Source organism: Cyprinus carpio, unplaced genomic scaffold (assembly GCF_018340385.1).
Source record: "Cyprinus carpio isolate SPL01 unplaced genomic scaffold, ASM1834038v1 S000006537, whole genome shotgun sequence".
In the NCBI taxonomy this organism is placed as follows: Eukaryota; Metazoa; Chordata; class Actinopteri; order Cypriniformes; family Cyprinidae; genus Cyprinus; species Cyprinus carpio.
In genome coordinates, this window is record NW_024879202.1 from 289,942 (window position 1) to 362,030 (window position 72,089).

The window sequence follows — 72,089 nt, forward strand, 5'->3', positions numbered from 1 at the left end:
GTGTTTTTTTTTACAGGGACTTTTCCCCCAAACAGGGCACCCTGGGGGTTGAAAACAGCATGTACTTGAAATGTAGAAAAGGAAAATGGAAACATAAGTAAAATGTAGTCAGCTCACGGAGGCAGCCCACAAATGTTTAAGTAACACAGCGGGCGCCAATTGTCCCACACGGTCTCCCACTCTTGCCTGAGGGGTTGTGGGGTTCAGAGGGGCATCATCATATCTTCCTCAACAATGTCCCCATTGAAAAGAGCGAGTTTGTGAAGCATAGCGCAGTACCAACAACCTCAGGCACGAAGGCGGGGGCTGATCTCTAAGGCTTTGAAGAAAATGAGCGACGTGTCTTCATCATCCTGAAAGCGCTCCCCAATGTGTTTTGGGCACGGGAGTGCTTGCTGTTGAAACAAGCCTGCATAGGGTTCTGTACAGGCTCTCCGTATGGGGTGATGAGCAATGGGTGCTCTCAGACAAGGATAGCCCATCCCGAGGTGGTGGGTACAGGCTGGCAGTATACACGGGGGCTGTTCCTCAGCACCCTGGCATCATGCACAGACCCAGGATACCCCACAAAGACATCTCACTGCCTCCGGGTCATCACGGGTTTGGGAAAAGGAACACCCTCCTAAAAAATTCCAATGATTGCTTTGTCACTCTGTGCACAGTATCATGCACAGAGGCCCTTGGGTTTAAAAGGTCTGTGACACTCCTGTAGGATGCTGCAGGCCAGCCAGTAGGGGAACATGGCCCCTTTCGATGTCCCTTTCCCACTCATGATCAGATTCCTGTCTGAGTGCAGCAACGAGGGCCGATGGATGGCAAAGACAGGGGAAGGTGGGCACGGTGGTCAGCTGCTTCAATCCAAATAAAGCTGCAGAATTGGCAACAGCTGGTTAAGATAGTAAATGTGTCTGTAATGTGAACCTTATAAAGAAACAATAAATTTAAAATAAAGTTACTGTCTTCCATGTCTTGTTTGATATTTATTTTATGTAAGTTGGAAAAACTTTTAAATTACATTTTTTGCTTAATTTACCTTAAGAATAGATTACTTTCGTGTAAGAAAAAATATGGCATATGAATTAAGTATTGATCAGCCCTTTATCCTTATTATTGTGCTTAAAGTGGCTTGGGTGGGCAAGCCAATAGCAAAATCATTCTCTGGGTTAATTCTACTTTTTTAGTAATAATTACCTTACATTTCTCCAGTATGTACAATAAACACAGCCCTTCTCCCAAGACTGATCTTCGAGCAGGCTGCCTGCCCGAACGTCATCCCTCTGTGCAGACATTATTTGCAAACATTTTGCTAAAACATTCGGAAAGCCTAGGTGGTATGGTTGAAACGATTCATTATGAAAATCAGGTGTTGGGTGCCCCTGGCAGGTTCATTGTATTTTAAAATTGTTGCTTAAGCTTCTTAACGCCATTATAGGGTCATATGATAATGTAAACATGAGTGGATCGTATTCCTCCTCAACAACAGGACTCTTGGTTGTTAGAGTAGTCTCTTTAAATTTTTATATAGATTTTGTAATCATATTTAATTTATGACTCATGTCCCATATTACCAATGTGGAAGCCAATGGCCAGGATCTGTGCATGACTCCAGAATTTTTTGAGAGTCACGTTTGTGCACATTATTTGAATGGTAAGAAAAATATAGATGTCTGGCTCACTTTATTAAAATACACTTACTTTGGCCTTAGCAGAACTGCTTCCCATTGTACGGGTGATTATGATGGGATCCTGGTCAGAGACAGGTCTATGTCTGCAGGCATTACTTCAGACTGCATTCCTGCCCCAAAACCCCAGCCCTCAAACCCATTACAATCAGCTCTAGCCAGGACAAGGGCATGCATTGAAATGAGCTTTGGGCAACTAACGGAAAGATTTCAGTGCTGAAGAGTCTGAGGGTTGCATGTGCTGTATTACACAATATTGGCACCCCAGAAAGCTGAGGACCCCTGTGGTGGAGGTGCACCCGGGATAATGACCTCCAGCCGTGCACTTGGACCAACTTAGTGGCAGAGCTGCATGGGACAGATGTAGCCAACATTTTTCATAAGTAATAATAAAAATAAATAAATAAACACAACACAAAAATATGGTTTCCATGAGTTTTATTTAGTTTTGTAGAAAAAAACGAAATCCATTACTCATCTTTTGGCTGCAAAAAAGACAAAAAATAAAGAGATACCATTATGCAAGGTCAAAAATGTGTCAAAAAGTACCACAGTATATCAAATGTAGGTCACAGGTTATTGATGCACTTTCAGGTTCTTTCCTCCAAAGAGCCCAGTCACTAGAGGTTTTTCTTCGCTGTCCTTTGCAATGGAATAAATGGATTACAAAGTAGGTGTTGTCTTCCCTACTGATGTAGAAAAAAAAAACCCGTCCACCTAATGCCATTTCTTCAGCCACCACTTGCTTTGGGAAAAGGTAAAAGTTTGGTGTATTGTGTAAAACCACAACCCAATGTGGAAAAAAACACAATGGGCCATTCATAAAACTTGTGTAATATGAGTAAATTCAAGGTAATTTGTGCATAAAATAGACCTTCCCCCCCCAAACTATCCCTCCGGATTCACAAACTCTTTGTAAGATCGATTTCCCATTTTGTTAAGACGTGTAAAAGTTAATGAGAATCGTTCATAAAAGATGGGCGTTTGTGCCCTTATTCACATTTAGCATTATCCTCACTTATTTAATTAAGCTTGAAATTGCGTTCCAGAGCAGTGAATATTCTGGTCTACTTTCTCCAGTTTGGCTCAGTTTGCATAAATGCAAAAAAGACTAATGGCCAGCCTAAAAATAAATTTTTTTCCAAAAAAATTTCCAGCAGAAAAATTCAGGCTCTTCTGTAATGCCACTTGGGGGCTTGGGGAAAAGCTTTTGTGACACATTTTTTTCCAAGCTGAGACGCTTTAGGGTTTCTATGATTTGGAATTTTCCCGCAACGTATTCCCAAGTATCTCTTTTAAGAAAATTTTACTAAATGTAAAAAGCATAACCAGTAATGGAATTCTTCATTGTTGTAAACAGTCGTTGTACAACAGGGTGGGTATTGGATGGCTATTTGTCCCACCTGTGTCTATTTTTGCTGAGTAAATAGTGACAGTGACGCCTTGTTTTACAGTTATATCTCAAAAAAAAAAAAAAAAAGGGGGGAGCTACCCCCCAGGGATGCCCTCAACAATAGGCTGGCTGACATTCAACCATTCATGACATTCATGGGGGTGCAGAACCACCACCTGTTTTTTTTTTGCTCAGCCTTTATCTTAGTGACTGTTATAAAAACAAAAAATTATTTCACATTTTCTTTTTAAAAGATATTAGAACAGTTCTGGGGGGGTCCTGTGGGGGCTCTATATCGAGATAAAAATAGTTCTTTTTTTTAATTTACATAATATATTTTTAATAGTATACAAACATTAATATGGGTTTGTACTTGCACATTTTTTGCGCAACTTTTTTTTCCAGCCCTCTCTCCTGGTTTTTTTTAAATGTTCCCCGTCATTTTTAAAATTGGGGTTGGGAAATTTTGCATAGCCTTCCCAAAAAACTCTTGCTCTGCCGGAGGGAAAAAATAGTCGCTCTTTGTCATGGGAACCCAATAACAGCGTTGCTGACAATTTCTCTAATCGATTTCCCCCCTTTGCAACCCTAATGGAATTTTTCAGTCCTCCAGCCATCTTCAAAAAGGTGTTCAAACCCGAAATTTGCCAATCCTATTTGGCGATGATACATTTTGGTGATCATTTTTATTTCGCTGATAAGGGATGTAGAAAAATGGGCCCCCCCCGTGGGTGAGTGATTTCCGAGTGCAAAAGTTCCCGGATCAAAATCCTTTTTGAGGGAAAGCAGGCTAAAACTAACAGTGATATATTGAGGGGTCTTCACCCCCTACTCCTGGAGCGCTACTGTTCTGCGAGTTAAACGAAACACATCTGGACCGGTCTTCAGGGTTGCTTGATAATCACAGACAGGTGTAGGGTTGGGACTAAGGTCTGCATGAAGGTCGATCTCCAGGAGAAGACCTCATTGATCTTAATCCTGAACAACATATAAAACAAACCAATTTTTGCTTAAACCAACGTTTAGTCACAATCGCGAAGTTTAATTGCAACATATAATCACTGAAATCAATAGTGTTCACTGTCTGTTTGATTATGGAAATTTGTAACTAACTGCATGATTCTTACTTTTCTGCCATAGCCACCACTGATAACCCACTCTGAAATAAATGTAGAAACTTAATATTTTCTGTAAGCTGCTTTCAACGATTGGTTTTGTGCAAAGCGCTATACAAATAATCCTTTTTTAAATACACTTACGTGGCAAATTTTGCTTTTCATATTTGATATGTGGTCTTTTTATTTTTGCAATTACAGTGTTTAGTTTTGAAAATATAATTTTTAAACTGTTGGCCAAACAACTCCACCTTTGATTCATCTCTTCAGAGCAAAAATTTGCTGAATCCTGGCTCTTGTGTAGGTGTTGGTAACTTTCTTTGTTGAGATCAGGATCTTTTCAAAAATATCAGTAGATCATTCTGGCAGGTTTTTATATGAGAAGATACCAGTAATAACTGCCATGATTTGAACAAAACATAAGCTTCGCCACCAAGCTTAAGATTGGTGTTGTTTCAGTGTTTGGTGTTTAGTCTGATCGGGGTGTCATCTTCTACACCCACTCCATCAGGGCTGGGTCCTGCAGCAGGACTTTCTCAGGGTGTGTGTCCGAACAGTGGAGAACCTCACCCTTTATCAACAGAACATCAACTCCTTCTGGATTTCAAGCACTTCCCTTATGATAGTTCAGATCTGAGCGTCTTCCATACATGCTGGAGCTATCCGCAGATTGGGGTCACAATGGACTTAAAGAGTAGGCAGAATGGGGAGGAAATGCGAGGTTTTTGATGATGCAAAACCCGGGAAAACACGGTTGAGGGGATCTCCAAGCACAAGAAATCCTGAGCAGATTCAGATGTCAGGGAGGAAATAAAAAACCCCAGACCAGTGGAGGTGTGTCTACAGTGACCAGAATTATTTGAACCCTTAGTCACACTTAAGATTTCTGAAGTTGCAATATAATAAAATAAGTGTCATTCATCTTTACAGAAAGATATCACAACAAGCCACTTTTCAAGATTCCATACAAGGAAGCTTATTAGATGCGAAATGATAAAACAGTAGTTGTGAAAACATTGGTGATACTGCGTGTTTGTCACAAGATTTAACTGACCCTAATTAATGAAAAAAAATAATTTGTGGGGAAATATTTCTTATAATCACGGTGACATAGTTTACTTCACAGCCAAAACATGGGCTCCTTTAATATGTGAACTTGGTTCTGAAAAGCCCTATATAATTTTTGCTTGATAGTGTCGACTCCGCCTGTCACACGGTTAGGAATAATTACATCATTTCATGTTTTTTGCTAACTAACGGCTACATTTTTATTAAAATAGAATACAAAAATAGTAATAGTACGTAAATATTGTTACAGCAGAAAATCAGAGTAAGTTATTTTGAACTGTTTTTACATCTTACATTTTTAATAGAGTTTTAGCCTTAAGTCTGTAGTGTTGATGTTTTAATTATAATTCCCCTTTGAAGTCCCATTATGGTGATTTAATGTTTCTTAAATGTAAGACATGTGACTTATATATAATTAAAATTAAAGCAGCAGAACAAAGTAGCAGTGAGTTGTATTACTGTTGTACTAAATTATAAAAAACAAGTAGCTGCTATGATAGATAATAGAGATCATTCAAAGAGTATTCAAAGATGCAAAAAATGTTTTGGTGCCAGAATTTTTTAACTAGAAACTGAGACACACTTCAGCAATTTTAACACTTAACATACACGCCAAACATATTGACAATCAAAAAAAAGTGTTAAATATAAAAAATGCCCGCTGCGGGTGTCATGGCATGAGTTTTTTAATCATGCATGAAGCGTTTTAATGATTGTCATCCATTGTTGAGTTTTATAGTAGTAAAATCCTAAAAGATTAACTGATTGCTGCTGGATCTCATATTTGAAATATCTCAGGGGTGAAGTGTGGTGCAAAACTTTATAGGGATTAATGATGACAATTAACACTAACAGTTAATAAAAGTGATTTAACTGACTCGGGCCACTTATGATGATTTTGTGAATCCAGGCCTAGCCTTTATGCTGAATCTAATTCATCTAGTGTCATTTGTTTCAAACCACTGTGTTTGGGGTAAATGAACTATACAAGTAGCCATGACCACCCAAACACAATGTTTAAATGTTTGACTAGATTGTATCACAATTCAAAATCTATCATATAATGAAAACCATAATCACCATAATGAATAACATGCAGATTTCTGAGATGCTATATATATATATAATAGCTGATATACACAGCCATTAATATTTGATATAGACATATAAGTCACACACGTTTTTATTTTCCTCATAAATTCACACTAGCCATACTATGCTTGACCCCCAAACTCTCAACATTTTTTTTTTTCTTTGATAATCTGTTTAATGAATAGGTTTTGCATTATATATTTTTTGTATTATATTTTGTATGCTTCAAGAGAAATTAATTATTCCATCAAAGTGTCCTATTTTTCTGAATAAGGAATTTGGGACATCTGTAATGAAAACGTTATACTATGACAGGATCAGGAAATACAGTGATTGTAGCAGAACACAACAGCAGATTTCCAAAGATAAAATCCCAAGAAAAAAAAAAACTTTGTCTAAATTGAGAAGGGGCTTTAAGACACCACCAAGAAAAGAACTTTTGAAAGTAGGTGATATATATGTTCATGGGAAAGTGTGATTTCATCTTCCTTTTTAAAAATGAGCCAAATTCACTGTGAAGACACTACCCATAATCCTGAGCAGAGCTCCTCCTTGGATCCTATCAGTCAGAGAAGTTGCATGAAAACAATAATCATGCAAGAGAGAACTGAGCTCAGCAGAGAAGCTTTGCACAAGAAGTAATCACACAAGTCTCCTTGCTCTCTCAAACTTTGTTTTACAGCAACCCTAAATAAAAGATCCCTATGAAGAAACATGAATAGGATAGGAGTAAAAATAACACTTCTGTTCATGCCAGGCTGAACAACCTTTATTACCAAGTTCAAGAGTTCCTCAATCCACTCAGCTAACAACAAATAACATTGCAATTTCCCTTGTTTATAAAATGTTTAGATTATTTTGTACAATAAAATAACAACATTGCTAAAGAGTGAAAATGCAAGTTATCAAAAGACTAAAGAGTTACTACATTACAAGCAATCATGTTGTCCATCGCTAGAATTGCTGGGGGGAAATAAATAGTAAATCATGTGTAATTCAAATAATGACAGACAGCAATGATTCTCACTTAGTATTTTTGGCCTTGTTTTCCAGTACAACTCTCCTTAACGTGTCTTGAAAGAAAGATGCAACTTGAGTAGCAAAATATTTTAAGACCATGTCTTGTTTTCTGAGGAGACAAAAAAAAAGATAAATGTTTAGCATTTGCTTAAAACCCAGATAAAATATCTTAATAATATCTAAATTCAAAGGCAAAATAAGGTTTTTTAATGCCCCATTGAGCAAATATTTTTTCTTGTTTTTACTGAAATTTGATTCAAGAAGTTCAGATATTGTTTCTGGAAAACAAGGCAAAAATAATATAAAATCTTTTTTCATATTTGCAGTCAGTCGTCATCTCTACCCTATAACAAGCAGAAACTATGGTGTATATGACAGGTTTTATGGCGCTGTAAAATAAACTAATATCAAACACCGCATGACTAACAGGTGGAATGAAAGCAAATATGCAAAATCTTTCACTTTTTGCAATGTTCACTTTGCATCCAAAACAGCCTTGATGGGCTTGGGATAACTTCCCGGTGAGGGCTCCTGGGAGTTGGGGAAAACGGAGCAGCTTTGAATAACAAATGAGCCCTATTTTCAACTTGAGCTTATCACACAGTCTAAGACAGCCCTTGCGCCGGCCGTCATGTGTCCATGCAAAGTGTCTCCACTTATTGTTCACAACCTTATCATCAGACTGTATCATCACGTGCAGTTTCACTGTCATTTTGTGAAACTGAGCCACTCGCTTTGTCAGCCCATCGAACTCCATAAATTAAAGTAACTCAAAAAGAGGAAGGAGGATATGTAATGAAATGCAAATTGACCATAGTCCACTGCATAGATGCCAAATGTACTTCTTATGACTAGGGAGTGGTATGGTTACACAAACATGACGGGTTCGTTAACCGTAACTCGGATTTTGTCGCACAGTTCGGTACGTTTTCAGTACAGCTGGACAAAATAAATATAAAAAATTGGCCCTCATCTTAAACAGTGGTTTACTGAACACATTGCCCTTTCTTTCTTATAAATACTGTAAAGTTCAACTTATAATTAAATATATAGGAATAAAAATCTACCTCAGCTTAGGCTGGATTACATAACTATAAGGGTTACAATTAACCACAGAGCCCAACTTAATTAATTACTTTTTTTTTTGTTTAGTATAATAATCAACCCTAAATGTTAAAAAAATATGCAAACATGGCAAATTGTACATTATGCAGTTTTTTAAATTAACTAATAAATTATAACATTTCTAGTGTTGTTGTTATAAGATATCTTTACAGAGTAGCTTGTCATAACTTGTTTTCAATAACAGACTTTCTTAATTATTTACGTAAAAAATAAGACATCACTAACAGGGTAAGTAAAATATATGTGAGTATAGTCTAATATTTTACGAAATGCACTTCTCTCTCGACTAGATTTCTCTAGCGAGCAAGAGACATTGATGACTTGCCTGAGGTAAATGAAATACGATGGTTACATTTTTGTTTTACAAGCTTGTGTTATTGACGTATTTCCGCAGTTGAAAACCGCTGATAGCGATTACATTAGTCAAGATTAGGGATGTTCATTGGTTTATTTCTCCTTACCGACGAGCCAACGCTCCGTTAACCGTGAACCGCCAAATCATTTATAAATTAGAATTGAATTAATGGGGCCATATGGTCATAGCATAATACCCACGCACACTGTAGCACTTAATCATTAAATGAACAGCTAAGAAAAAAAACAAACAAACTGTGCAACACGTAGGCTATATGCAGAGTTTCGTTTCTAAAAAAAAAAAAAACATTTTTGCGCTTAACGCAAAGTGACGACATACATTCAAGTATGGTGACCCATACTCATAATTCGTTCTCGGCATTTTAACCCATCCAAGTGCCACACACACGCATGAACACACACCACATGCCCGTGAACACACACCCGGAGAGTGGAATCATTTATTCGGCGTCGCCGGGGAGCAGGTGGGGGTTCGGTGCCTTCCCACAAGGGCACCGTCATCGTGTATTGCCGGCCCGAACTCTAACCCACAACCTTAGGGTTAGGAGGAAACTCCTTACCATTATGCCCGACTCCCCTAAGGTAAAGGAAAAGCCGGCAGCAAAGCGTCATCCTATTTTTCTTACTGCCTATTTTACCAAAACACAAAGATTTGTTTTTTATTTAGTTTTATTGTTTTATGTCTTTGTTTAATTTTATGGGGGGACAAGGTCTGATTAGATTTATGACTAAAAGGAGTAGTTGCTTCCCTTTTAGAAGAAAAATTCAAGTGATTGCGCTGGTTGCCACATGCACACACAGTTAAGCTTTGCCTACATTGACATGCAGCACTTTCATTACAATAATACAGTCTCCACACATATAGAAAAACCCCCCCTGGTCCGTTTAAATATGTAGTCCCATCTGTGCCGTTAATTTGATTTGTGTCGAATGAGAGACCAACATTGGTTTTCCGTTTTGAGCCTAAATGAATATGTGTGGGCATTTATATAGCTATAGCTTTCTTATAGTTCTAATTCTTGCTCTTTTCTAAAATAACTGTTAAATTGCACCGGATTTGTTGTGGAGTGCGGGTACACTACCCTAGGCCTTAGCTATGTTTTACAGTGTTTATTATTTCTGACCTAATTAATAAAAAGGCAACTTTGTAACGAACTTGTTTTTTTCCTCTAAAAAAACCAACAAAACTTATACGCGGTAGTGTATTTTAACCATGCAAGCAACCCGTTTACAAATATTTTTATAAATTAGGCCTACTGAAGAAAAAAAAAAGTTTGATTGTAAAAATCTGTCAAATTTCTTGCCGGTCAGTTTAACCGGTTAAGTCCCTAGTCAGAGTTTTCATTCTTGTTTATTTCACTTAAACGCTGTTATAGAGCGATCTGAAGTGGCACATCAAAAGTGGCAAACATGGATTTATGATTTAATTTCCTGTAAAAAAAAAAACCTGGCGTTCTGATCCGAAGACCCCTAGCTAACCGTTAAAACCATGTACCTTAAGCCTCATCACACCAAAGGATGCTAACTATAAATATAACTATTGAGCATCCACACAGGCAGACATATCGTCTGTTTATTCGTAGCACACACTCGTCCTGCCACTTTAAATTTCTTGACTTGTTATAGCGGGATGATTCTGATTGGCTGTCATGTTGTATCGATCATCAGCTTGACAAAAATAATCTAAAGTTGATTCCAACGATATCAGTTCGCTGTGCCTTTTCGTTATAGCTGGTGGGTTTGGCTCTGTATTTTAAATATTGCGTGATTTTTAGAGTATATATCTTTTTGTTATCTTCATAGTTATCGTCTTGGTGTGACAGCCTTTACCCTCCTACTATGACCTTAGGTGGCTCTATCATAATTACTTTTGTGCGCATGGCCGCAACAACCATAGATCAAATAGTTAGGTGTTTCGTCTTGTAATCATGATAACTCCCCTTCCATTCCAGCAGTTCTAACTGAAGCGTTTCTTATGGCCCCTGCTTTACAGGCTTCATCATTAAAGCTGTGTGCTACGGTTGGTAAGATGTGGCCTACATACCCCGGCGAGAATACTAAATGTGCCGAAAACACTGGGAGTCTTTCAGGACCCACAGGGACTGGCCGGGCAGGGGACGTCTCTCGCCATACTGTGAGCAAGCAGAAGCGATGACAGAAGCCCGCTCAGTCATCACCGATGCCACAAAAAAGGCCGAGCTGTGAATACACTGTGGGGATCGCTCAACCGGCCAGCGGCAGAGACACCGCTTACACTGGTTACTGGTGAATGGTTAAACAGGCCCCTTCTCCCGTTATTCTCATTTCCCATTGGTTTTTATAATTATCAAAGAGAATCACTTATGAAACATGACTACAAAGTGCAGAATATCTGTGTTTGGTTAAATGGGGAACAACTGTTCCTGTCTCATCCACATTCCATCTTGACGGCAATCTCCTGTTTGTTTCAGACTGTGTGAAGAGAAGAAAAGGCTAAATGCTTCAAGAAAAATACAATGAATAGAAATTTAATACTTTATTTCACAATGCATTTCTTTCCATATCCCTTCAAAGTCAGATGAAGGTCGTGTTAGCCACCTCATCGTCTCTCTGTGCACCCTTGTTAACTGCCAAATTTCACTTGACAGACTGTTTTCACTGCCTATTCAAGAAACTAGAGTTGATATTCTGGGATTTACTTACTGCAAACGAGTGCAGATACACAGTAGTGCCTGCAGCTTTCTTCAGGTGCAATGACCAGAGTGAAAGAATGTGGGTAACCAAACAGTGAAGGGTAGCCATCACACTTCAATAGTATTTTTTCCCCAGTGAACAGGGTACCATCAATTGTTTGGCTACCAACACTCAAAATATATCTTTTGTGTTAAACAGAAGAAGAAACACATCATGTCTTAGAACAGCTTGAGGGTAAGAATTTAAAATTTTGGGTGAACGGTGCCTTTAATCCATTCATAATTCTGGCATTTAAACAAGCCAGTTTTTACTAAATCCAACCATTGAACATAAGACTTAAAGAGTTAGTTCACCCAAAAGTGAAAATTCTGTCATTAATTACTCACCCTCATGTCATTCCAAACCTGTAAGACCTTCGTTCCTCTTCAGAAAACAAATTAAGAAATATTTTTTGATGAAATCCAAGAGCTCTCTGACCCTCCATAGATTGCAATGCAACTGACATGGTTTAAGAAGCCCTCATTAAAATCAGTGGTTCAACCGTAAGTTTACAAAGCGTGAGCATAACTTTTTTGTGCATGAAGAAAACAAAAATAATGACTTTAATCAACAATTTCTTCTCTTCCGTGTCAGTCTTCGACACGCATTCATGAGAGTACGATGCATGCATGCGATGCTGAATTGTTAAATTGTTGAAAAACTAAAAAGTATTCTCGTAGCTTCATTAAATTACAGTTGAACCAATGAATCAAAAATATCTAATTTGCGTTCTGAAGAAGTGAACGAGAGGTCTTGTGGGTTTGGGCGTGACGTGAGGGTAATTAATTTTTGGGTGGACTATCCCTTTAAGATTAAAAAAGCATTTAAGATCAAAAGAAACAAATTTAGTTTCTTCTTTATACTCAAAATGTTTTACATGTGTTGTGTTTACTACACTCAGGCTAAATATATGGCATACGTGTAACCTTTTCATTTAGGAACATCTTCTTGGGTAAAAAATGAATTCTTGAGGATGTTTTTTTCTTTCATCCCCCTTCTCTACCGGGTGTAGGGGTTTGGAATGGGGTGTTAGTAGTGTAGGCCCCATGGATATATAGCTTTTATATGTAAAACAATAGGTGTCCTTCAGCATTAGATAACTCAGTTAACATGTTTATTCTGTTTCCACTGCATGTTGTTACACCATATTGAGACGTGTGTGTGTGTGTGCAGTCTGATATTCTGGGAACGGAGGGGTCATGTTGTTGACCCACCTGCTCCCATTCTCTTCAGCTGCGGATCTGGTCGCATTTCAGGCAGCTGCAGCCGCTCACAAAGCAGGTCTTTGTAATCCGTCCTGGGTGGACCAAGGAGCAGAGGAAACAGAGAGAGGCAGAGACGGCTCATCTTGCCTTCTTCCCTGATTTTTACACGGGACTGTCCTTCATGAACACATGACCTTCATGCCTGACACACACACACACAACTGATACATGAGCGTTTATGCAGGGGGGCAAAAAACTAACGGACATATCCAAGTACACTGAACAAAAGACGAGTGCTGCTGCACATAATTTCACACCGCAGATGACAAATATTCAAACCTGTGTTTCCTCCAGCAGCATGCAAAGCACGGTTTTGCAAATGTGACCAAGGCAGAAATAGCTGGCATCCCGGTTGTGCTGCACTTATCAAATTTTTCTGAATGTGGGCTACAATATGTTATGTCGACTTCATGCCTGTTTCCAAACCTGAACCCGTCATAGATTGTAACAACCCGTGAGTGTGTGTGGGTCAGGTTATGCGACCACGTTATTACTCTATTCTACTGACACAAATAACATCAAAAAGTATCTTGTTACGAATGACAAATACCTGCTCAACAAATCATGGTTTGTTAGGAAAGGACAATATTTGGCCGATACACAACTATTTGAAAATCTGAGGGTGCAAAAAATCTAAGTATTGAGAAAATTGCCTTTAAAGTTGTCCAAAGGAAGTTCTTAGCATGCATATTACTAATCCCCAAAAAAAAAAGTTGATATAGTTTTTACAGTAGAAAATATCTTCATGGAACATGATCTTTTACTTAATACCCTAATGATTTTTTGGCATAAAAGAAAAAAGTATCAGTTTGACCCATACAATGGCTATTGCTACAAATATTACCCCAGCGACTTTGTGACTGGTTTTTGTGCTCCAGGGTCACATTTAACATTACGGCAATTTACACCAACCACAATATGAGGTTTCTTAGTCAGAAAATTGGACATGAATGGCCATAAAGTCATAAACTCAGAGATCATTTTGATACCCGAGTTGGGTGGGCCATAAACTTGGCAGAGAAGAGAAACATGGCCAGTTCTGTAGTTTTATTTGTTTTTCCAACAACATCTACATGGCTTTCTCTTGCTATTACAGTCATGTATATTTACGTATATGATAACCATTTAATGCATTACTGTATGTATTGAATCCAGCAAAAATAGCATTTATTTGACCGAAATGTAGGAATCGTAAGCCTGTTGGATATCTAGATATTGCTGTGAATGTTTATATGGGTACCAATGAATGGGACACAACAACCTGCTGGATATTGAATAAAAATCTTCTATACCTTTTGCTTTTAATAGGATTTTCCCAAGAAAACAGGCAAGAATTAACTTATGAATGGGCCATCCACCATTATATTTTATATCAAAAACATCGGAAAACTTTAGTATAGTGGCCAATTCTCACTATTACATTATTACTGGTATCCCACACCAGATGCGAGTTTATTGAGTTTAATGGGTTTGTTAATAGCGAAGAATTGGCCCTTATTATACCTGGTGTAATGAGAATACAACTGAGCTACTGCCACACATCTGAAAAATGTAGTGTAGTTTGTAGCGACTTTACTTTTAGCGTTATTTTTCAAAACCAATGGTGTCACAAAGAGGGGCTTAAACGAAACAGTATTCTGACACCTTCGATTAAAAAAGTTTGTTCATCAATCCATGTGTACTCTGGCCTGCTTGATCGAGAATACAAAGTACAAAACTAATGTACTCTCTCAAAACAGTTTATTACATAAACATATGCCTCTATATAGTCACCCTTTTCTTCAGATACACTCCACCTCACCTTGTGGCCTTATTTTGTGAAACATCACTGTGTCTGTTATACATAGACTAACGTGACAGTACCAGTTTTGCTGGGTTCATTAAAAGTTTAATGAGAGGACAGATTTAGCAAAATTGTGTCCTTTCATATCCATTTGGACTAACATGCATGGACTAACACATATTGGTTAGACTAGATGATAAAAAAGATGACATTAGCATGTTATAAAATGTGAAAATCTAATCTTAGCCCAGCATATATTGATCTAATGTATTGGGTTTCTTCACTTTTAAAATCACAAATGAACTCTTGGTCACAAAACCCGATTAATAGCAACCAGAGGGGTTTACAAAATAGTGCAAAAAAAGAAAGATAACTGTGGTGCTGAAAAAATGCTGACATTTAAAAGCATGAAATGATATTGAAGACGATGTGGATGACTCACAAAACAGTTGTTGTTTGTCCCTTGTATTCATCTCCCTCCTAGCAGCTCACAGGAAATGTCCAGGAGTGAAATCTATCCCCACACATGTCAGCTGGACTGGGCCGCCGCCAATCACACACACACACCACATCATGCTTCATCAAAAGACTTTAATATTACTCTTAAGAATGCTCATAATAATGTCATAAATAGAGAGGAGACTCTCTCACACACACTTTTCAGGCCCTACGGAAATTTCTTGATGCTTTAATGGTCTCTCCAAAAACATGTCCCTATTATTTTTTTCCATAAAAGGTGAAAAGCGCAATGTTGTTGATTTCAGTATGAGTCACTGGTAAATGCTTTGAATACTGAAGACACGCTGTGACACACGCATACGTTTCATTGCTTTTGGCAGGTAAAGATTTGCATCCAGTGAGAGTGACTGTCAGCAGTTCAAAATAGTGAAGTAAGAGCCAGCAGTATACCGTTTGAACTAACTGACACATTTAACCATCCCCGATGCAGTCACACACAGAAGAGGAACAAACCATATAGGTCATTCAAGCAGGACGTGTGTCTAGGACCAAAGTGATCTAGCTATACGCAAGGAATACATTCATAAGGTAGTGTAGTAAAGTAGTAGTAGTAAAACACATTTTATACGAAGAGCTCCTTTTTTTGGATCACATTATAGACATCATTAAATTCTTTGTTAAAGGTACAATGTGTTCAGAAAGATTTTCTGTTGCAGCCTTATGGTAAAATACTTTATGAAATGGATAATGCCTAGTAATATATTTAAAAAACATTTATTCCATAGTAAGTATATTTTTAAATATCACTAGAACAATTTAGTCTCAACTGAATTATACATGTATACACTTAGTGGAAGAGTTTTGAAGTGCTAATTAGTCATCCAAAGAGCTTCAAATATTATTTACAATATGAAAAATAGATGGCTGAAACCATAGTATATTGACCCCAAGCACATGGCCAACACAATGCAAGAGTGGCATAGGGACCACTCTGTGAAAGTCCTCAAGAAGAACACCAGTACAACTTCTCTGAACAGTCTTCATCCAACTGGACAAAGCTTAAGATCTGCAGAAAAGAATACCCCAAAATCCAGGTAAGCATATTCAAGAAAGGCTTTAATTGATTCAGCTAAACACTGAGTCTTGTCCTTCTTCTTCTGTTTAATAAATTAGTATTTTATGTTAGCATAAGGCTGCTGATAAGGCTGTTGATGGGAGTGCTGGGTTTGCGATGAAACAAGACAAGCCTGTGGAAAACCCAGGAGTCCCTTGTGATCGTGTGTTTGTGCGGAGACGTCCCGTTTCCCGTAAAAAGCACAGGGGTGGATCGCAGTGCTCGGAAACAAACGTCCCATGCAAATTAAATTCAACATGAAAATTAGGAAGTTGATTTATGAGAATACGGGATCAAAAAGACAGACGAGTTGGAAGACGGATGATGCCGCAAACTTTTATCCGGACCATATGGAGTGGGAAGGGGTGGAGGGCGGGGGGGTGATGATAATATGTGTCCTTAGCTTGTCCCATTGACGCAGAATTTACTACACTCTTTCAAGCACTTAACCTGTAACAGTTGGAAAATAGAGCAGAGGCCAAACATCTTTCAGATATCGGAAAATCAAATGAAAACTGCCGACTGGATGTCAACAAATTGCGCAAAAAAATTCATTAGTAAAGAAAGAGAACATGTCTGCAGACGTCTTTCCGTCAATTCTCGGTTATTGATCTGAATAATCTGACCTGTGGCTGAACATGATCCCTTCAGCATGAGCATGAACAAACAAGACAGTGAAGTATCTGGGAATAAACACATACAACCAATAAAATCTGGAAGTAGTTAGTAAAGTAAAATGGCTTGAAGCCAGTTCACTCGGAGCCTCTCACACTAATTGTTTTCCTTCAGTCTGAATTCACGATCCCCTCCTGCTCCTCTTAACGTCTCCAATAATATGTTTAAACAAAGCCTCTAATTAGAACAGTAAACCTTTCATTAAGACGAATGAGTTTAGGTAGTTGTGAGGTCAGAGAGCAGTGTGAGGGTCAAACACACACATCGGAGGTCAGGTGAACAAAACACTTTGTGACTAGCTTACTATATTTTGGGCAGTATGTACTGTATACTGGACTCTTTATACAGTAAATGAAACAGCAGGTAGTATGCAATGATAAAAATTTACCATATGAGATACTCTCCAAAATGGACATATATGAAAGAATATTTTTATATTACAGGGATGGAGGACTATGACCTAAAGGCATAGAGTAAAAGAATTGAGAGGAAAAGACAGAAAAATAAGGACCTACTAGTTTTCAGAGAACGGGTGACCTCAAATAATGCTGTTTAGCTTGAAGCCTGCAGCAGTGACTTAGCTTTGTCACAAACCTTTGCTTTGAAGGAATATAAACACAGAGATGCATGCTTGCACTCTTAAGACTCTCTAAGCAATCAGAAAGCAATCAAAGAACACAAACGGAGAAATTCAGCAGAATGTTCTCACTGCTCTTTTCCATACAATGAAAGCATACAGTAACCAGGAACCATCAAGTAACCAAGAACTCTCAATAATTATTATTATTTTTTTATTTCAGTTGAAACAAGATACCTTCTGATGTTTATTCATGTTTATTTCATGCTTTAACTAGTAAAGAGAAAGAGATGATCGGTTCATGTGCCGCTTGCGATCTGACGTATTAGCAAACACATTAAAGAGCCACAAAATGGTATTTGTTTGAATTTCTTAAAAAATGACAACATTTTAAAGGTGAGACTTTGTTTTATACCAGAAGTAACCTGCTCTGTCCTTATCTGTCGCATGTTGTCAGTTGCGTGTTTCCATTACCCTTAAAATTACGCAAATTGCAATTGTGAATTGAAAATACGCCTAATGGAAACGCGTCAATTTCGCAAAAATGCCCATATATAGCAAAAATGTTTTTTACGGTCGCATTAGGTAGTTTTTCAGGCAATGCAAAAAAGGAATAATTCGTAAAACTGCAATGGAATCTTTTTTTTTTCTTTTTTTTTTTGCATTTATAGGTCACATGGTGTATGTTAAAATGTCATGATAATTCTTCAATGTATTATAATAACCTACAAGAAACACATACGTGGCCGTTCTCCAGTATAAGGGGGTTTCTCTAGAGTTTATGGTTAGACGATTTAGAGTGTAAGCGTCTGTGGTGCAGTGTGGCTCTGATACGGACACTGAAGCTGATCGAGGAGACTCTAGTCAATGCTTGTATTTATTCCAGCCGTGCCACACACATCTTCTGTAAAGATACATGCATATGCCTCTGAATAAATATAGCCAAAATCTGTTGCCATGACTTATCGCATGAGGCAAAAGTTTACGTTTTAGTCGCATAACATTGGTTAATGGAAACACCTCATTTCGCAATACTTTTTTATCGACATTTATAAAATATCACCAAAGTTTTGCGCAAATCTGTCATGGAAACACGCCTAGTGTCTTCTTTGCTCTGCAATGTATTTTTCACTGCACGAGAACATGTGTGGAGGGTGATGTTTGGGGTTTGTCAGATGTAGCATCAGTAAGTGTTTGATTAGGGTTGAAGGTAAACTCTGCAGGACTGTGGGCCTTGAGGTGCAGGATTGGATGCCTCTGTTATAAGACCACATGGAAGGATCGTCAGTCACAAAAGTTCTACACACACCCTTCCGTTTCTACACATCTGTCTAAAGAGTTTACAGAAAAAACAATGGAAAAGTAGTGCATTGGAATGGAGAAACGTGTTCTGTGTGAACGTCCCCTTATGTGTTTTTGAAATAATATATGTTTAATTTTGGGGGTTAAATATTTTGGTTAATCAAAACAAAAAGCAGAAACATAACTTAAGAAAAAAGTAACTGCAAGATAAACACTTCCATACATCGACTGAAAATGGTTTTGATTGTCGGGGGTCTGACAGGAACTGGTCGGGACAAGGACATATAGCTGGCAGACACAAAACCAAGACTGTCCCCTGAGAAATGAAATCCTTCTGTCTCACTGGGACACGGTGAGTTCATGCGCGCCTCTTTTCTTCATCTGTTACTCTTTCTTTCTGATATTATAAAAATAAAGCAGAGCTATTCCCCACAATACAGAGCGCTGTGACGGCTGGATTCATTGTTGTCTCATGTGTAACCTCTGTTGACACTCGTACTCTCAGACGCTTTCAAACCAGTTCCAGCGCTTGTCGTCGAGTGAAACCAGCTGTGGCCAGTGTTTCCTTTCATTTCCAAGACTTGTAACATTAACTGTGAGCTGAAGCTGAATATTCTTTCTTTCTTTTTATTGGGTTTGAATATAAATATGTGTGAACATGAATTAACTTTACAAGCACACTGCTCATGCTGCAGAAATACTTCTACTTTTTTGGTTGTCCTCTATAATAACAGTTCAGTAGTTCATGCACAAATAATGAATATGTATTTTCTTGAACATGCATGTCACTGAAAATACATAAATCATCTGAAAATATGTTTTCGAGTCCCAATTCGCATGTTCACTCAATGCTTCTGAAGATATTGCAACATTTCTTTAGTTGTTTTCAAATGGACCAAACCATCCTTGCATCTTGGATTTTCAGTGGATTGATGGGGAAATTAATAAAGAATGGGATCTAACCCTCATACTAATGGGTTTAAATTAAGGTATATGTGATGGTAACTTCAAGGAAATGATTTGACTGTTTAAAAATCCCCTAAAGATTCATTTAAATATATTTTAATATTTAGTTTTGCAAGTTTTAAGACGTCTATAAATTAAACAAATGAAGAACAATAAATTAGACATTTACCATTCTACATATATTAAACTGTATATAAAAAATGATGACCAGCCAAACGCAGCACACTAGTGCAGCTCACTGAAAAACAAAAGTTGTCAAACACTCTTCTCTCACCAAAGACATAAATAAACACACTGAAGATGGTTCATTCATTGCATCGCTTGTTTTGGTCAACACTGCCACAATAAGAAAAGATTTCCATGTAATTTCTCTTCTCTATCGTATGCAATGATATCAGATTTGCAACAGTACAAAAAGAATATACTTTGTATAATGTATAACCTTAATTCATAACTCACTTACCACACTGCCAGCAATCTCCAATTAATGTCTGCAAATGAATAAATCCAAAAGTCTGATTCTGCTCAGATATTCGAACACTCGTTGCGACTGAGAGCAAACTCAAATGTCTGACAAGCAAGGCATTGTCTTTTCATGAGAAAGATGTTTGATAAAATCATTTGCAATACACTGGCACAAAGACAGTGATTCAGCCTCTGCTATTATCTGCATATGTCTCTCATTATACACGTAGTATTAAGCACCAGTTTCATAAGTGCGCATTTCATTATGTCAAACAATCATTTGTCAGATTTAAACTTTCTTTAGGAAAACCTGGAGTTTTAGAGGCCTTTATTATCGTAGACTTACAGGTAACCTCATTCCTTTAGAAGAGTAATATTCTTTCGCTCATTTTGTGAATGCAGGTCCTGTCTATTTGTTTATATTCAAATACTGTGTGAACCACAGAGGAACGTCACCTGCCGTCTCAAGATGTTCAACCCTGCTTTCATAGAAACAGAGGTGGAAGAAAGGAAAGAGCGCAGAAAGAAAGATGAGGTATGAAGTTAAATCTGCATTGAAAAAAGGAACGAGAGGAGCAAAATGTAGATGCAGAGTATAAAGCTTCAAAAATGAAGTGTATTTAATGTTTAAAATTAGTAACATTTTAAATGCTCTTATCAGTTTTGGAGCCTATTTGTTGTTGCATGTGTGCGTGTCACATTTCTAAGGTATAGTAGATATCATTTTAATCAGTATTTTGTCAGATTTCATCAAATGTAATGTCAACACCAGTGTTGGGAAAGTTACTTTTAAAAGTAATGCGTCACAATATTGTGTTACTCCCTACAAAGTATAATCATTACGTTACTTAGTTACTTTTCATGGGGAGATAACTGTTTTACTTTTTAAATCTGGGCAGGGCTTGCTTGTTTTGTTTTAATATAAAAAGTTCTTCTTTTACAAAAGTAAAAACCCTTTCACACCAAAAGTGAAATGACTCCGCCTCAAACTCACGTCTGTACAGTAGAGGGCGCCGCTCAAACAAATCACATGAAGAATATGGCGCAGGAGAAGAAGGTTCAACACTATTCAGCAATAACAAAAATGCAACACAAATGTGTCATTTTTTTTCCTTAGTATGGTTTAACTGCATCACCGAAGGTCAAAAGCAAAGACACTGGTTAATATATTAGGATTAAATACATAAATTATATTTGTCTTATTTAACATATTTAATTATCGCAGATTTGTATAATATTCTGAGTTTGCAATTTAACTGTTTTTATTCATTTTGAGGAACTGGAGGAGCATGGGCGCACCGTCTGCAGAGCACATAAAGTCGTGATTGATTTGAGCAGCTCAATCAGCGTCTGACTTGAAGCAGTGTAGCTAGCCTATAAGTAGGCTACTGCAAGAGCGATTCACGAGCAGACGCGGGTTACGGTCATAGCAGTTTCTCCAGTGTGGCTTGCTGAAGACACCTAATTCACGGTTTACCAGACTCACTCACTGTATTTCATCCCGTGCTTTAATAGGGTTACAAACTCTTTTCATATTATATTAATACTATAATGCATATTGAGTCATGTTTATCAAAATAAAACCAGTGTAATGGGAAGGGGGGCATTTGTGGGCCGTGCCCCACCGAGTCACCCTGCCCTCCTTTCTATACTCTCCCGCTAGAATTGACCCCCGACTGAGGTGCCCTGATTTCTCTCAACATGGCAACATGAGAGCTGTCAGTCAATGAATGGGATACAAAGTAACTGGCGTTACTTATTTGAAAAAGTAACTTGGATATCTCCTAAATTAAAAAGTAATGCGTTGCTTCACTAGTTACTTAAAAAAGTAATGATTACATAACTTGCATTACTTGTAATGTGTTACCCCAAACACTGGTCAACACTATGGTGCATCAGTTGTTTTAAATTTAGTGAACTTATTCAACAAATTTAACAACTCAGGCTATGCATATAATTGCCTGAGTTTGTTAAATTTGTTCCCGCCACTGACGAGTTATCTTGTCTTTTAGAAGACAACGCTTCCCCGCCAAAGACAAGTTTTAACGGCTTTTCGTGTTTTCACTGTTATACACTCAGGGGCACTATTACACATCTTCTGAATGAGTACAAAACCTCCCGAACAAAAACACATGTGAACAGGACGGAGAAACGAGCAATCTCTTATGTAAACAGATCCAGAATAAAAATAATGTGATGATTAGCAATAGACAGCATATAAATGAAAACTGCATAATGTTATGGAGTAAAATGATGATCCAGGAAGTGGTGTATGGCTGTGCAAGCTTTGGAGGTGTTGATCGAAGCGATTAATTGGATTTATGCTTTGATAATTGTACTGAATATTAGCCAGATGTAGTTTTTGATAAAAATGTGATTTTCTCACCTTTTTGCTCAAAAAATATACATTTTTATGAAACTTACTTTTTACTAATATTCAAGTGTTGATAAAAAAAAAGAATGCTTTAAGCTAGAATAAAACAGATTTTTTTTGTTCAAAAGTAGAGGCTCTAATCTTTATTTTGTTGCATTGCATATTCAAATATTAATACAGCAAAATATACTGGAGGCCATCAAATTTTAGTGAAAATCATCAAAATCACTGGCAGTGGCTGGCAACTTTTTTCAAAAATGCTGGCGGGGGAAAGAGTTAATGATAATAATAGAAAAATAAAATATATATATATATACACACACGTATATATATATATATATATATATATATATATATATAATATATATAATATTAAATGTGTTTTCATGATTTCTAATTAAGACATAGACAAATGTCTTCTCAGGTTAAAGTGATTTATCAAAAAAATGATTCTGATGATCTTCTTGAAAAGAAAAGAAAAGAAAAGAAAAAGAAAAGAAAGAAAAGAAAAGAAAAAAGAAAACGAAAAGAAACTGGGTATCGAAGTTACAAGATTAAAAACAAAGTGGCCCACTTTACCTGAATTCACCCTAAATAACTTTCCTGAGTGAAAGTATCAGATGACCTTATTTTGTGCAGTGTGCTGAACCAATGGGAGCTGACCCCAGCTGAAGAGTCCACCAACGAGAGTCCGCGGGAGGAGCTGCTCTTCACGCGCGCGTGGAAGCGCCTCAAAGTCTGGCTGAGCGTCATGCGCTCCATCAGTGCGCCTCTGTGCTCCTGGATGCTCTGCAGCAGCGTCTGAATCTCTCCGGCTGTAGCGGTGATCATGACGGAGGAGGCAGGATAAGTCCGGCGCGGAGCCGCCGTGCAGTCCAGCCGGCTCGTCCAGCTCCATGTCTCCGGAGGAGTCTGACTCTGACGCGCCGGCATCCCCCGCCGGGACCCGGCAGCCACGCGGCGCTCATGATCGCGAAGCTGGAGCGCGAGGACGAGCGGTTCCCCGTGTGCATCAGGGACGCGGTGTCCCAGGTGCTGAAGGGCTACGACTGGTCCCTGGTGCCCATGCCGGCGCGGGGCAGCGGCGCGATCAAGAACAAGCCGCACGTCAAGAGACCCATGAACGCCTTCATGGTCTGGGCTCAAGCCGCGCGCAGGAAACTGGCGGATCAGTATCCGCACCTGCACAACGCCGAGCTCAGCAAGACCCTCGGAAAACTCTGGAGGTGAGAGAGAGAGAGAGCTGCTCACTAAGTCACTCTTTTATTACAGACATACATAACATGTACGCATTATTATTATTATTGCATTTTAATATCACAAGAAAAACTTAGACGCCCCTATAATAATAATTATTTTTGTTGTTATTTACTCTTTACAAAATGTTTAAGCTCGAAATGTTAAATTTTCTGGTTACACTTTATTTTAAGGTGTCCTTGTTACAATGTAATTATACATTTAAGTACTGAGTAATATTAATTAATTACATGTACTTACTAAGGGGTTAGGGTTTGGTTTAGGGTTATGTGCATGCTATTATAATAACAATTAATTATGCATAATTACAAGTACATGTGTAACAAAGACACCTTCAAATAAAGTGTTACCAAATTTTCTGCACTTATCCTGAGTTCCATAATAAAATGCATTATTTATTAGAAATTATGAAATTAAATATTTGCATATTAAAATGCATTTTAATCTCAGTAATCTTTGGACGTAATGTTATTTGAAGAGTTCAAATGCAAAAGCTTTTAAGTGCCATCTGAATTTTTCTTCTAAAATGAGCATTTTTCTCGGGCTCCTGTTTATGTTCAGTTATTTCACTCTACAGTCAATGAAAAGAACCTATTCTTTGCAATTAAAACAAAATTACTGAACCTACACATAGAAGTATGAAAACATGCTCATTTTTGAAGAATATTTCAAACATCACTTATAGAGGCTTTTGCATCTGAACTCTTCATTTATACTTTATGGGAATTATTCAGTATCTTTTGATCTTAAAGTCTAAAATCAGTTATATTTTTGTCATGTTTATGTGTTATTCAGTCATATTTTGTGTGTATAGTAGTGGGCAGCACTACAACATATTTCTGATCCAATTCCCTCTCTCCTCTGGAGTGTTTTTTTTGTCTGTTTTCTAACTTTCCTATAAAAAAAAAAAGAGTAGAAAAGCCAATATATAACTTGAATGCATTGATAAAATATCACTGAGTGAAAGTGAACCTTGACCGATGGTCACTCAACAGGCTGCTGACGGAGAATGAAAAGAGACCGTTTGTGGAGGAAGCCGAAAGACTGAGAGTTCAGCACAAGAAAGATCACCCGGATTACAAATACCAGCCGAGGCGGCGAAAGAGTGTGAAGCCCGGTCAGAGCGAGCCTGACCCCGGCGCTGATCTGACCCCACACATGTATAAAGCTGAACTTGGGATGGGCCGATTGCCTGGTCCATCTGATCACATCACCGATCATACAGGTGAGATACACACTCTCTGTGTGATGCATGCAAATATTAATTAACTACATGTACTTACTATATGGTCAGGGTTAGGATCAGAGCTTGGCTTACCATTACTTGCATGTAATCATGCATAAATTGTTGTAATTATAATAGTAAGTCCATGCGACACATGTAACAAGGACACCTTAAATTGAAGCGTTACCAAATCTTCTGAAGTCAGCCTGAGTTCTGTAACTATTTTTATTTGTTATGTATCCTGGGGATACTCTGTACGTCAGCTGTTTTTATTATTATTATTATAAAATTTAATATTTATGTGAATTTGATCTGGGTAAACTGTGGACGTGATATTAAGCAATATTTATACTTTCTGTAATCAGTATCTTTTAGTCTTTACGTTTAAAATCAGTTATATTTGGTCATATTTTTGTGTAATTCAGTCATATTCTGTGTAGGGTTGCAAAGGGGTGGAAACATTCCGGAAACTTTCCAAAAATCTCTGGAATATTCCAAAACAATCCTGGAATATTTCCTAAATTTACTGAAAATTTTCCCCCTTTTTGCAACCCTAATTCTGTGTAAAATCTGATTGCATTTAGTTGGCAACACTCCGACGTATCTCTGCTCCGCAGTTGTTTTGGTCAGTTTCCTAACTTTCCTATCAAAGAAAGCTAGAAAGGCAAAAAATATACACTTTAAAATCTGGTAAATATAATAGTTAATCTTGACTGATGGTCACTCAAAAAGACTGTTGATGGAGAACTAAAGACTCTATGTGATGCATGCAAATGTATAACTCCAGCTACATCATTATCCTCAGGCCAGCCTCATGGACCACCGACACCCCCTACAACGCCCAAAACGGACCTCCATCACGGAGGAAAGCCAGACCCCAAGCATGAAGGCAGACGTCTGCTTGACGGCACGCGACAGAACATCGACTTCAGCAACGTTGACATCTCAGAGCTCAGCACGGACGTCATCAGCAACATGGAGGCCTTCGACGTGCACGAGTTCGACCAGTACCTGCCTCCGAGCGGCCACGCCGGAGCTGCTCCAGACGGGCAGAGCGCCAGCTCCTACGCCTCGCCCTACAGCCACCCTGCCAGCAGCGGGGCCCTCCTGGAGCCGCAAGGGGCCCGTGGGATCCGCGGAAGCCAGCCAGCACAGAGCTCGCATTAAAACTGAGCAGCTGAGCCCGAGCCACTACAGCGAGCACTCGCCCGAGTACGCCGTTTACAGCGCTCACGGGTCCTCGGCCGCCTCCGCCTCGTTCACCAGCGACTACACAGACCTTCAGAGCTCCGGCTACTACGGCCCATACACCAGCTACCCATCCGGTCTCTACCAGTACCCCTACTTCCATTCCTCACGGAGGCCATACGGGAGCAACATCCTCAACGCCTTGTCCATCCCGCCCTCCCACAGTCCCTCCGCCGGCTGGGATCAGCCGGTGTACACCACGTTATCCAGGCCCTGAGGCCCGGCCGCTTTGTGCCACATCCCTTACTATAATGAAGGACGGGTCGCCGTGATTTTGCCAAGTAAGACATGTTCCTGGATGAGGCTGGAAATCAAAAATTTGATTCCAGAATCGGATAATTAAGGTCAGGAATTGGATACTTGACACAAAATGTAAATTTCAATTCCACTTATCGATTCCTGTGTGCACTTTTTTTTTTTTTTGGGTTGGCGAAAAGGGGATGTTGAAAATGTAGCTGTTTGTCTTTGATTCATTCATTCAAGAGATTCGTTCAAAAACGCTGATTCATCCACTAATGAAACAAGTGAATCTTGAGTGGGTCGTTGAATCGTTCCATTCATAAATTCCATGAGATTTTGTTTAGTTGTCTAATATTTTTTCTTCAGAATTATGAGAGAACTAAAAAAAGACTCAATTTATCCATAATCGTGGTGTCCGTCGTGCACACAAACAGCCCTTAATCGAGTCCAGTTTTTATGTAGCCGGCTGATTTTTGTTCATGGTATTCAGCCACGATTCAATGTTTTGCAAAAAGAATATGTTTGATATCTAAATGTCAGACTTCATTTTTTTTTAACCACATTGGACTCAAAACAGGGAATCGATAAGAATCGGAATCGATAAGCAGAATCGGAATCAAATTTAAACGATACCCAACCCTATTCATGGATCAACATTATTGTCCTAACTCTAGCCCTACCTCTAAACCTAACCCTACCCATAATTTATCCCAAAAATCAGAAGGAAATGATGTTGAATAACAAGGGTTGTAGAAGCACTTAACTCTGGTTGTAAAGCTAAAACAGACATTTTCTGTAAACTTATCCCTCAATTCTGATTGGTTGCTGGGAATGTTGTACTAGGATCAACAAGGACGTTGATCCAGGAACATTTTGCACTCTGTGAAATCACGTTCACCAATGAAGGACAGCGCTAGCTGAAGGGGTTTGTGCCAAGTAACTGAGCGACGAGTGCCTGCTGATTTTTCGACACATCAGGACATTGACGGTTGGTGCTTAACGTGATGAATCTGAAGAGCCAGCAGAAATCCTCTGTGAGGACTGCCGGACGCTCCAGGATCGGGACCAATGAATATTCAGGAAGCATTAGCTTCATTCACAATTTTTTCTTTTTTTTTTTGGTTAATCCTTTCTTTTTTAACCTAAAACGTGTTCATTTTAAAATTCGCTGTTTCTTATATATTTATGTTGTGTTGTCATTTTTTTTATCGTTTGTTTCTGTTTTTAAGTACTTACAAAAGCTGAAAGGGTGGAGGGCTGAAATGATTTCGATAAACAGCCATATCTTTGTGGACATTATTTTTGAAACATTCCTGTGGGGGGGTGGGGGGATTGAAAAATAATAGAAGACATTAATTGTAAGCAGTTATTTTACATATGCATCATTTTACTGAGCACTTTTAACACCTCAAAGGCTCTTCGTTTGCAGCAAGCTCATTAATAATCGCATTTTTAACACAACGCCAGTCACTGATATCACGTTTGTTGGCTTGAATTAAATCGGTTTCGTTACTTATATAGCAGTCCGTTGAACATTTACATTATTTTGTAGGCTGTGAAACACAAACACTCAAAACAGAGTGTACTCCACATTGTTTTATTCTTGTGTATAATTTAAAAACGACTTGGCTGTGAATCTTCTCTTTTGTTAACAGGTTCGTTCTTTTAAAAAAAAGCTAACAGTAATTGCTGGCAATATTTGTGGAGAAAAATAAATTTATTTTAAAAATGACTGTCTAAATTTTCACTGTGACTTCTGAATACTAATTTTCAAAAAGCAATTAATTTCTTCAGTGGCCTGTTAAAGCATTATTATCAGTTAATTTTACTGAAATGTTTTGAATAAATTAATGATGTTTTCTGGAAAGACAGAGCAAATATGTATACCATCACCAAAAGCTATTAAACGAGTGTTATACTTTGGGAAATAATAAGTCTCTGTTTGAAGCAGCTGCTTGTCTTACATCTGCAGCAGCAGCTGTCAGCGTAGAGACAGGCTGCCATGATGTTATTCCACAAATGCTTCTGTCATTTCCTGACCATGTCTAATTGTAGTAACATTTTAGTTACCGTTTTGTAAGACACAAACAATGTATACCGCAAGGATAACACAAAGAGGAAAGTCATACTCATGTTCCTGAAATATCTTTCATTTTTAATCTCGTTGAGGTCATACGTGGAGCTTGTTTGTCAGAACAGAAACTCGGATGATCTTCACATGGGAAAGAGATTCAGAGCGTCCGGGGCTGTGCTCTGCTGGGTTGAATTTCAAAGCGGGGTCTGGCATTCATGCCAAGCAGTCCGGGGAGGAAACACGGTGCCACCGCAAAGAACTGCTGAATTTTAATGATCTGTTCTATTATGCGCTGGAGGACTCCATTGTCTCTCTTTCTCCGGGAAGCAAGAAAAGAATTAATTGGATAGAAAATGGAGGGGCAGGCAAACTGACAGTCATTAGGAGGGATGTGAATGGATGATTACACAGATTTTTCCCCATACTGTACACTTTAACAGGAATACAGCCCGATGTCCAGTGTGGCAATTAGGAAAACTTCAGCTCATAATCGTGGCAACAGCGATGATAATAATAAAACTGATAATTAATGAGCAGATGGGATGTGGGTGGCTTTAGGAAGACTAGTTTTTCTCTCGTTTCCTCTTGCCTTGGCCAGATAGTTTGAGGAGGAACTCTTAAGAGAGAGCAGACGTGACTCAAACCCATGAAATAAAGGCACTTGGGTCTCATTTCACTCCTTTAGAAACCATTGCTTACTAACAGCTTCTGCACAGTGAAACAAATGATGGATAACAAACACACACACAGCGTTTACTTAGAGGTTTAAATTAAACATGAAAATGTGCGTGTGTGTGTGTGTGTGTGTGTGTGTGTGTGTGTGTGTGTGTGTGTTGTTTTAGGAGGAGAAGCCACATAGACATGAGTGTGCATCAACTTTCTCTTTCTGGTGCCACTTTTTGGATTTCATACAATGTTTCTGCTTTGAATTATTACCTCAAAACAACAACAGATGAATGTAAGTGTACAAGTCTCACTAAACATCACTGTATTTGTAACAAGATTTGGCGATAACTATTTAATATTGTTATGAAAGAAGGGTAGTAGCGCAAAGCTTTTCTCACTACATTTTTCTGATCACAACTGAAATTCTCATCTATTCACACATTTATTGCACATCATAAAATTCATTACGTGTTAAGTTCTACACAATGGGTTTGTCACTGAAAGATGATGAACTTTCCTTGAGGAAATGGAGGGATGAACAGAAGATAGACCAGGGAGGTGTGTTCAGGTATGCATGTATTGTTCAGACCTCCATCAGCGTGTAGGACTGCTTTCACTGCCCCGGAGCGCAGTGTGTGGGAGGAACATTTGCTGAGAGCTTGCATATTCTCACAGGACGGAGGTGGAGAAACACAGAGAGAGACCAGAAGTGAGAAAAGTGAGAGAACGGGTTAGAAGTAAAAGCAGTCTCTCCTCTCTCTTGCACTCCAGTTGGTTTGGCACACAAACACACGGGAAGAGTTTTATGTGTAAAAACTTGATCATGCTTGACGCACAACAAGCATTAGGGCTCAAAACACCGTTCTCTCAGTACTTTAAGCTAAAATTATATGTAATAGTTTAAGTGGCTTTCTAGACTTCATTAAACCTGATAACATAACACCAAAGTAAGTGTCAGCTATTGTAAAGAAAGAAAACAGGCTTGTTAGAAAAATACGTTTGTTATTTAAAAAACTAGGAGGTGCACATAACATAAGCAGAAAAATATCTGCAATTATTGCTTCTGTATTCATTTCAGGTGTGCACTGAACTCTACAGAGGTCTACATTTTAATACTTGTGCAGGAAGGTAACATTTTAATTGTGGGTAGTTTCATGAAATGCTTAGAGTAGTCTTAAAAATTAGTCATTTATTTTTTTCTTTAAAACCGGTCCTCAGTTTTTTAAGCCGGTTACATACAAACATACATTGTTTTAATTTTTGATTCCAAAAAAATAAGACTCATTACCCCAATGGTTAAACTGCTAGTTGGTCAGACTAGTTCTTAAAGGGATACTTCACCCCAAAATGAAAATTTTTGTCATTAATCACTTACCCCCAAGCTCTGTTCGTCTTTCAAAACACAATTGAAGAAAACAAAAATAATGACTTTATTCAATAATTCCTTTGTCAACGGTCTCCTCTGTGTCTCTCCATATCACCGTATGCTCTTCTGTATCATCCGCGCCACAAGGATGCGCTGTTTTATTTCAAATCAAAAACGGAGAGAGAAACAGCGCATTCTTGTGGTGCGGATGATACAGAAGAGCATACGGTGATATGGAGAGACACAGAGGAGACTGTTAACAAAGGAATTATTGAATAAAGTCGTTATTTTTTGTTTTCTTATTTTACAAAAAGTGTTCCCGTCGCTTCATATAACCCAGATTGCACGTCTGATGGCAGATGGAGTATTCTGACGACGACTTTCATACCTTTTCTGCACCTTGACACTGTTATTTACTTGGCAGGTCTATGGGACAGTCTCAAGCCTCCAGGTTTTCATCCAAAATATCTTAAATTGTGTTCTGAAGACAAACAAAGCTTTTACAGTTTTGGAACGACATGGGGGTAAGTGATTAATGACAAAATCTTCATTTTGGGATGGAGCATCCCTTTAAGACACAGTCATAACACAGTGGCCAAGTTTACGCAACTTGTCCCAGCTGTCAGATGTACAAACGTTCACAGGGTTTTAGTGCAGAGCAGTAGCTTTGAAGTAACTTCTGGTTAACATGTAGTCTCAACGGACTGCGTTTAGTCACGTGTTTATGTTTGTTCCGTCGTATGACAACAGAAAAACGAGAACAGCTTTATTGAGAATTCGGCTGTATTAACATACAGTTCTGCATGTTAGAACAAGAGTAAGAGGGAAGCAAACAAAAGGGCTGACGCTAGGTCGAATGCAAATGTATGGACACCGTGAATATGCTGAGTAGCATATGACATCATTTAGCAACATGTAGCAACTTTTCAGGCAAGCTTCAGTCGGCAACAGTTGCCCCACGACTTGCAGCTGTAAGCGCGGGAAACAGCTGCAGCCGAGCTAGAACCAATCTCAGCTGTTTGGGGGGCTTTAGGGCTAAGCAGGGGGCACGAGGAAGATGTGGCAAAAATGCTCGACATATGGATGAAGTCAGGGAAAGTGTTGAAGCGAGTCTCTTTCAGCTGTCACTGAACTTCTCGTACAGCTTGTCTGCTGCTGCTAGTTTTGACATGTTTTTTGACTTGCTACGAATTATAAACTTTCCAAGTGGTTGCCCAACAGTTCCACATGTGACATGATATGTCTTGCACAGGTTTATTTCTATAGAAAGAATGAAAATACGGCCTCATGTTTTGTTCACTTATTACATGTATTTCTATTTCATGAAGAGATGTGAGAGTGTGATATTGGTTTTTATACAGCAGTTCTATAAAGAAGCTGATATCAAGTTGGATTATTTTCATGTTTGCGCTTCCAAAAAAAAAAAACTAACAAAAAAAATCTGGTAATTAAGTAGGTCATAAATTAAGCTGGAAACCACATATAAATATAAAAAACAAAATGTCTAAATCCATTGTAATAATAAATGAAACTATATATTTTAAATCAAAACTCATTATATATTGTATTGTATACATTACACATACATTAAAGAAGAGAGCAATAAGGATTGTAAAACCAGTTGACTATTATGAATAAACAAATATATTATTTCTTAAATTTCATGCTTTAAAATTGGTTGATTTTCACACTGCACGGATAATGTATAAAGTGATTAATAATTTGCTTTCAAATTGTATTCAGAGCCTGTTTGAAGTGAAAGAAAGCCAGAATAAATTAAAAGGGAATGTACATGCAAGTTAAAAATAGATGCATATCTCTGATAGTGGTAAAGATATTCAATAATAATCGTGACAAGGAATTAAATAATCATAGGGTGATGATTATATAACCTATTGTATTATTTTTGTTTTGTAGCATTTTGAGAACTCTTTTTATCTGTTTATCTTGTATAAATCAAAACCAATGTGAAAAGTGATGCTTATTAGATTAAAATGACAGAAAAAGGTGCAGGACTGAAGCCTTTGCTTATTATGCCTACCCTTACTACATGTTTTGTTTTATTTCTTTATTCATTTATTACAAAAATTTGTCTGTGAGAACCAACATTTGTTGAACTGAAAACAGTTTCAAAAAGTTGTAAAAGCAAGCAGCTTTTGGAGTGATTCAAACAATAAAATGAAATAGCTACATTATTTATGCAAAAATAAAACCTGTTCTACTGCAGTGGTGACTGAAGCAAACAATGTGTGTGTTATCTTGGTCCTGGAAATGTGTTTTTAGTGCCCTCAGCTGGCCCATTAAAGAAAGGTTCTTTCAACTTTTCACAATTTAAACAGAGAACAAGAGATAGATTGCTCACACAGAACAGCTCATGTGGCCATTATCAAGTTTACTCCGTATGTTTGTTAAATTTGCTTTATTAGCAACCAAGAAGGAATGAATTCTATGATCACCCTGCAGCTCAAGACTGGCTGCACACTGAAACTAAGCAGGGTTGAGCTGGTGAGTACCTGGATGAGAGTGCTCCTGGGAAAACTAGGTTACTGCTGGAAGAGGTGTTAGTGAGACCAGCAGGGGGTGCCTACCCTGTGCTCTGTGTGTGTCCTAACACCCCAGTATAGTGATGGGGACACTATACTGTCAAAAAAGCACTGTTCTTCAGATGAGATGTTAAACCGAGGTCCTGACTCTCTGTGGTCATTTAAATCCAATATGTAGCCAAACATAAGCGTTAATCATGTATTGTCATTTTATTAATTATATTTTATACTCCAATTTATTATAATATCTAATTATGTAATGTTGAGTTTCTTTCTATTTTTAATTACTTACATTTTATAGCTTTTTATATTTTGGATGTTGATAATTTTAGTATCTTTTGCATTCCTTTTTCTGGTGCAGTGGTGCCATAGCTGCTTATTTTATGGTGTTTTTTTTTTTTTGAGAGAGAGGCTAATTTTCTCTTTCACAGTCTCCTAAATCATGAAAGCTGGACTGGTGTACTCTTCTAATGAAATCTGGCCTATGAGGAAAGAGTTTAGAAAAGACTGGAGGAAGATCAGCTTATGTTTTCAGACTTGATCAATCGGCTTCAACAGTAGCAGATATTCAGAGTTATTTAATAAAGATCTATGAACTGTACGTCACCATGTTATTGTCTTTATTATTATTTTGCCCACACTGGACTTAGATTGAGGTGGTGCCACTGCAGGCTTGTTATATTTACATGAAGAGTGCATTTTTTTTCTCCAGATATCAGGATAACAAATGTAAATGTTGATTTTATACAAGTTCAATAAAGTTGGCATTAAGTGACTTACATTTTAGATACAATATTGCTTGTTTTTAGATCACAGTACTGTTTTGCGTCTTTGAAACAACACACAGGACTGTCTTTCCTTACTGAATGAATCAGCTTTTTGAACAAATCAGTTGAATGAATGATTCTGTGGCTCACACCTTAAAGTATAAGTTTCACTTCCAGAATAAAAATTTCCTGATAATTAAGAAATCTAATTAAATTTTTTGAGGAAAACATTCCAGGAATTTTCTCCATATAGTGCACTTCAATGGTGGCCAGCGATTTCATAAAATGTAGTTTCAATGCAGCTTCAAAGCGTTCTACATGATTCACAATTAAATTTGATTTGATTAACAATTTGATTCTGCATTCAAGTGCATTTACAGAATTATTTAAATGATTCCTCTAAATTCTTTAAATGTTTAGTCAGGGGGCAAATTACACAGCAGCCTTTATGGTTACAGAACCATAGGTTAAAGAAAACAAAAACTAAACACTTTTGTGCATTGTTAGATGCTAATTTAATGATGCTATGGCATGACATGGCATATGTAGAAATTTATGTAAGACAAGATTTTAAAAAAGAGCTTTAAAATTATTATGTATAGGCTAACATTTTGTCACACCAGGGGCATAGCCATCATTTCAGAAGTGACAGAAATGTCAAATACAATAATAATTTTTACAAGGAATTATTTTCTTATCTCTTACTTTGAATTTGTTATTAAAAAAAAAATCAAATACACTGCTGAACAATAATCAATCATTTGTAAACTATAATTTTTTCCTAATGGCAATTTTATGTTCGTTTTAAACAATTATTTCAATTTTCTGCACAGAATAAGGTAGAAAAATATACTTTATAGTTTCTGTACTGCATTAAATGATATGCCAGTTAGCACTGCATCATTCATAAATTTTATTTAATTATTGTGTGTATTGTCTTAACGTTTCATCAGTTCATTCTGCTTTTTATTCAGATTAGCTGCTGATATAGCCTGGCACATCTATGAGCACAATATCACTTCTCTTTCAGTGCGAAAACTTCTTTATCTCATTTTTATAAAATATAATTATTTAATCTTAATAAATAATCTTATTTCAAGGTTGTTGTTAATGCTGTTGTTATTTTAACAGTTTCTTTCGTACATTCGGTTGAACGACATTGTTAAAAAACAAATGTATTTATTCAGTGGAACTATGCGTATGCTTTAGACACTAACATTTCTGCTCTGTCATTATTTTTGACAATAAATACGCAGCTTTCAAATGCTCTTGTACTGCTCAGGTAATGTCTTTGGTATTGGTATGGAGCAATTGGAAATTGAAGAATAAGTAAAAGTAATTTTATTTAGCCCCGAGTCCTGGAGAGATCACACATCAGCTGCTCAAAAAATGTGTCAAGACGACTTAAGTTCAAACCGAGCATCAGGATGGGGAAGAAAGGGGATTTAAGTGACTTTGAACATGGAATGGTTGTTGGTTCCAGACGGGCTGGTCTGAGTATTTCAAAAACTGCTGATCTACTGAGATTTTCACGCACAACCATCTCTAGGGTTTACAGAGAATGGTCCGAAAAAGAGAAAATATCTAGTGAGCAGCAGCTGTGTGGACGAAAATGTCTTGTTGATGTCAGAGGTCAGAGGAGAATGGGCAGACTGGTTAGAGATGATAGAAAGGCAACAGTAACTCAAATAACCACTCGTTACAACCAAGGTATGCAGAATACCATCTCTGAAACAACACCGGGTCCCGCTCCTGTCAGCTAAGAACAGGAAACAGAGCTACAATTCACACAGGCTCACCAATATTGGACAATAGAAGATTGGAAAAATGTTGCATGGTCTGATGAGTCTTGATTTCTGTCGCGACATTCAGATGGTAGAGTCAGAGTCTGGCGTAAAGAACATGAAAGCATGGATCCATCCTGCCTTGTCTCAACGGTTTCCTGTTTTGTTTTAACGGTCCTGTTTTGTTTTAACGTTTTCTTGGCACACTTTGGGCCCCTTAGTACCAACTGAGCATTGTTTAAATGTCACAGCCTACCTGAGTATTGTTGCTGACCATGTCCATCCTTTATGGCTACAGTGTACCCATCTTCTGATGGCTACTTCCAGCAGGATAATGCACCAGGTCACAAAGCTCAAATCATCTCAGACTGGTTTCTTGAACATGACAATGAGTTCACTTTACTCAGATGGCCTCCACAGTCACCAGATCTCAATCCAATAGAGCAGCTTTGGGATCTGGTGGAACAGGAGATTCGCATCATGGATGTGCAGCCGACAAATCTCCAGCAACTGCGTGATGTTATCATGTCAATATGGACCAAAACCTCTGAGGAATGTTTCCAACACCTTGTTGAATCAATGCCACAAAGAATTAAGGCAGCTCTGAAGGCAAAGGGGGGTCCAACCCGGTACTAGCAAGGTGTACTTAATATGTGGATCAGCTGAGAGTCAGCTGATGTAAGATTGACTAATGTGACCTGCCAGGACTGACGCTACGCTTGATTTTTTTTTTTTTTTTTCAGAAAATGACCAATTGTTTTGCTAGATAAGCCATTTATTCCTTGGCTGAGATTGTGTAGAGCCCTTTGAAGCTGCAATGAAACTGCATTTTTCACCTTGAGCTCATTGGCCATCATTGAAGTCCACTATAAGGAGAAAATTAATGGAATGTTTTCCTCAAAAAAAAACTTATTTCTTTGCGACTAAAGAAAGAAAGACATGAACATCTTGGATGACATGGGGGTAAGTAAATTATCAGGAAATTTTTGTTCTGGATTGTGACATCATTTAACAAAGTCAAATGCTTTGTTCGTGGATGAATCAGCTGTTTGAATTAATCGGTTAATTCCTGGACACACAATTTACGTACACTAAACAAAATTATAAACGCAATACTTTTGTTTTTGCCCCCATTTTTCATGAGCTGAATGCAAAGATCTAAGACTTTTTCAATGTACACAAAAGGCCTATTTCTCTCGAATATTGTTCACAAATCTGTTTAAATCTGTGTTAGTGAGCATTTCTCCTTTGCCGAGATAATCCATCCACCTCACAGGTGTGGCATATCAAGATGCTGATTAGACAGCATGATTATTGCACAGGTGTGCCTTAGGCTGGCCACAATATAAGGCCACTCTAAAAGGTACAGTTTTACTGTATTGGGGGGTCCGAAAACCAGTCAGTATCTGGTGTGACCACCATTTGCATCACGCAGTGCAACACATCTCCTTCACATAGAGTTGATCAGGTTGTTGACTGTGGCCTGTGGAATGTTGGTCCACTCCTCTTCAATGGCTGTGTGAAGTTTGCTGGATATTGGCAGGAACTGGAACACGCCTGTCGTATATGATGATCGTCGTATACCAGATCATGCTCAATGGGTGACATGTCTGGTGAGTATGCTGGCCATGCAAGAACTGGGATGTTTTCAGCTTCCACGAATTGTGTACAGATCCTTGCAACATGGGGCCGTGCATTATCATGCTGCAACATGAGGTGATGGTCGTGGATGAATGGCACAGCAATGGGCCTCAGGATTTCATCACGGTATCTCTGTGCATTCAAAATGCCATCAATAAAATGCACCTGTGTTCATTGTCCATGACATACACCTGCCCATACCATAAACCCACCGCCACCATGGACCACTCGATCCACAATGTTGACATCAGCAAACCGCTTACGCACACAACCCATACACGCTGTCTGCCATCTGCCCTGTACAGTGAAAACCGGGATTCATCCGTGAAGAGAACACCTCTCCAAAGTGCCAGACGTCATTAAATGTGCGCACTTGCCCACTCAAGTCGGTTACAATGATGAACTGCAGTCAGGTCGAGACCCCAATGAGGATGATGAGCATGCAGATGAGCTTCCCTGAGATGGTTTCTGACAGTTTCTGCAGAAATTCTTTGGTTATGCAAACCGATTGTAGCAGGCGCCTGGACTCTTGGAGGTGAAGATGCTGGATGTGGAGGTCCTGGGCTGGTGTGGTTATACATGGTCTGCGGTTGTGAGGCCGGTTGGATGTACTGCCAAATTCTCTGAAACGCCTTTGGAGACGGCTTATGGTAGAGAAATGAACATTCAATTAAAGGGCAACAGCTCTGGTGGAGATTCCTGCAGTCAGCATGCCAGTTGCACGCTCCCTCAAAACTTGTAACATCTGTGGCATTGTGCTGTTTGATAAAACTGCACATTTTAGAGTGGCCTTTTATTGTGGCCAGCCTAAGGCACACCTGTGCAATAATCATGCTGTCTAATCAGCATCTTGATATGCCACACCTGAGGTAGATGGATTATCTGAGCAAAGGATAAGTGCTCACTAACACAGATTTAGACAGATTTGTGAACAATATTTGAAAGAAATAGGGCTTTTGTGTACATGTACATGTTTATGAAACGTTTGTGAATTCGGAGTCTTTAAGGTTTATCTTTCCATTAGAGAACATGTAACTGCCATATGAACATCCAACTTATTTGCACTCATCAATTGCTTTATCCATTTATTTAGTAGCTATTAGTTACTCATCTATCTTTTTGTTTGTAAAATCACTTTTATTACAACTGTGTCTTTCTTGTGTTGATAATACAGTAAGCAGCTCTACAAGTTAATGAAATCTCACAAATCCTTCTATTGTTTAGATGATAAGCTTTCTTCAATTTATATAATTATTTATTTAACAATTGTCCATGGTTCATCTGACATATTCAAGTCCATAATGACAACACGCTTACCTAATAATTGAAATCAAATAACAACAGTGGAGAGTTCATTATAAGTTTATGTCCTTTTACTTGTAACAAAAATTAGCTGGAGCATGAAGTGAAGGATGCAAATAAAAGAAGTGGTCGTGAAAGTGGACAATCAGATGCAGCCTACATTCAGCTCTGGTGTGAACAGAGCGTTAATTTTACACACATATACATTTTCTGTTGCTTTACTATTTCACAGAACACAAACAGGGTCTCACATTTATGTCTTTTCATATGCATCTGTTAAGTGTGATGGCAAAAGAAATTTTTTTACACTGATTACAACTGAACTGATGTCCTCCAGAATGAATGCATATAGCTTATTCTTGTAAATCAACTTCTAAACTTTGTAAAAAAAAAGTATGCAGCTTGGAGCCGCTGCTGTGACACTGTACAAACTCTTCCTGTTGTGAATACTCTCACAAATACATGATACATGAAGGTCTTCTCACACTGAAGACACTTGTAAGAGGCCTCTCTCCAGTGTGAGCTCTTATGTGAATCTTAAGGTTTCCTTTGTACGGGAAAATCTTTCCACACTGAGGGCAGATGAATGGCTTCTCTCCAGTGTGAACTATTACGTGATTCTCAAGGTTTGCTTTGTTTGCCCAAGTCTTTCCACAGTGATCGCACATGAAAGGCTTCTCTCCAGCGTAGAGTTTTTACATGATTCTTCAGGCATTTGCTGTCTTTGAAACTCCTTTCACTGATGACATAAAACCATTTTTTTTGTGTAAAACTCTTTTCACACTGATCGTATGTGAACAGCTTTTCTCCAGTGTGAACTCTCATGCGAGTCTTAAGATGACCTTTTTGTGAGAAACTCCTTCTTTACAGTTTGCAGGTGTCGAGGAACTGTCCAGAGTGAATATATCATGTGAAAATTAAGGTGTTTTTTCTGTATAAAACTCTTTCCACACTGAGAGCAGGTGAAAGGTCTCTCTCCAGTGTGAAGACTCATGTGGGCTTCCAGGTTTCTTCTATCAGAGAATCTCTTTCCACACTGTTGGCAGGTGAACGGCTTCTCTCCGGTGTGAATTTCATTGTGCCTGTTAAGGGTTTGTTCGTCACTGAAACTTCTTCCACACTGTTGGCAGGTGAAAAGCTTAACTCCGGTGTGAATTTTCTTGTGCCTGTTAAGGGTTTGTTCGTCACTGAAACTTCTTCCACCCGGGTTGGCAGGTGTAAGTGTTTCATTCCGGTGTGAATTTTCATGTGCCTATTAAGGGTTTTTTTGTGACTGAAACTTCTTACACACTGTTGGCAAGTGAAAGGGCTCTCTCCAGTTTGAACTTTCATGTGGCCTTCAATCTTTCTAGTTCCTTTGTTTTGTGAGGACATCTTTTCAATCTTTGAGTCACTAAAATATTTTTCTCCAATCATGAACTGATGAGGTTTCTCATATTGATAATTTTCTTCCATATCACTGGGATCTTGACTCTCCTCTTTCAGTGGCATCAGGTCTAAAGCAGAAAGAAAAATATGCAATTTCACCTTGGTTTAATGTCACATAGCAACAACCAAAAAAAAAAAAAACATTTACACACATAAAGCATCAAACACAACCACGTATATGCTAGATCTATAACCACAAAGTTACTGTAGCCTGTAATCTCAGAACCTTATGTCACTATTGTTAACTCTTTGTTTTCTTCAGGGCATGTCCCAAATTCTTTCAAGCTGGCAGTTATCAAGCCCCTCATAAAACAAAACAAAAACACAATAGGGGTCTGCTTTGTGACTGGGATCCTGTGGGTCTCAAAACAAATCGTCTCATGTTATGTATGTAACCATGGTTCCCTGAGAAGGGAACGAGACACTGTGTCCTCTAGAGGCCACTTTGGGGAACGCCTTCAGCATGACCAGTGTCTGAAACATACGTCTAAACACAACAATAACATTGGCCGGCGACAGCCTATGACGTCATTACCCCGTTGTGTGCACAGTATAAAAGGGTGCCAGGAGAACCCATCATCCGCTTCTTCGTCTGGAGCTTGCGTCCGAAGCATGGCAAGGGAACTAGAGGACACAGTGTCTTGTTCCCTTTTCAGGAAACTATGATTAAATACATAACCTGAGACATTCCAATGGGGGCTACCACCAGATCTGAATAAGCTTGCTCAAAGAAATGGCTCAACAGATCTTTGGTAGCAACACCCTGCTCAGAAATGTATCAGCAGGGATACATGAGTTGAGTGGAGCCAAAGGTGAAAACTGGGCCCCGAACCAGCTCAGAGAAAGGGAACGAGGCTGACAGCGCGTAACCCTTACCATACAGGATTTTAGAAAGTGTGCAGAATGCTTAGCATGCACACTTACCACAATGTGGTATTCATAGCATGGTTTTTAAAAACCCTGTTACTTAAGGGGGTAACCGAAACTGTCAAGTAGACAGGCCTAGGAACCCTACGTGACTCTGGCACGCTCAGGGAGTAACAATTAATTCAGTGGGAGACTGCAAGCTTAGAGCGCATGTGGACTGAAAAGGGGTATCTCACAGAAAAACCCTCCATGTGAGAGGAGTATCGCCAAGTCAACCATAGCAGTCACAGAACAGACTCTGGAGCATCTGCTCCCCAGAAGGGAGCGGCGTTAGATTAGAAGAGGGAATCCAGCAGTGCCCAGTAAGAGACGGTCAACTGGTGTAGTTGGACGCAATCTAATGCTCTCTATCTTGATAGAGAGTGTGGGTCCCATATAACCAGACCCAATTGAATCAGAAGAAACAGCAGGACCCAAAAACCATTTATGCACATAGAGCTACAGCTCCTTAAAGCCAAAGCATTAGGAAGGGTTTCCTCAGAAACACAACTCACTCGTGCCTCAGGGTATGCAGTGGTTCAACCATGAAGGTTAAAGGAAACCCTTAAATCCCAGGAGACCCCTCAGGGTGAGAGATGAGTAGCGCACTCTGGCAAGGGCAGCTCCTCGAAGCAAACACCCAGACAGGGGATAAGGAGCACATCTTGATGGCAAGCTCCTAAAAGTCCATTCCTTAGTGAGGGGAGCACTGCCATGTCCAGGGAGCAGATTGACTGCAAATGGGACATTGGAAATGGGGATCCTGCTTAGAAGGGGATCACATGTTCCAATAGGGAGGAACAGGGTCACACCATAGAGGCAACCGGCCAAGGAGGCGACAGGGACGGCCTGACAACTCGGTATGGTTGCATATGAAGTTCTCAGGAGCAGTGATCTCAGCTCTCAAGCTGAGGCTCTCAGGAGCAGCTAATCCTCGCAGTAAGGGGAGCATTCCTAGCTCCAACATAAGGCAGCACTGATAGATTAGAGATCGTCAGCTGTTACAGCTAAACAGAGAGAATTAGACTATCTTGATAGACAGCGGGTCCCGTTTAACCAGACCCGAAAGATTCTGTAGCACAGCGGGACCCAACAACCCACATATGCATAAAGAGCTACCGCTCCTCAGAGCCAAATCATTTAGGAAGTGTTTCCGCTGAAACAAATCTCACTTGTACCTCAGGGAAAGCAGTGTACTCATACCCACTTCACAGATAGACATGTGCCCGTATTCAGTAATGAATATGCACAATATTGTTATTGTGGGCACATCAAAATACCGTGAATAATATATTACAAATTATTCAGAATTTGGAATGCATTTTAAAAATACTTTTCCCATCAACTGGTCAAAATGCACAACACTGCTGTATGCTTCTTGAAAGACACGTGTGCACTCTTATGTAAACAAGCACGCATGAGAAGCACACGGGGGAACACGTGAGAGACCGCTGAATGAAAGCACATTCACTCTCTGACAGCAGATGGCGCTAAACTGCAGAAAATGCAGCCATTACCCTGGAAACACCATAAATAAAGCAGCTGCACTAGACAATAGAGAAATTAAATGGCTCATACTCAAACTTTAATCCATACCGTCATTGGGATGGTGGCTTCAGAGGACCCCAGAGAGCATGATACTCTACCAAGGAGCATCAGCGCAGTTCAGGGTTAAGTATCAAGGAGGCTCGCAAGCCAACACTTGAAAACATACAACCCTGAATTAAAGTAAAGGCGGAGTGCAGTATAATGTGGTTTTCTTATAAGGACATGATACAAATCATCTGTCCGACAACTGCAGACAGATATCAACATTATACAATTCCTATATAAACAGAAGGAAATTACTGATAGGGAAAAATTTCCCATTAGGTCCTTTCCATGTTCTGCCCATCAACCGCGACTCGTGGGCAATGGGCAGACAATTCTCACTGCAACCAGAATGCTCAGCATGCATTCAGCTCCCGTGAGAGCCAGACACGCTCCGCCCATACGCTAGATTACCTTGGAAATCAATCGAGAACAGAAACCACTGTCGCTATTCCCATGGGAGGCAAACGCATTCATGCAAATACTATCTACAAACTCAGGTAAATAGTGAAGTACTCAACTCCCCCTCAGTAGACCCGAGCACACGATGAGCACAAGCCGTCTCCTGATGAGTCGAAAGCATTCAAATTCATGCTTATCCCTCACAAGAATTAAGCAATGAATGCAGAACCCGTCCAACTCCATCAAGAGCTGAACGCGCTTGCTCTTCACCACACACACACAACACGTGAGCCGTGTGAAACTGCAGGCATCAGAGCAAAGCCTCTGGCGAGAGAACATGCACTCCTAGTTGTGCTTAGCTCATGCCAACATAAACAAATGGTCAGTGAAGATGAAGAAAAGTATGGCGTGTTCTCACGGCGCCCTTTTATACTGTGGTCGCCATGGCTAATGACGTCATAGGCTGTCACTGACAATGCTGTTGTCGTGTTTAGATGTATGCTTCAGACACCAGTCACGCTGAAGGCGTTCCCTGAAGCGACATCTAGAGGACGCAGATCGAAGTTCCCTCGGAAGGGAACTCATGGGAGCAGGTGGATTTACCTTTACAGGTCCCAGGGCTTAACAAGAAATAAGTAAACGAATGAAGTTGAGAAGAAGATTAAAGCAGTTTTTATTATATAAACCCAAAACAAGGCAGGTCTAACTTTGGACAAATTTCTCAATTGTTACTGAAAAAAATAAAATTTAAAGAATTGCAGCTTGTGAATTGTAAGTTGTGACAAAAGTATTTTAAAAAGTTTATCCGTCATGGTATAGTGCTTTACTTTAGCTTGACAAAAACACAAAGATCTTATGGTCAATTTAATTGAGTGAAATGTTTTTATGTAAGAGTGTTCGGTTCCAGGTTTTTCGGCTCAACTCTGACTCCCACCATCTCAACCCGTGACTGTCCAAATTAGTCCAATTTAGTGGTGGTGACACTACTTTAAAATCAGCCATCATCAATGCTGTTAGCTGTTGCGACACCTAATTTTACAGAGGGACACCTGAGGGAAAAAGCTGTGGTGGAATATAATGTCAGGATTAATAAGGTGTTCTTTAATGAATTCATCACATTATAATGATCAGGGGATGACGCTGTATGTCTTAAAAAACATTGATATTAAAAAAATAAATGCAATGCATACAAAAATACATAGTAATATAAATGTATTGATTTGTTTATTCTTGTTTGTTTATCATCACAGTGCTCATTTACCAAGAGTTTCCACATTAAAGTTTTTTAAATAATAAAATAAACCCGGCTAATCAGCTCATTTAAAGCCATTAACTATTACAAATAATCTAGAAAGTTCATATCTAGATATTTATTATGTATAGGCTATTGGTTGTCTTTGTAGATCACATTTATTACACTACTTTTTTTTTAGAAATGCACTTGTTAAATACAGGTTAGTAAGAGTTATCCTCGCATGTTTATGTACTGAGGGGGAGTTGAGTACTTCACTATTTACCTGAGTTTGTAGATAGTAGACAGCACATTGCTTACAGTAAAAATAAACACGAATTGATACAAAATTACACTATAAATGCAAATAAGTAGGCTTTTTAGCTATAGGGGTAATGCGAGGAAAAAGTATACAAATGGAAACATAGAAGGCACTCGTGAAGTTAGAAAAACAAAGTTCTTTATGACCAGCAGGATTGTAATAAGGATAATGCAAATGAAAATGCACAATACGGCTTTTTATGTCAATGATAAGCTTGAATTTAAATTGTTTGTGATAGCCGACTACCTTTTAACGTAAGAAAAATAGACTGCAGCAGGGCTAAAAAAAAAAAAAATCGAGAAAGGAGCCATTGGCTCCTACAAGAAAAAAAACTTAGGAGCCAAATAATTTTTATTAGGTGCCACAGAATAAACGTGTTTTATTTATTTTACGATTATTATTATTTAATTATTTACATTTCAATCATACTGTCATGTGTTTATGTCTCATCTTTTCTTGACTTTATCAGCATTTTTATCCATCTTGTAGATGACCTGGGAACTAAGGTTCACTTAAAGTGGGAACTAAATGTCTTTTCCAGCTTGAAATCTACAGTCACAAAGAATTGTTCATTACACAGAATCTGTACCAGTATCATGGAGCATAAGCATCACTTGGCCACTGAGTGTAGCTTGGGCTCCACACACATGAGACATTTCAGTAAGTTGTACTCTAGGATCTCTTATAAAATAGCCTACCTTTTGATGTTAATTCATGTTCATTATGTACTATATTAGTAAAGAGAAAGATTAAAGGGGTTCACTTGCCCTTGAACTGAGGCGCTAAAGCGACCGCGCCTGCCCCATTAAGGAGCGCCAAAACTGTATTGTTTGAATTTCGTTATGAATTCGGAATAATTTTAAAGCTGGTACTTTTTATTAAAAAAGTTACAAAGCACAGAGCTTTTTGCGATTACTGGACGGCAGTTGCACTTCAAATAATGAAGTTCACGCATTAAAAGAACACAGACCAAGATCTTGTTTAGAAGAAGCCATATTAGTAATTAATATAAATGAGAATTGTTAACGATATTGCCAATATTCACACAGCTGACAGCTTTACCTGTTCTAGTTTGTTCAAGTTGTGCACGAAATAGACGCTGTATTTTCTGCACTTTCGCTTCTTCCGTCTCCGTCATTTCTCTCTCGCTGCACAGCGGAGCTGCGTTTATCACCCACATCTAGCTTGATTTTCCGGGGGTGACGCGTGGTGGCACACTGCCAAGATGGTGACGGCCGGCTCCACCCACTTTAGGCTTAAAAAATGCTCTTTAGAAATCTACGAGTGACATCATGGACACTACGTCCATGTATTTTTACAGTCTATGAATCGCACAAGTCAAAGGTTAAGGAATGAAACAGACTATTGTAATTTAGGAATAGAATATCATTGGTGTGTGAATCGTGTTCGCAATCTTCAACGATCTATTAAATTTAAGTGCTTTGTCATGTTGGTGGTGACACCTCTCTTGCAACGTTTAGCTTATTATACTTAGCATTTTTTTGGCTTCTGATCACAAGTGTAGACAAACTTTGGAGGGCTTTGATTAGAGCACAAGGTCCTGGTAGATCACTAGGTTGGGACCCCACAGTTGAAGAGAAAAAAAAGGCCACAGAGGAATCGAAAGGCAAAATCTAAATTTTGGAATTTTGAATCTGGAATTGGAATCGATTTTAGATTCCCAACCCAATTCATTGCATTTCTTTCTAAAAAGGAAAACGTTTTTTCAACTTTAAACTAAGTAATGTGTTTTGTTTAGGCTACTTCTGTATTATATTTTCTAATTTAATGTGTGACATGCCATTCATTTCTGTGGAGCTTAAGGATCAAATGACTGAATTCATCTTTGAGAATGAAAACCAACCTGTTTGTTCTTCAGTATCTTCTTGTTTCAGACTGAACACTTCTTCAATCTTCACGTTTTCAATCTCCTCCTTAATGAACATCATCTTTGTTTGATCCTCAGTGTCTTCTTGTTTGACTCTGAATGTTTCTTCAGTCATCACGTCTTCACTCTCCTCTTTAATAAACGCCATCATTATAATAGTGTGTCACGTGGATCTCAGTTGCTTCAGCAGGAGTTTTCTTCTGTGTGCTTGGACACTCTGTGTTTAAGATGAGAATAATTAACAGAGAGACAAATACATGCAAACTAAATGGCTCGGTCAGCTCTCTAGTTCAGTAAAAAACACACTGATAAGGGAGTCAGTCAAAGTCATAGTTTAATTGCTTGTGTTAGTTTTTTTTAAATAATAAATAAACCCGGCTAATCAGCTCATTTAAAGCCATTAACTATTACAAATAATCTAGAAAGTTCATATCTAGATATTTATTATGTATAGGCTATTGGTTGTCTTTGTAGATCACATTTATCACACTACTTTTTTTTTTAGAAATGCACTTGTTAAATACAGGTTAGTAAGAGTTATCCTCGCGTGTTTATGTTTTGTTGTGTTTACATTGTGCGGACCGTCAGCGCGCGGCGACTCAAGAGATTCGAATCACTGAATCGTTTGCGAAGCGATTGATTCAGTTGACTTAGAGATTCTAAAAGCACCGTTTCTCCATCACTTGATAATGTTTAAAGTGAAACTGATTTACGGTAAAGGAACCAAACTGAGACTCACCTTTCCTGTTACAGATGTGTGGATGCGCTTTTACTCGTACAAAGCAGCGCTCATGAATGTTAGATGAAGCGCTGCAACACTACATTAAAAAAATAATTATATTTATAAGGCTTATTAAAACCTATGAAATTGCTCCAACGGGTTGTGTCGATTTAAACACTTACTTTAAAGGGATAAAGACAGATCTTTCTTCAGGCGAATCACAACGCGGTGCGGCCGTATGACGTCATACCATCAGGACGAAATAAAAGTCCTATTGAGTGCATAAAAAATTACAGAAAACCAAAAACATAAAAAGTTTTACATGTGGTAAATTATATATTCAAATATATTGTCCAGTGATGTTATGTTTAATAACCACCAATGAAAGAGTCAGTCTAAAAGACAAAACAGCAATCAGTGCAGAAACTAGTAGTTTGATGCATTTTTCGAAGGAACCATAGTAAATTATTAGTTTATTACTAAATGTAAAATGTTAAAAACTAAATGTAACCTTTATTAGGGGCCACAGACACAGACAAAAACATGCAAAACAATTATTAAGTAGCATATGCTGAAATATGTTAAAATCTTACATTAGATTATTTTGCACTAACTTACCATTGTTTAATAAACTTAATGAATTCTGTGCAGCAGCGGGAACATCTGTTCTACTGGAAAAAAAAAAAAAAAAAAAAAAAAAAAACCCTGTATTTTAAATATAAAACCTTTTCATTTTGAAGTTTTACCTCAGCGTGCTTAATTGTCTGGCATTAATGAAGTGTTAATGTCGAGCCCTGGAGTCTATGTGCCCAATTTAAACCCTGGGAATGACGCATTTATTGGTTTTAACAAGCCACCAAAAGAAGGTGACCAATTACCAGTAGAGACCAACAGGGTCCATTACAGTTTCCATTAAAACCAATACAATTCCCCTTATAACCAGAAAAACCATTACCAATTTTGTGATGGTGTCTGTTGTTTTGTTTTTTTTCAGCAGGGCTATATATGATATTTTGGCATGCCTTGCATAAATTAGCTGTCCTCTCTGCTCTGTTGTCTCTTTCTCCACATAGCGGTTTCAATCAGTGGAGCCATTCACTGGCTTTGCACCTGCTTTCTCTTATTGTTCTCAGTGTTTTTGTTTTCTCTTCGGAGCTCTTTTACTTACTCAGTTTGTCTTGTGCTGCTCTTTGACTACTAGTGTGATTGCCTTTTGTTTCCGTTGGACTGATTCTCCAGCTTCAACTCCGGCCTCAGGTCATAGGTTTGATTTTGACGTTGGTCTGGACCAGTGCTTGCATTAGACTTTCTCACTGTCTGTCATTTGGACAGACAGTATCATTAAAAAACTGTCATAAACCATTATTACCTTTCATTGAAATGTCTTATTTAAATAAATAGCTTGTGTTTTCATTCAAATTTTTATTTTTAATCATAAACTGCCACAGTTCACCAAGGATGAAGACAAGGAAGATGCAGGGAAAGTAAACTTCTCTTTATTGGTGTTAGCATAAACTTGAGTGCAATGGTGAAGTCTCTGAAAGACACCTGAGAACTTAAACACAGAGAACGCAAGGTAACAGTCCAAACAATATTCCAATGAGGATGAACGAGGAAGGGAAAACACAGGTAAGTGTCCACAGCAATCTACAGGGCCGATGAAGGAGACACAAGGTGAGTAACCTCGAGGCCAGCCGATGAACTAACAGGGTGAGTGTGCTATATAGTGCTCTGGTGATTGAGTGCAGGTGCTCAGTACGCCAGTGATTGGGGCCGTGGTTGAGTGGTTGGTTCTGTAGCTGTGGCTGGTGCATCCGTGACAGTACCCTCTCCCCCATGGGCATCTCCAAACGTCCGGGAACAATGATGAGGACGACTGCAGCCTCTAGGAGCGGGATGGTCTGGGTGGAACCAGTGGTATTCATCGAGTAACGAAGGGTCGAGGATGTAGTCTCTTCTACCCAAGATCCTCAAAAACATGGTGTAATTACAAAGTGTTGTTAAATACAAACAAACCTTGAACATAAATGTAAAAGAAATCTACAAATGAGGTCCTTGGAAACACGTTTACAGTGCTGTTAATAGAAATACTGAACAACTAGAATACAAATGGATTAAACTACTTAACTTAGTGAGTGTATATTATTGGCATCCCATGGTAAATGGGAATTACACAAGCTTCAGTCATGATCCAGCCCTTACAAAGACCTGAGATGACCGAACACCTGAGAAAAGATGATGCAAACCCTCAGACAACATACAAAACTACCAAATTCTGCTTTAAGTTTGACCGCAACATATAATCATTACTGTTAATAGTGTTCACCGTCTGTTTGATTACATGACATTAACTAACTGCTTGATTTTTACCGTACATTTCTGCCATATGTACATCAACTTTGAGATAGTCACCACTAATAACCTACTACTAATTATAATATAGAAACTTACATTTTCTGTAAATCTGCTTTGCAACGATTTGTATCGTGAAAAGCGCTATACAGATAAACTCGAATTGAATATATCTTGCACAGGATTATGTTTATAGAAAAAAAGAAAATACAGCCTTGTTTGTTTATTTCTTTCATGTATTTCTATTTCACAAAGAGATGTGAGAGTGTAATATTGTTTTTATACAACAGTTATATAAAGAAGCTGATATCAAGTCAGATTTTTTTCATGTCTGCTCTTCCAACAAAATAAAACAAAATCTGGTAATTATAGTAGATCAAAAATTATGCTGGAAACCACATATAAATATCAAAACAAAATATCTATATCCATTGTAATAATAAATGAAACTATATTTTGAATCAAAACTCATTATATATTGTATTGTATACATTACACATACTGTACATTACCAACAAGAGCAATAAGGATTGTAAAACCAGGTTTTAAATTTGGATAAATTACATGGTTTAAAATTTGGATTTCCAAACTGCAGAGGTAATTTATAAAGTATTTTAATAATTTGCTTTCAAATTGTATTCAGAGCCTGTTTGAAGTGAAAGAAAGCCAGAATAAATTAAAGGGTAATGTACATTCAATTTAAAAATAGATGCATATCTCTGATAGTGTAAAGATATTCAATAATAATTGTGACAAGGAATTAAAAATGTGTAGCTCACTTTGTAAATTTAGAAGAATTTTTTTTTCTATGTAACTCTATCTGTTTTATCTTATATAAATAAAAACCAATTTCGATTTGGACCATTAGGACCAGACAGCGTTGGGACTGGAAGCTGGCGGCTGCTGCATCCACAGAAAATGATCAGTTTTCATCATCCTAAGTTTGAGGCTGTCACTGACAGAAAGTGAAGATTATGATGGAACGCACAAGGAGGCGGCTGGTGTGGGACATCAAGAGAGATTTAGTCAACCTACCTGTTGATGAACTGTACCGCACTGCCAATGGTACTGGACCAATATCTGAATACAACATAAATGAATTGGATTTGGAGGACAGTGAAGTGTGTTTTGAACACATTGACGCATATATGTTTAGTGTAATCTTGCTAGAGGCTGATGATAAAGGTATGCAAGAATTATTGACCTTACAAGAAATGGTGACATCAGCTAAACAAATCCACAGTTTTTATGCACATCTGAAAATGTCACAAACAATCATAACACACATACAAAAAATATAATGCAGATACAGTGACATGTGAAAGTTTGTGAACCCCTTGCAGAATCTGTGAAAATGTGAGTCATTTTAACAAAATAAGAGAGATCATACAAAATGCATGTTATTTTTTATTTAGTACTGTCTTGAGTAAGATATTTTACATAAAATATGTTTACATTTAGTTCACAAGACAAAAAAATAGCTGAAATTATTAAAATAGCCCATGGTTGTGTGTGGTTACCTGGATGATCTACGTTCACGAGTCCCTTGTTTGTTCTGGACAGTTGAACTGAGCACGGTTCTTCAGAAAAATCCTCCATGTCCTGCAGAATCTTCAGTTTTCCAGCATCTTTTGCATATTTGAACCCTCTGCAGCAGTGGCTGTTTGATTTTGAGATCCATCTTTTCACACTGAGGACAAATGAGGGACTCAAACAGAACTATTTAAAAAGTTTCAAACATTCACTGATGTTCCAGAAGGAAACATGATGCATTCATCTTTTGCATATTTGAAAAAAGGTAAATTGTACTTAATTTGTCTTTTGGGAAACATGCAAGTATCTTCTGTTGCTTCCGAAGGGCAGTACTAAATGGAGAAAAAACTTAAAGAAAAAAGCATACAAAATAAGAAAAATTTGGACATCATCCTGTTCAAAATCATAGTTACTGTTGGTAAGGGTTCAAATATGCAAAAGATGCTGGAAAACTGAAGAATCTGCAGGACATGGAGGATATTTCTGAGGGAAAACTTTTTAACTGTTCAGAACAAACAAGGGACTCTCATCACAAAACAACCACACACAGTATTAAGAACCAAGGATTCCCAAACTTTTGAAGGGGGTTATTTTTTTTTTGTTCTTGTGGATTAAATGTAAACATCTTTTATGTAAAATATCTTACTCAGAACAGTAAATAAAAAATAACATGCATTTTGTATGATCTCTCTTACTTTGTTAAAATATTTTTTTATTAGATTCTGCAAGGGGTTCCCAAACTTTTGCATGTCACTGTACTGTGCAAGATGTGTTTTTACATACAGTGTATGAGGGCCTGAGTCATTAATACAAAGATATTCGCAGTGAACTGAAGCCCCTGCTTGCTGACACTAATGTGACTGATGAGGCCATCCTTAGACATGTCACAAAAATCACCAGTGATGAAAATGAGAGGCTGCGATGGCTTGGGCAACCAGCCCAGCAAGAACGAATGGTTCACAGTAGGTAGTGTGCAAGTTCATGGTATATCTAACAGTGATGTGGGAGAAAAGATGGAGGCTGCTGTAAAGAAAGGCCAAGACGATCCAATTAAACAACTGATGGCGAGGATGGACGCACTTACCAACCTGGTTGATAATTTACAACACTCCATGGCAATACGAGAGAGAGAGGGTGTCAAGGCTTCACCAGTCAACGAGTCTCCTGCCAAGTGAATCGCTTGTGTTGTTGTTGGCATTGTACAGAAGAAGGTCGACAGGACTGTGCACATCGCTTAATTTGTGGTGAAGAAGGGCATTGGGCTGCTGGATGTTTGAGACGACCTCAGTGGCAGGGAAACAAGAGCCGGCCACTGCAGAGGGATAACCAGTGACCACAAAGCAAATGTCCCAAAATGATGCAACCTGGTCAACACTGGCCAGGCAGGGGGAAAGGAAAATGATAGATCAAAGACTTAGTAATCAGACATAAGGGAATAAATTGCCAAGCACAAAAGTAGAGCATAGGAGTCAAGGAGTCAACATTCCTGATACCTACCAGACAAAAGATGACAAAATAATTAAACTAATTGGAAGAAAAGCACTTACCCAGTGTAACTTGAATGAACTCACACTGACAGCACTGCTGGATACAGGGGCGCAGGTCAGCATTGCAGATAGTGTGTAAAGAGAGATACCTACCGAGTGTTGAGGTGAGGCCACTGCGAGACCTACTGGGGTATGACAATGACCTGGAGATCTTAGGGATTACCTGTTTTATGCACTAAACTATGCTGTATATACTGATAACAACTCGTTGACATATGTGATGGGCATAGCAAAGTTGAATGCAGTGGGCCACCGCTGGGTTGGGGAGCTTTCTGACTTCCGGTTTAACATCAGATTCTGGCCAGGCAGAGCCAACATCGATGCAGACACGTTGTCCCGTCTCCCCCTGAACATCGAAGCATTTGAGTCAGAGTGCACAGAAGAGTTACCTACCAGTGTTGTACAGACTGTTTGGGAGGGTAGTCGTGTGTGAGGAACTACAGCCATTGACCACTTATCTGCTGACAGTTGGTTTGGAGGAACTGGTTGCAGCCCAACAAGAGGACCCAGTGATTTATCAAGTATGACAGTAGAAAGCCAATGGGGTCATGCCAACAGAGGAAATGAGAGGAAGCCTGACAAGAACCAGTAGGAAGATTATGCATGAAGGGAATAGGCTGCATCTGGAGGGGAGCTTTTCTATCGAGAACAAGAGAGAGAAAACAGTTAGTTTTACCAAGCAAGTATAGGGAGTTGGCCTTTGAGCACCTCCATAACAGGATGGGACATGTGGAAACAGAGAGACTACACAGCATTGCGAAGGATCGGTTCTACCGGCCATACATGAAAGCTGAGATAAGAGGGGTATGTGACCAGGAGGTGTCCCTGCATAAAAGACAAGGAACCTACCATACATATCTGAGCGCTGATGGAAAGTATTACAGCAAACTCACCTATGGAACTGGTGTGTATCGACTACCTTAATTTGGAGTCGAGCCGAGGAGGGTATGAATATATCCTTGTAGTCATGGACCATTTCACCAGGTTCGCTCAAGCGTATCCAACCAAAAACAAGTCAGGGCATATTGCAGCAGAGCAGCTGTTTCAAGACTACATCCCCTGCTTTGGATACCCAGCCAAATTACACCACGACCAGGGGCGAGAATTTGAAAATGAATTGTTCCGGAATCTTAGACAACATACTGGCATTGGTCACTCCCGAACCACCTCATATCATCCCCAAGGAAACCCTGTGGAACGATTCAACCGGACTCTCTTGCAGATGCTGCGAACACTGACAGACAGGGAAAAAGAGATATGGAAAAACTACTTACCTCAAGTTGTACATGCCTACAACTGCTCACAGCATGAGTCTATGGGGTACTCTCCATTCTACCTGTTGTATGGACGGCATCCTCGCCTTCCACTGGATCTGATCTTTGGTCTTTTGGAGCCAGAAGAAGAACCAACTCCAAAGGGGTATGCAGAATAGTGGGCCCAGAGAATGACAGAAGGATACAATACTGCAGAAAGTCATAGTCGTATGTCAAGCGCAAGGGGGAAAACTCATTATGAACGTAAAGAGAGAGGAGTTGTGCTGAAGGCAGGAGATAGTGTACTAGTCTGGAACCTCAGAGAACGGGGAGGCCAGTGAAAGCTGGGATCCTACTAGGAAAACGCTGTATATGTGGTAAAGAAACACGTGACAGACAACCCCGTATACATAGTATATCGGAAGAACGGTGACAGCAGAAAGACCAGGACGCTACATCGAAATCTGTTGTTACTGGTGAATGACTTACCTGTGGAAGCTCCAACAATAAAACCTGCATCCATGGGACCTGAAATAAAGAAAAAGTCAGAGAGACATACAAACATCAACCATGTCGACAATGAAGATAGTAAAATTGCAGACTCTGATGAAGAGAGCAGTGTAAAAGGATACTGGTTGAGGTCTCCAGTCAGCTGGTCATCAACAGGGGACAATCAACTTCTGGGAAGAATGCCTGTAGGGGAAGACACCTGTTCTATACAAGAGAGAGAAAACTCAAGGCACAGAGAGGAACAAAGAACAGAAGAGAGTACATCAAATGAACATCCAGATACTTACCTCGACATAGCAATTCCAGACGAACCAGATGATGGAGACAACACAAATTCAAACAGTCAGCCTGTGAACGTTAAAAAGAGTGGATGGTCTGGAAGCAGAAGAAGAGGCCAGCATAAGAAGGTCGGCCAGGGAGCGGAAGCCAAGACAGATGTATACATACAACACGTTTTGTCAGCCTACAATTCACCCCTACACCACACTAAGCTCAATCACTGCTTATCCTATTCCACATATGCCCGTTTGGGGTTCCTACAGTTAAAGCATGCCCCTTATTTGCTCTCACTAATACTTACCTCAAGTACACACACCTTATGGGATTACAACCGGTGTGTATTAAGACTGGGTAATGTTTGATCAAGAGGAAGGTTTTTTTTTTTTTTTCCAGGGAGAGTGTGGTACCCACATAAAGTATGTACATGATTTTATAAACATTCATGATTTCCTGGGGGGAAAAAAAGACAATTTTTTTCTTTGAATAATGTGAGCAGAGACTCTTATTTTAAAATGGAAAGATTGCATATAGGGGCCGTCTTCACAGCAACTCCTAACACAAACAGAGGAGCTGGCAGAGAGCAGATGCAATTCCAGTTTCTCTTCTTTGTTTCCTGTATTTACAGTACTCTGTCCACTGGTTTCCGGACGTGGGATCTGCAACATAATATTGATTTTATACAAGTTTAATAAAGTTAGCATTATGTGACTTTTTATACATGATGTTGCCTGTTTTTGCTAAATTTTGCCAACGAAAATAGTTCCAAAGATCACAGTACCGTTTTGTGTCTTTGAACAACACACAAGACGGTGTTTCCTTATTGAATGAATCAGCTTTTTGAACAAAATCAGTTGAATGAATGATTCAGTGGCTCTCAAACCTGTCCTGGAGGACCCCTAGTTCTGTACATTTTGTTTGTCTCCCTTATCTATAGCTCCTTTATCTAAACACACCTGATTTAACTCATCGACCCATTAGTAGAGAGACCTACAAATGCCTTGTCCAAATACCCACACTTGCGGTCTTTGCACTTGTTCACTTGACTACTTATATGACGTATTTCCTGTATTTGGCCCAAGTGTTCAAGTGAGGATAAAGAGCACAAGTGTGTGTACAACTTCCCATTACCTGATTGGACACTTTAATTTCTGGTGCTTCTAATTAAGTGATAAAAAGCATTTGCAAATAATGTACAAAATAAATATAGGCTACTCACCTTTGCACCAACAAAGGCACTTAGCACTTTGTTTTACTACCAAATTATATGTAATATCTAATTATTATTAATATTTAATTTACATTGGTAGGTTTCTGTGACCTCTCGCGATTTTACTACCAAATTATATGTAATATCTAATTATTATTAATGTTTAATTTACACACTAAGCCTTGAATACCGCTCTGGAGCGGTATATGAGATAGTGTGGATTTAGTGTGTGTTAAGGGCACTGCACTCTAGTGTTTTAAAGATCTTGACAGTCTTGCGCACTTACTTCGCACACGCGCTCTCAAGTGGCCAAGACTTCAAGTGTTTGTATTTGGACAAGGCAATAATGTGCAGGGCTAAGGGTCCTTCAGGACAGGTTTGAGAACCCCTGCCTTAAAGGATAAGTTCACTGCCAGAATAAAAATGTCCTGATAATTAAGAAATTAAATTACGTTTTTTAAGGAAAACATTCCAGGAATTTTCTCCGGTGAAAATGGTGGCCAACGATTTCAGTGTCAAAATTGGTCTTATCAAGTGAAACAATCGTCATTTTACTTAAAAAAATTAATTAATACACTTTTAAACCACAAATGCTTGGCTAGCATAAGCGCTGCAATGCGCATGCACATCGTTATTAGGTTATATTGGAAAGGTCGGGTGGGGAGTACTGACCCAGTGTTTATAAAGTGAACATGTGAAAAAGTCAAATGCCCTTTACAAAAAATGTAAAACAACAATGCCGGGACGATTTTAAAGTTGGAGGAGAAAATGTTATGGAGTTTCTAACCAAAGTCCAAAGACGAAGAACTAACCGGCCATGACCTTTCCAACAGGATTACGTAATGTGTGACGAAGCGCATCGCAGAGCTAGAGCAAGCCTAGCATTTGTGGTAAAAAATTATTATTATTTTATTCAGAAAATTACCAATTGTTTGGTCAGCTGTTTGAAGTAATTGGTTGATTCCTGGACACATAATTTACATAGTTTTAATTCACAGGCAGGGATTACCCTAATTGTTTACGACTCTAATTCATTTAACCATCAAATCTGATGTTTACAAAACGTTTTTGAATCCAGAGTCTTTAAGGTTTATCTTTCTATTAGAGAACATGTAACTGCCATATGAACAACCAACTCATTTGCACTCAATCACTTTATCCATTCTTTTAGTAGCTTTTAGTTACTCATCTAAGCTGCTCTACAAGTTCTACAAATATGAAATCCTTCATATTACTTAGATGAAAAACTTCCTCCAATTTATATAAGTATTTATTCAACAATCTTCCATGGTTCATCTGCCATATTCAAGTCCAGAATGGCAACATATGTTTACCTAATCATTGAAATTAAATAACAGTGGAGAGTTCAAGTGAATGATGCAAATAAAAGAAGTGGTCGTGAAAGTGGACAATATGATGTAGCCTACATTCAGCTTTGGTGTGAACAGACCCTTAATTTTATGTATAATGTCACACACGTATACATTTTCTGTTGCTTTACTATTTCACTAAGAACACAATTAATGTCTTTTCATATGTATTTGTTAAGTGACGGCAAAAGAAAAAAATGTTACACTGATCTCAACTGAACTGATGTTGTTCAGAATGAATGCATATGGCTCAGTTTTGTAAATCAACTTCTTTAAAAATACAACTATACATTTGTTTTTAAAAGTATGCAGCTTTGGAGGCGCTGCTGTGATGCTGTACAAACTCTTCCATTGTGAATACTCTCAGGAGTCAGCCGCTGCAGTGATGCTGACATGGAGCCCTCGCTTGCGGTGTGCGTAAGTCTGTAAATGATGTTTCAAGCCTGAGTGATACATGAAGGTCTTCTCACACTGAAGACACTTGTAAGGCCTCTCTCCAGTGTGAGCTCTTATGTGAATCTTCAGGTTTCCTTTGTACGGGAAACTCTTTCCACACTGAGGGCAGATGAATGGCTTCTCTCCAGTGTGAACTCTTACATGATTCTCGAGGTTTGCTTTGTTTGCGCAAGTTTTTCCACAGTGATCACACATGAAAGGCTTCTGTCCAGCATGAGTTTTTACATGATTCTTCAGGCTTATCCTGTCCTCGAAGCTCCTTCTACACTGATGACATATATAACCGTTTACTCTTGTGTGAATGGAATGGTTAAGGTTTTCTTTCAATCTGATAGTATGATATTGCATGTGGACATTAAGGTTTTTTTTGTGTGTGTAACTCTTTCCACACTGAGAGCAGGAGAAAGGTCTCTCTCCAGTGTGAGTTCTCATGTGAGTCTTAAGATTTCCTTTTTGTGAGAAACTCTTCCCACACTGTTTGCAGGTGTATGGGTACCGTCTAGTGTGAAGACTCATGTGGGCATTAAGGTGTTTTTTCTGTGTAAAACACTTTCCACACTGAGAGCAGGTGAAAGGTCTCTCTCCAGTGTGAACACTCATGTGGGCATCAAGGTTTCTTCTATCAGAGAATCTTTTTCCACACTGTTGGCAGGTGAAAGGCTTCATTCCGGTGTGAATTTTCATGTGCCTGTTAAGGGTTTTTTTGTGACTGAAACTTCTTCCACACTGTTGGCAAGTGAAAGGGCTCTTTCCAGATTTAACTTTCATGTGGCCTTCAATCTTTCTAGTTCCTTCGTTTGGTAAGGACGTCCTTTCAATCTTTGAGTTGCTAAAATATTTTTCTCCAGTCATGAACTGATGAGGTTTCTCATATTGATATTCTTCTTCCATATCACTGGGATCTTGACTCTCCTCTTTCAGTGGCATCAGGTCTAAAGCGAAAAGAAACATGCAATTTAACCCCGGTTTAATGTCACATAGCAACACACAACAACAACAACAAAAAAACATTTAGACATGTAAAGCATCAAACACAACTACATGTCTGCTAGATCCTATGACCACAAAGTTACTGTAACCTGTAATCTCAGAACCTCATGTCAATATTGTTTAATCTTTTTCTTTTGGACATGTCCCAAATTCTTTCAAGCTGGTAGTCATCAAAGCTCCTTATAAAATAAAACAAAAAAACCCAATAGGTGACTAATTTGGGACTGGGATCATGTGGGTCTCGACACAAATCACATGGGAGCAAGCGGAGTTACCTTTACAGGTCCTGGGATTTAACAAGGAGGATGAAGTAAACGAATGAATGAAGTTGAGAAGATGATTAAAGCAGGGTTTTTATTATATAAAAGCAAAACCAGGCAGGTCTGACATTTAGACACATTTCTCAGTTGTTATTGGGGAAAAATGGAAAGAACTGGACCTTGTAAGTTGTAACAAATGTATTAAAAAAAACTTTATTTGTAGTTAAAAGGTTATTTGTAGTCCTTGACTTTAGCTTGACACAAACACAATGATCTTATGGTCTGTTTAATCGAGTGAAATGTTTTATTTATGTCATTCTGTTGTAACATTCCCATACAACGACCTAATTTTGTACCATATTTTTCTTACACAATGCATCGATTTGCTTGTCAAGCTAGAGAGTTTGGACATGTTCACAAAGGGGCTGCCTGAGTTTAAAGAAAATAGTGCTAGGTAGGTGAAGAGAGTACCTAATTTTCTCTTGCTTCATAAAGTAAATAAGATCCTTTACCCAGCGAGTGTGAGACTGAGGATGAGGGCTCATCTAGTTTAGAATTAAACGCCAAGCCAAACTGAGGTAAAAAGGCTACAAAGTCTGAAAAATGAGAAGGCAAAAAGAGGCCAGGTGGGAGAACCCCGAATAAACCAGTAATTGGACAAGGTGGAATATCAACAGAGGTAATGGCTGACAATGAAACAAAAATTTACCTCCAAAAAGTACAAAGAGCAGGACCAGAACATATGGATTAAAGTAGCTGGACCAGAATGACACCTGTCACACTCAGGGTCAATAGATGGGTTAATGCAAGCTAGCCTGTTCTTAGACCAATGGGCCCTGTGTACCACCTTGCACAGTATAAGCCTGACATGTGCAGAGAGAAGAGGAGTTAACCCTGTTCAAGACCTCTTTCCATGTCTCCTCATTGATGTCAGTACCAATGTCTTGGGACCAGATGATGCGTTGGTTATCAGAGAAAGCACCACCACACACAGACGTGTCAAGGAATTTGGCTACAGTTGTCGTATTCCTCTTGTTAAGCCACTCCTGTACCACAGACAACATCATTGGCGTCTTACCTGGGCTAAGGAGAAGATGAACTGGACTGTTGCCCAGTGGTCCAAAGTCCTCTTTTCAGATGAGAGCAAGTTTTGTATTTCATTTGGTAACCAAGATTCTAGAGTCTGGAGGAAGGGTGGAGAAGCTCATAGCCCAAGTTGCTTGAAGTGCAGTGTTAAGTTTCCACAGTCTGTGATGATTTGGTGTGCAAAGTCATCTGCTGGTGTTAGTCCATTGTGATTTTTGTAAAACCAAAGTCACTGCACCCGTTTACCAAGAAATTTTGGAGCACTTCATGCTTCCTTCTGCTGACCAGCTTTTTGAAGATGCTGATTTCATTTTCCAGCAGGATTTGGCACCTGCCCACACTGCCAAAGGCACCAAAAGTTGGTTAAATGACCATGGTGTTAGTGTGCTTGACTGGCCAGCAAACTCACCAGAGCTGAACCCCAGAGAGAATCTATGGGGTATTGTCAAGAGAAAAAAATGAGAAACAAGAGACCAAAAAAATGCAGATGAGCTGAAGGCCACTGTCAAAGAAACCTGGGCTTCCATACCACCTCAGCAGTGCCACAAACTGATCACCTCCATGCCACGCCGAATTGATGCAGTAATTAAAGCAAAAGGAGACCCTACCAAGTACTGAGTACATGTACAGTAAATGAACATACTTTCCAGAAGGCCAACAATTCACACTAAAAATGTTTTTTTTTTAATTGGTCTTATGAAGTATTCTAATTTGTTATAAAATCAGGATCATGAAGAAGTAAAGATTTATAGGGACAAGGGGGTCGAGACATTGTAAAATCCGGAAGAGCAAGGGTCAAATATAACAGCAGCATGATCCGAAATTACAATACTATTATAAATTAATGAAACTAACCAATGGGAGCAATTTATTATCAACCAAAAATTAGTCAATACGGGAGAAAGAATGATGGACAGGGGGAATAGAAAGAGAATTGTGTCGTATTAGAATTTAAAAAATGCCAAACATCCGAAACTACATATTGTTCCATAAAAAGCTGGATAATCCTGCCAGATTTAGACAAGGTGCATGGCCTAGATGAGAAACGGTCTAGACAGCAGTTAAAATCCCTGCCCAGAATTAGTTCAATGGAATGCAGATCAGGGAGAGAAAACAACACTTTTTTGCAAAAGCCTCATCATCCCAATTAGGACCGTATATATTTGCCTAGGGCTGGGCAATAATTTGATTATCCCAATATAATTTTTCTCGATAAAATGATAATGAAAGTTTGATATGTGCTCAATAATGTTTACGCACTAATGGTGCGCAGGCGTTTTGCAGACTGCACTTCCGGGATGCCGCACGTGGTACTGGTTTACAGTCACAGTGTCAGATAGACTTGTAGAAATGGATTAAGAAAAATGAGTGATAGTGAAGAAAATGCAGCGCAGATCACAGACATTGTTGACAAGAAAGGTCACTCAACTTCAGTAGTCTGGAGATATTTAGTTTTTTTGCAATCTGATAACAGAGTGACGTGCACTGAAAACTGTGCCCTATTCAGACGGGACTAGTTTTTTCGAAACTACGTTTGAGTTTCAATTCTTACCACCTGACGTCTGTGATTTTCATGTACCAATTCGGACGGGACTAACATCTCTGTGTTTATTAAAGAGGTGGGAGGGTCTGTTTTGTGCATCTGGGCGTCACAGAGATCACACGCTCTGTACGCTTGCATTGCGTATAGCCATTCGGATTGATTACCATTAGTATTATTATACTAAATACTAAATGGCTAGTATAGCAAAACCATGTTAATGTGTGGTTTTCTTTAGTTAAACTTTTTGTTTTTTGTAGTAGGCTAAACCCATGTTTAATTTTCATAAAGGTACATCTGTAATTAAAACATTATGTAACTGAGTGCATAAATGAACTTGAGAAATCTTACCTGATGCTGATATTTAGCCAGTATTAACAGTTTACGTGATCTGGCTCTTGATTTTATTATTATAATTTTTTTATCATTATTATTTCTTTGCTGGGAAGCAAATATATCAAACATGCGCGCGGTAAGAGCATCTACGGTAATTCACGTGGGCCCAAAACAGACAAGGAAAACGTGTTGTGAAATAAAATAATTCACAGACATTCACATTTGGATGGGATTAGTTTTCTCAGAGGATCACTGAGTTTGCTGAAAAACAGTAGGTAATTTGCTCTGGAATTATTACAGAGGTTGTGTGAGAGAAAACCCAGACGTGGAAGATTCGGACGGGATTAAAATCACCAAGTACGTCTGTGAAACACAGATCTCTCTAACGACCCCCTGTAAAAACTAGTCCCGTCCGAATAGGGCTAAAGACAGGCAACACCACAAACCTGTTTCATCATTTAAAAACAATGTCACCCTTCAGAACATGAAGATGCTAAGAAATTACAGTCCCAAACAAATGTTGATAGACGTGGACCATCTACAAGCACAAAGCGCAACTACCCGGCAGAGTCTCATTGTCGTCATTTTCCAAAGCTGTGCCTTACAACAACAAAAACGAAAAGACATGGAGACATCACAAAAGCAGTTGCATATTGCATTCCAAAAGACAAGCTTCCCATTAGCCTTGGGAAGCTTGGGAAACGAGGGATTTAAGAATCTTATCCAAGTTCTTGACCCCAGATACGATCTACGGGCCAAAAACATTTTCTTCCCAGACTGCATACAGAGTTTAGGGAGAAAGTAGAGCGTCAGCTGCAAAATGTACAATTCTTTGCCAAAAATACACCAACACATTAATTTTCCAACAAGAGGTAAAAAACATTTTAGACTTTGTTTATACCACACAGAGAGGAGCTTACAAAGCCCTCCCCCTCCCCCACCTTAGTGCCTCAGACCACATCACTGTCATGCTAATGCCTGCATACAGACCGCTCGTTAAAGTCGCCAAACCAGTTCAGAAACGGATTCAAGTGTGGCCGGAAGGGTCGTCAGACGCTCTTCAAGACTGTTTGATACAACTGACTGGAATATGTTTAAGCAGGCTGCCACTTACAATAATACCACTGACCTCCAGGAGTACTCGGAGACTGTCACTGCCTACATCAACAAGTGCATTGAGGATGTAACAGTCACAAAGACCATCACTGTCCGGGCCAACCAGAAGCCGTGGATGACAGGGGAGGTCTACAGACTCCTGGAGATGTGGAACACTGCCTTCAGAGCTAGAGATGAGGTGGGCCTGAGAACAGCCAGGGCCAACCTATCCCGCGGCATCAGAGAGGCTAAGAGACAGTACTCCAGGAGGATAGCCCATCAATTCAGCGACAGCAGAGACACTCGGAGCCTGTGGCAGGGGATATAGACCATTACGGACTACAAGCCCCCACAGCGGAGCTGGGACAGCAACATCTCTCTGCTGAATGAGCTGAACACCTTCTTCCGCTCGCTTTGAGGCACAAAACAGCTCCACTGCACAGAAGTGGACAGAACTCCTCTTGGCGACCAGGTGATAACGCTGACCCCGGACAGCGTGAGGAGATCCTTCAGCAGGATCAATGCATGCAAAGCTCCGGGTCCTGACAACATTCCTGGGCGCTGTACTGAGAGACTGTGCAGCAGAACTCACTGATGTCTTCACAGACATTTTCAACATCTGTTGTTCCCACATGTTTCAAAATTACCACCATCATTCCAGTCCAAAGAAGCCATCTCCATCCTGCTTCAATGACTACCGTCCTGTTGCACTTACTCCCATCCTCATGAAGTGCTTTGAACGGCTAGTCATGCACCACATCAAGTCTGCCCTCCCCACCTCCCTGGACCCATTCCAGTTTGCATATCGGTCCAACCGGTCGAACGATGATGCCATCTCAACTACCCTCCACTCAGCACTCACACATCTAGAGAAAAAAGACTCATACGTGTCAAATGCTGTTCATAGACTTCAGTTCAGCATTCAACAGAATCATCCCTCAACAGCTCATTCACAAACTGGTCGAGCTGGGGCTCAACACTTCGCTGTGCAACTGGCTGTTGGACTTTCTGACTTTCTGACCTCAGGCAGTACGTGTCGGCAGCAACACATCCAGCACCATCACACTGAAACACCGGGGGCCCCCCAAGGATGTGTGCTGAGCCCCCTCCTCTTCACTCTGCTGACCCACGACTGCACACACCGTCACACAACTCCAACCTCTTCATTAAGTTTGCGGATGACACGACTGTGGTGGGTCTCATTAGCAACAGAGATGAGACAAACTACAGGAGCGAGGTGAGCCGCCTGGCCGGGGTGGTGCAGTGACAAACAATCTCTCTCTAAACGTGGAGAAGACGAAGGAGATTGTGGTTGACTTCAGGAGAGTGCACACTCAGCATGTTCCTCTGACCATCAAGAAGAGACACTGTTGTGATTTCTTGGCGAGTGCTGCGGTGTTGTCAGTCCAGGAGAGGCCCTCTGTGATGTGCACACCCAGGAACTTGGTGCTGCTCACTTTCTCCACAGTCGCACTGCATTGCAGGTGATCCCACTCACCCGTCACACAGCTTCTTCAGTCTGCTGCCATCAGGGAGGAGACTGCGGAGCCTCCAGGCCAGGACCAGCAGACTGAAGGACAGCTTCATCCATCAGGCTGTCAGGAAGCTGAACTCGCTCCCGAACTGGCCCCCCCGTCCCTCTTCTGCTCCAGGCACCACTGAACTATGAACCCCCCACCACAGATCCCACATCCCCAGGTCCTTCCACCCCCCCCCCCCTCCCTCCCTCCCTCCCTCTAACATACGATGACATGCACCAGTCACTTTGTGCAGCATTGGTCTGCTCACTACCTCATTCACCATGGAACTGACGTCATTCTACCACCCTTATCAGTCAGTTAAATAAAATAACTGCTCTTGAGCCCATTTGTCACTTTAATCAGACTGAATAAGCCTCTAACATACGATGTCATGCACCAGTCACTTTTATGCACTTTTTTATGCAACACTCTATCTGCCATGTGCCTTGCGCTGCTTTTATTTAACTTTATTTTTATTTTATTATGTCTTTTTTTACATTCCCTTATTGTATAGTTGTCTCTTATATTTTATATTTATCTAGATTTTTAGGCTCTTCTGTTAGTGTTATCTGTATATGCACCGGGGGTCTGAGAGTAACGCAATTTAGATTCTCTGTATGTATGTACTGTATGTTACATGTGGAAGAATTGACAATAAAGCAGACTTGACTTGAGTTGACTTTGGATATATGGTCCAGTTGTGTTTTACAGTCAATAAAACAAGGCCTTGAAACCACTGCTTGAGTTCACAGATTCACTGTCTGGTGAATCTTATGTGAGTGTGTCCTACCTTAAGCCTGTGGACCAGGACCTCTTCAGAACAGAGGTCCTGAAACATTCTGCTGACGACACACAGCTCACAAAGGACATAAAGACAATGGTCACAGACTATCTCAGTGAGAAGTATGATGACAAGATAACAGATGAACTGCTTGAAATGGCATCCTTGGTTGAGCCGCGCTTCAAGACTCGATATATCAGGCCAGAAAAGACTGAGGCTATCGAGCAGTATCTGAGATTCTGAATATGGAGGGAGACCAAAGCCCCATTCCACTTCACAGGCTTCATACAGAGCAGAAGAAATGGGAGCTGCTGCAGCTGTTCCTTAACATGTAGCGTAATGTCTTTGGCTGTTCAAAAAAATTGAACAGTAAATGCTGACTAAGATTAAGATTGATATTTTGTTTATTCATTTTATTTATACTGTCAGACAGCTAAAACATCTTACAAAATGTTTCAAATCAGCTGTAAGGGATTGGCATTTCTTCTCTATTCTTATTTTTGTTTATTGACAAATATACTTTATATCTCGAGTGTTGTATCATGTTACAATTCTTATTTTTTCTATAAAGATATTTATATATTCTATTAATTTTAATAATATTGTATTCTATTGATATTGATTTTACTAGTAATATTGTAATCTGTATTCTACCTCAATTGATCACTTGTTAAAAAATAATTTGTTATGTTCTGACAATAAAAAGTAGTTTAAAACCATAATTAACTGTCTGGTTTTTACAACTTTCATTCAGGAGTAAAATTTTGATTTGGGACGCACCTACTTCTCGGTCTTTTTATCGCCCTGTTTGCCCCTTCCTTTGGACATTTCAAAAGCAATTTAAGTCCCAAACTATTTTGTAAACAAAAACTGTCAGATGCTAACAAAAGCACTGAGACACTAGCGGTGACACCGTTTTCACGGTAATCAGATCAAAGTAAACGAAATTCTACAAAACTTAGGAGAAAAAAAATCTAATTATCGTGCGAAGCCATAACCCAGCTTCTCTACCCTGCAAACGATCAAATGAAGAATGTGATTATTTAACTTTAAGGCAAAACCAAAACAAAAGATAAGCAGGTATCGGTATTAAGTTCAGAATTTGCAGCAGATGGTGATCCTCCCAGAATGCAACGCGGCGTGACGTAGCTTCACATTCTCTATATTCAGTTTTGCAGAATATCTGTTTTTTATGAAGAATTTTTCAGTTTGAATCCTGAATATTGTTAGCTAAAAGATGATAACAGCATTCATTTCACTTGTTTCTCAAAAAGAAAACGTTTTTCTATCTTAGCTAAACCCTTTAAAAGTTTGTATTTTTAGGAGTAAAGGTGTTTTCCACTGAACGTAATTTTACTTGAGAGTTGAAAACAATGTTAAACTAATTGTTCTGTTTAAGCTACTTCTGTATTATGTTTTCTAATTTAATGTGTACGTGTCATTCATTTCTGTAGAGCTGGATATTTTATCAAGGATCAAATGAGTGAGTTCTTCTTTGAGAATGAAAACCAACCTGTTTGTTCCTCTGTATCTTCTTGTTTCAGACTGAACACTTCTTCAATCTTCAGCTCTTTGATCTCTTCTTTAATAAATGCCATCATTTTAATTGTGTGTCACGTGATCTCAGTTACTTCAGCAGTTTTTCTGTGTTTGGCACTCTGTGACATTTAAGATGACAAAAAAAAATAAAACTTAAACTATCTCAATCAGCTCCCTAGTTCAGGAGTCAGCGCACTGATAAGGGAGTCAGTCACAGTGAGAGTTAACGGCATGATTATTAATATATATATAAATACACATATTAAGAAGAAATTAGTTTCATTATTGGGTATTTATGATGTGTATTGTTTGTATTTGTAGATAGCATGTATTATATCGTGTTTTCGTTAGTGCACTTGTTAAATACAGGTTAGTAAGAGTTATCCTCGCATGTTTTTGTTGTGTTTACTTTGTGCGGACCGTCAGCGCGCGGCGACTCAAGAGATTCGAATCACTGAATCGTTTCGCGAAGCGATTGATTCAATATTCTTCATTTTAAAAGAGCTCCGTTTCTCCATCACTAGTACTTGCTCATCAGTTCGTGTTTAAGGTGAACTGATCGATAAAGGAAGCAAAGTGAGGCGCTCTTTTCTGTTACAGATGTGTGGATGCGTTTTAATCACAAATTAGCGCTCATAAATGATAGATGAAGCGCTGCAGTATTACATTAAACAATAATTAATTTTATACCGCATACTAAAAACTATGAAACTGCTCCACCGGGTATCGATTTAAACACTTTGCGTTAAATGGCTAAAACACAAACCTTCCTTCAGTCGAATCACAGCGCGGCTTTATGACGTCATATAATCAGAACAAAATAAAAGTCCTATATAGTGCATAAAAATGTATAGAAAATGTTTTATGTGGGTAAACTTTATTTTCAAATATGCTGTTCAGTGATGTTATGACAATAACTACCAATGCAAGATATAAGCTTGTGTGAGATTCTGTCTGAAAGGCAAAAGTGCAGAAACCATTTATAAAAAAGTTAGTAAAGTAAAAGTAAAAAATTATTAGTTTATCCCTAAATATCAAATGCTTGTCAACCAAATGTAACCTTTATTAGGGCAACAGACGAAAACAAACATGCAGCAATCATTAAATAGCATATGTTTCAATGTTATTAGTTATTGTGTGCAGAATATGAAACTTAAAGATTGGCTTCTGTAAACATTCTGCCAAGTTGAAATGTATTCTTATATTTCAATATACATTTAAAATGATGTTTGAATGCCTTCCTCTGGTGAATTGTGTGAATTACACTGCTGAAATATGATTTTTTTTTTCCATGTCATATTCAAATCCAGACTGACAACGTTTACATAATCATTGAACTCAAATAACACAGTGCAGAGTTCATTATAAGTTTATGTCCTTTTGTTTGTAATAAAAAGTTATATGAAGTATGCAGAGAAGGATGCAAATAAAAAAATGGTTGTGAAAGTGGACAATCAGATGTAGCCCACATTCAGCGTTTCATCTGTATCTGTTAAGTGTGATGGCAAAAGAAAAAAAAAACATTACACTGATCACAACTGAACTGATGTCCTTCAGAATGGAATGCATATGGCTCAGTTTAAGTCACACTGAGGAACACTGCACTTTCTTTCCAGAAGAAGCCGGTTTCACACCACAAGCGCAAGCGGCAATAGAGCTCCGCACGTCACGTGACCCATTCTGTTTACACCACCATGCTGGGAGCGAATATGAAATGATACTTCGCTTATTAAAAATAACCGATGCATGAGTTTCAAGGCAACAGAGTTTACTGTGCACTAATTCAAAAGACATAGACCTGTACATAGCAAAACTTACTAGATTAAACATAACAGATACCTATGTTTACTGCGGGGTGCTTTTAACGTACATATCGATAAAGGAACGGATAGCTTTCCTGAATTGCAGTATCCTGATATCTACAACTAGCATTACCTCATCAACTTTCCCTCGTCCTACTCCGGAGACTCCTTAAAAGCCCACAAAAGCCTGGAGGGGTACAAATGGATGTAATCTAATTTTTTGATGAATATTCAACTTTGGAGTCTGCCGGCTAAAACCTGCTTTGTCGTCATTGGAAGGGTAAGTCAACTGTGTTTTAAACGTAATCGACCCTAGCTGTCCTTGTAGGTAGCCAGCATGTGTACTGTACTCACAGTGATATAGCTATCATAAATATCATGAAAACTTATCCCGTTTAAACCCAAATTTTGTGTTGAAAATTTTTGAGTTTTTTATTGTAGTGAACCATTTTAGTTGTTCTATCGGGATCCTTAGGAATCTGAAAAAATTATGCCTAAATATATATATAGAGAGAGAGAAAGAGAGAGTGAGATATTTAGGCATTGTTGTGCAAATCTTCCCACATCGTGATATAGACATGTGGGGGTGTATTAGAAAGAAACGTTTTAGGTAGGAGTGGCTTAACTTTAATAAAGAATATCTCTTTGGATTTGAGACTTTAGTCTTTGAAACTTTACAGATCTTCATTATGCACCAAGAGCTTGTAACACTCCAAAGAGAAATGAAAATTGAAATCGCATCATATGACCCTAATAATGAACTAACTTTGCAGAACTTTTTTATGCTCAAACAGCAACATTACAGACTAACTAAAGTTGAAAAATGAAAGAAAAAGCACAATAGGACCCCTTTAAATGTAAAATGGTTTTTCTCTGTTCTGGCATCCTGGCGCACAGCAGCTGTCCACCATGTTGAAAAAGTAAGATTTGTAAGGTCTAAACATTCTGGTTTTAAATTATTGTTCGACCACTGTCAATACCAACGCTACAGCCAATCTAGCGCTCTCCTGATTGCTAGCCAAAATGGTGGAGTTTATTTGCTAGCTTTTAGCAGAAGCTAACGCCTATGTGCCTGTGCTGAATATGATTACACATCGCTCCAGTAGAGTTATTTTAAGCCAATTTGACATTACACAGTTTACACAAAACTTGTCAGTTTCCTTCTACTTCATAACAATCCCACACCTTGCTCGTCTTCCATTTGGTCATTTTTGAGCTCGCTGCAACAAACACAAAGAAAATGCATGCGAGGTAAAAATGTAGTTTCCGCCCAGATACACTTTTAAAACCGTTCTTTTTCCAAAAAAATTATTTTAACTTATTTAAAATGTTTTAAATGTTACATTAAAATGATGTTAATCTGAATAACAAAATCCTATTTTTTTTCCTCTTTTGTGTAATCGACAAATTGTTTGCAGTGTCGACTAGTAGGAGCTCTACCGTTTAGTCAACTAGACCCTGCACCTCTCTAGTGGATACTTTCACGAGTCTGCAGCTGCAGCAACACTGACGTGAAGCTCAAGCTTGTGGTGTGAAACAGGCGCCAGTCTTTAAATGACGTTTCAAGCTTGAGTGATACATAAAAGTCTTCTCACACTGAAGACAGTTGTAAGGCCTCTCTCCAGTGTGATCTCTCATGTGAATTTTAAGGTTTCCTTTGTATGGGAAACTCTTTCCACACTGAGGGCAGATGAATGGCTTCTCTCCAGTGTGAACTCTTACGTGATTCTCAAGGTTTGCTTTGTTTGCGCAAGTCTTTCCACAGTGATCGCACATGAAAGGCTTCTCTCCAGCGTGAGTTTTTACATGATTCTTCAGGCATTTGCTGTCTTTGAAACTCCTTCTACACTGATGACATATAAAAGCCCCCTCTCTTTTGTGAATCTTAATGTGATTGTTAAGGTTTTCTTCAAATCCGATCGTATGATATTGTATGTGGACATTAAAGGTTTTTTTGTGTGTGAAACTCTTATCACACTGATCGCAAGCGAAGGGCTTTTCTCCAGTGTGAACTCTCATGTGAGTCTTAAGATTTCCCTTTTGTGAGAAACTCTTCCCACACTGTTTGCAGGTGTATGGGCACGGTCTAGTGTGAAGACTCATGTGGATATTAAGGTGTTTTTTTTGTGTAAAACTCTTTCCACAATGAGAGCAGGTGAAAGGTCTCTCTCCAGTGTGAACACTCATGTGGGTGTTAAGGTATGTTCTGTCAGAGAATCTCTTTCCACACTGTTGGCAGGTGAACGGCTTCTCTCCGGTGTGAATTTTCATGTGCCTGTCAAGGGTTTGTTTGAGACTGAAACTTCTTCCACACTGTTGGCAAGTGAAAGGCTTCACACCGGTGTGAATTTTCATGTGCCTGTTAAGGGCTTGTTTGTAATTGAAACTTCTTCCACACTGTTGGCAAGTGAAAGGGCCCTTTTCAGTTTTAACTTTCATGTGGGCTTTTAATGTTTTTTTTTATTTCCTTTGTTTTGTGAGGATGTTTTTTTCAATCTTTGAGTCACTAAAACATTTTTCTCCAGCCATGAACTGATGAGGTTTCTCATATTGATGTTCTTCTTCCATATCATTGAGCTCTTGACTCTCCTCTTTCAGTGGCATCAGGTCTAAAGCAGAAAGAAACATATGCAATTTAGCCCTGGTTTAATGGCACATAGCAAAAAACAAAAAAAACATTTAGACATGTAAAGCATCAAACACATCCTATACCCACAAAGTTACTGTAACCTGTAATTGCAGAACCTTATGTCACTATTGTTAACTCTTTGTTTTCTTTAGGACACGTCCCAAATTCTTTCAAGCTGGCAGTTATCAAGCCCCTCACAAAACAAAACATAACAATAAAGAAACGTACTCTGTTACAAACGTAATCTCGGTTCCCTGAGATACGGAACGAGTACTGCATATGGGGAAAAGCTCCTTTTTCCTCGATACTGAAGCCTTTTTTCAATAACGCAGTGCAACCACACTGCCATTGGTTTAATCTGTAAACTTTTTTAAACCAATGACAGCGCTGCGTAGCTGCGCAAGCCTGTGGCGATGCAGCGCGCCAAAGCCCGCCAAAATGGGTGGGGTGAATGGCTATATAAGCAGGCAAATCGCCAGAGGAAATCAGGTCATACGGCTGAGGCGACGACACTGAAGCCGCAGCCTCGTGGCACAGCATATAACGCAGTATTCGCTCCATATCTCAGGGAACCTAGGTTACGTTCTTAACCGAGTATGTTCTCTTTTGATACTTCACTCATACTGTGTATGGGGAACCAATTCAACCGAGCCGTGCCACGGTAGGGAACGACAAGACTTATCTTGGACACCTTGGGGTCCAGGGGACAAGTGAGAGGGCCAGAGCCGTCGAACCCTTTACGCTACACTGCTAAGAGGGAGCTAGCTCCCTGGAGATGGCTTGATGAAGGAGTCTGATTACAGGCCGTCGTTGTCATACCAAAAGGACCCAAGCATGCAAG

At 38.9% G+C, this 72,089-nt stretch overlaps 2 protein-coding genes and 2 pseudogenes across 4 annotated transcripts in view; 1 reads left to right on the forward strand and 3 right to left on the reverse strand.

Annotated features, from left to right (window-relative positions):
- The first annotated feature begins 23,495 nt into the window (after positions 1-23,495).
- On the forward strand, positions 23,496-28,264 carry LOC109107170 (annotated as a pseudogene).
- Positions 28,265-39,167: 10,903 nt separating this feature from the next.
- Positions 39,168-47,210, reverse strand: LOC122134519 (gastrula zinc finger protein xFG20-1-like). Its single transcript, XM_042754525.1, has 3 exons — positions 47,182-47,210; positions 46,419-46,659; positions 39,168-40,171 (listed from the first exon to the last, which is right to left on the reverse strand). Exons 2-3 carry the CDS (start codon positions 46,591-46,593, stop codon positions 39,666-39,668), a joined length of 681 nt encoding a protein of 226 aa, XP_042610459.1. The 5' UTR covers positions 46,594-46,659; positions 47,182-47,210; the 3' UTR covers positions 39,168-39,665.
- A 10,346-nt stretch (positions 47,211-57,556) lies between these two features.
- LOC109051927 (gastrula zinc finger protein XlCGF8.2DB-like) overlaps positions 57,557-72,089 on the reverse strand; it is a 25,245-nt gene continuing 10,712 nt past the window's right edge. Inside the window, exons 1-2 of one of the 3 annotated variants that reach the window (XM_042754524.1) lie at positions 67,584-67,619; positions 57,557-58,602 (exon numbers count right to left, since the gene is read on the reverse strand). In XM_042754524.1, coding sequence (XP_042610458.1) covers positions 57,578-58,597 — 1,020 coding nt within the window. In that variant the 5' untranslated portion in view covers positions 58,598-58,602; positions 67,584-67,619 and the 3' untranslated portion in view covers positions 57,557-57,577. Of the gene's footprint in view, positions 58,603-66,791; positions 66,877-67,583; positions 67,620-72,089 lie in introns of those variants that run through there. The other 2 variants (XM_042754523.1, XM_042754522.1) reach the window with 2 other exon arrangements.
- LOC122143935 overlaps positions 69,246-72,089 on the reverse strand; it is a 6,421-nt pseudogene continuing 3,577 nt past the window's right edge.

Bases quoted from the DNA above. Each gene is read 5' to 3' on its own strand.
- LOC122134519 (XM_042754525.1), bottom strand. From the start codon at position 46,593: ATGATGGCGTTTATTAAAGAGGAGAGTGAAGACGTGATGACTGAAGAA. The intron at 40,172-46,418 runs GTTGGTTTTCAT...TTTCTGCTTTAG, and splicing joins AGATACTGAAGAACAAACAG to ACCTGATGCCACTGAAAGAG.